The sequence below is a fragment of the Rosa chinensis genome, chromosome 2 (assembly GCF_002994745.2).
Source record: "Rosa chinensis cultivar Old Blush chromosome 2, RchiOBHm-V2, whole genome shotgun sequence".
Classification (NCBI taxonomy): Eukaryota; Viridiplantae; Streptophyta; class Magnoliopsida; order Rosales; family Rosaceae; genus Rosa; species Rosa chinensis.
This window is the reverse complement of record NC_037089.1, coordinates 4,583,682-4,652,500: the sequence shown is the minus strand read 5'-3', so window position 1 is coordinate 4,652,500 and position 68,819 is coordinate 4,583,682. Positions and strand designations below refer to the sequence as shown.

Below are 68,819 nucleotides of genomic sequence, written 5' to 3'. Positions count from 1 at the left end.
TTCTGAAGTACTAGAAGCACTGCTATGCCTCATTGACTATTTCAAAGGCATATCACTCATTTTGCAAAGCCTGCTCTTTAGCAAATATAAGATCGAGACCTTCATATGCTAAATATACAAAACAAAACATTCCATTCTTACAAAGGATATATACAAGGAGATATATGTGGACCTATCCATCCAGAATGCGGACCATTCAAGTACTTTATGGTTCTGGTGGATACTTCGACGCGCTGGTCACATGTTGCATTATTGTCCACAAGAAATGTTGCATTTGCAAAAGGATTAAATTCTACTTACTACCTTGTACTTTCAAGGGTTCGTCAGTTTAGTCCCAGCACTTATAATTTAATCAGAAAAGTCCTGGCACTCTCCAATTTCATCAAATCGATCCAATCCGTCATTATTCCATCAATTTTCGCTGTTAAAATGCTGACGTGAGACCTTCTCACAGAGAAAATTCCTAAACTACTCATCGCTAGGCAGCCCGCCAACGCTTTAGTGTTGTGAATGCAGATGGGTAATTTAGAAATTTTCCCCAAAAAATTGACGGATTGAATCGATTTGATGAAATTAGAGAGTGTAAAGATTTTTCTGATTAAATTAAAAGCGCATGGACTAAACTGATGAACCCTTGAAAGTACAGGGTAACAAGTAGAATTTAGTCATTTGCAAAACTCCTAGCACATATTATACGTTTAAGGGTTCACCACCCTGATAACCCTATCAAGTTTATAAGGCTTGATAACACTGGAGAGTTTACATCAAAAACATTTGATGATTATTGCATGTCTATTGGGATCGATGTAGAGCACCATGTACCCCATGTGCATACACAATATGGTCTCGCAGAAGCCACCATCAAAAGGCTACAGATGGTGGCTAGGGCGTTCGTTATGCACACCAACCTGCCTATATCTATCTGGGGTTATGCAATATTGCACGTACTTTACTTATTCGTTTCAAACCCACTGCTAGCCAACCATTCTCTACGTACCAGTTGGTAACTGGATATGAGCCTGACATTTCACACTTATGCATATTTGCTTGAGCAGTATATGTGTCTATTGCAGCCCCACAGCACACCAAAATGGATCTTCAGAGACAATTAAGTATTTATGTTAGATATGAATCTCCAACCATTATCCGCTATTTGGAACTCTTGACAGGCGATCTCTTTACTGCTAGATTTGCGAATTGTCACTTTGATGAGACAGTCTTCTCATCATTAGGGGGAGATAGAAAAAAAGGATTTTCTAAGGGAACGACAGGAATTGTCGTGGTTTGTCCCCACTCTGTTTCATTTTGATCCCCGCACCTCACAATGTGAAAGTGAAGTGAAAAGAATAATTGATCTTCAGAACGTAGCAGATTTGATGCCTGATGCATTTACTGATATCGTAAAATTGACGAGATCACATATACTAGCTGCAAATGTGCTTGCAAGGTTAGAAGTCCCCAACAAGGGGCACGACGCCACAGATAGAGACGCTGCAACCACACTTAGTGGAGGTGTGGTTGAGGCTGTGGCTCCCAAAGGAAGAGGGGGAGGCCAGTTGGTTCGATTGACACTCACCCAAGGAAGAAGAGGGCGAGTAAGGCACAAACCGATCCATTAATCATCAATGTAGAGAATCCCTCTCATGAGATTGTCTTTGATTATAGTTAGGACTAAATTCTGCATACTACCCTGTATTTTCAAGGGTTTGATATGAGCATAAAATGCAATGAATTTATAGTTCAAACCTTTATACTTTTAATTAGTTTATTCCTTAAAAATATCAATTTAACTTTGTTATTTTCTTAGGTACTTTGAGAAACAGTTAAGGAGAAAAGAGAGCTTCAATTGGGAAATCAAGACACTTCACATGAAGTAGTGATGCAAAGAATGGATTCTGATCATTCATTGGTCCTAAAACTCAAGAGAAGATGGAGAGAGTTGCCATGCAAAATAGTTGCAGAGAAGCAGAAAACAGAGTACTAGAGTCTGCCTTATTTTCTTCTGTCTTGGGAAGCTGTTTTGAATAACTTTGGAGTGGAATTATGACAAAAGGCGTAACAACATTTGAAAATCACATGTTCTACTATAACTACAGGCCAAGATTTGGTTCAAAATGATAAAGAGGAAGCCAGAGGCTGTGCTCCAAGTTGGTACTCCTAGAAGACTGTTTCCATCAGCTTTTTAGGAAGTTTTTTCAAGGACTTTTCTACTGGACTTAAGGGATGAAAATCATGAAGTTCTCTGCCCAGATTTAAAGAATACATGTTGTAGAGAAGTTAAAAATCAAGAATCATCCAGAAATGTGATGTAATGCATAAGTTACGATGTTGCAAAGATGAGCAGAGGATAAGGAAAATCTGGAATTTCTGACAAGTCTTTCTACGAAGTATTTTCAAGACCGTTGTTGGGCCACGTTTCAAGAAGCTTTCTAGAAGTTTTTTACACAGTTTTGAAGAGTGACATTAGGAGTATTATGTGGTGGAATATCACCTTCGAATCTGCTAGGAACCCTTGTTAAACATGGAGAGGAAAATCAATCCTAGTTCAGAAAGGAAAGTGAATTAAAGGCTATATTTTCTGAAGATATTCTTGGCAGATTTTGGGACGAATTTTATTGGATTTTTACTGCATTATACTTATCAAGAGATGGTTAGAAAGACTTAAGGAAAGTTCAGAAGATTGTGTGGCAGCTAAGCAAGTGGAATTAAAGGAGAATAAGGAGAACTCAACCCGGTTTTGAGGAGAAAAGCTAGGGGTTTGTAAACCATAAAAATAGGAGGCTTTTTTTGCGTCATTGGTAGACCATATCATACAGATTTCATGCTTAAAAACACCCCTACCTCTCTAGTTTTCGAAGCTCCATACAAGCATAAGGAAAATAAGCTGCCAAAGTCGCCATATGCCACCACCGTGAATATCCATCTTCAAGCAACATCCACTGTGCCTCTTTACTCATTTTCTGTGACTTTGTCTTCTTATTTTCAATATGTTACTGTGTGTTTACCATAGAACAATGAATATCTAAATACTTTTGTGTTAGGGGCTAGTTTGAAGCCCTAAACTATGGTTCAAGTTTCATAATAAATTTCTATGTTTTAGTTACTTTGTCGATGAGATTGTTCTTTAGTTCTGGATTAGATGAATATTTTATATGTATGTTTTATGTGGTTGCAAACATATAGGATATGCATGTAATTGGTGCTAGGTTAAATAGCAATTCACCTAATAGTTTTGTGATTTTAACCGAAGTAGTAAAACCTCTCGCCAAGGTGTGTACCAAAGATGAGGAATGCAACTAGACACGCTTGTTGTACTAGTTTGTACACTTAGATTGACATCCTTCCATATCTGCTTAATGTTTTAGAACTTGCTAAATGTAGGAGCCGCTTGTGATCTCTATATTGCATGTTTTCAAAAAGTTCTAATAACGGTGCTTGTTCTTGTTAGAACATTATAGGGAAGTAATATAAGGTACCTAGCTTGCTTCTAGCTTTGTAACTTGGTCAATCTCATTCTCATGACTTAGTAATAAACATAGGAAGAAAAATTGGAACTTGGATTGTGTCTAGAGGTGGATAATAAACTCCTAACTGCTCATCATTATATTCACAACTTTACTTTAGATTCATCTTTTGTTTTTGCTTTTGTTAACGTTTGGATCCGTTGGGGATCTCTAGTTAGCTTTAGAGAGAGAGAGAGAGAGAGTGACACAAGCGAAGTATAGTGGTTCACCTCCCGCCTTAGCGGGAGACTACGTCCACTTGAAAGCTTATACTAGTGTGTCGAGCCTTGCGGCCTAACAAGATTGCAAGAGATGTAATCGGATTGGATGGTGTTTAAGTGGGAGGAGGCATTCCTTTTATAGGTGAAGGAAGCCATCTCCTTTACATTTTCTTAGATGTGGGACAAGCAAACAACTATTCTAGTATAGAAATGCATATTGTGGAGGCAACTTGGCAAGGCCGGAAAGGTGGCTTCCCGGCGGCGGATTTGCGACTTCCGGATACCGTAGCGTAGCTTGAATATAGGGCTACAAGATGCAAGTAGTGGTTGGGCCTCACCATGGCTTGTGGGTGTCCCAAAGAGGGTGTTAATTATACTTGGCGAGATAGCAAACTAGTCATGCTAGTAGGTATCTACAAGTCCCCGAAGTCCCCAAGTAAAAGGAGCTTCTTGGTTGGGGAGTTATACACATGATGTCACCAAGCATAAGTAACCGGGTGGTACGGAGCCCCTACAAGTCCCCGAACTCCGTAAGCAAGAAGGGACTCATTAACCTGCACAACAAAGGCAAAAAACAGGCATACGTAGAATGCTCGTTGCATTGGGCAACAAATGTGAGTTGCATTGATATGCGTTGGCATATATGAGCGTAATAGTGCGCATATGGTCGTGTGAGCAAATGAATTGCATATGATAAATGTGTGACTCGCGCAAAGAGACGAACGAAGTCGAGTTTGATGGGGTTACACTCATGAGATGTAAGTTGCATGAGTGCCGCGAAGGTACGCATTTGTAACTCATGAACGATGACCGTGCGTACGGTTTGTGTCTGTTTGGTTTTCGGTCGTATTAATGGAACGCGAAAAGAATTTGATTTGTCGCGGTCGGTAAACGACAAATGGTAGAAAAATTCAATGTTCCATTAACATGTGGTGTGTCGAGTAGACATAAGCGTAAAGCTCGAGGATTGCCGGGAAGGCATGAGCGGAAAGCTTGTGAGCGGGAAACTCGGGGTTGCCGGGAAGGCATGAGTGGAAGCTCGGGGTGCCGGGAAGGCATGAGCGGGAAGCTCGTGAGCGGAAGCTCAAGGGTTGCCGGGAAGGCATGAGCGAAAGCTCGGGGTGCCGGGAAGGCATGAGCGGGAAGCTCGTGAGCGGAAGCTCAAGGGTTGCCGGGAAAGCATGAGCGGAAGCTCGTGGTGCCGGGAAGGCGTGAGCGGTGAGCTCGTGGTGCCGGGAAGGCATGAGCGGAAAGCTCGTGAGCGGAAGCTCGTGGGTGCCAGGAAGGCATAAGCGGAAGCTCGGGGTGCCGGAAAGGCATGAGCGGAAGCTCGGGGTGCCGGGAAGGCATGAGCGGGAAGCTCGTGGGTGCCGGGAAGGCATAACCGGGAAGCTCGTGAGCGGAAGCTCAAGGGTTGCCGGGAAGGCATGAGCGGAAGCTCGGGGTGCCGGGAAGGCATGAGCGGGAAGCTCGGGGTGCCGGAAAGGCATGAGCGGAAGCTCGGGGTGCCGGGAAGGCATGAGCGGGAAGCTCGTGGGTGCCAGGAAGGCATGAGCGGGAAGCTCGTAAGCGGAAGCTCAAGGGTTGCCGGGAAGGCATGAGCGGAAGCTCGGGGTGCCGGGAAGGCATGAGCGGGAAGCTCGTGAGTGGAAGCTCAAGGGTTGCCGGGAAGGCATGAGCGGAAGCTCGGCGGTGCCGCTGAGGCACGAGCGCGAAAAGATCGGCGGTGCCGCTGAGGCACGAGCGTGAAAAGTTCGGCGGTGCCGCTGAGGCACGAGCGCGAAAGGCTCGGCGGCGCATTAACGGGTAGCTCGAGGTGATGCCCTAAGGCATGAGCGTGACCGTTGCTAATTATGCTGGGCTGTATGTACAAGTCCCCAAAGTCCCCAGTCAAGGAGGGTGTTCTTGCGGGTTGATACCAAAGCGTAGCTTTGTGCCGTATATCAAGCATAATTAGTGCGAGTGCGTCGTCCATCTAGAATTGGTCGGAGCGAACGCTTTTGCCCTTTCGGGTGGGCCCCTGCTAGGCCCTACGAGGAGTCCCCCACTCCTGGCTATAGACCTCCGGATGGTCGAAAAATTGTTTGATGAGGGGAGCTGCGCGGAGCAGAGGGTGTTGGGTAGCGAGCCCAATCTTAGATACCCAAGCGTCGGGGTTAACTGCCGGATCAATGGCTGCCGTGGGCTGTGTTAACTAGTCCCTTGCTGTTTTCTTGAAGGAGAAAAGCTTGACTGCAATGCCGCGTAGCGGTCATTGTCATTATGAGGCGTTGCCTTACCGCTTGGCGGTGACCATAGACTCATAAAGTGTGTACTTGTATGAAACATGGCAAACAAAATAGAGCAAGTAATAAAATTTTGTTTGAGTGTCCCACAGTTATTTAATTTTGCAATTAAATAGAAGCATGTCATGTGCAGCATGTACTTGTAGTGTGGATGCTAATAACATTTTGTATTTTTGTAGGAATGCTTAGAGATCGTTGAGATCAGTATGGCATATCTAGTATGTGAGATCTAGAAAGTGTTGCCAAATCTACGAAATGTTGTAGGCATGCTTAAAAGTTTATGGAAGCATGTAAAAACATATCAAGCGTGATATATTGTAGTCATGCTTAGAAGTAGTAAAAGCATGTGATTGGCATGGCATTAGCTCAATTTGAAAGAGCGTAAAAGATAAGATATAGTTACTTATCTTATGCCGATTTGGAGGCTAGCGGAGTTGGCCGAGCATGACGGTCCATTGCAACGGTGAAGCACCATAGTGGAAGGATGATGATTTCGCTAATTGGAAAGGTGATTGATGATTATATCTCCTTAACATAAAATAAAGTAAATGATTAGCATGTAATCTATATACTTTAAGGAGTCCCTGCTCGAATGATTTGTTTGTATCTGTACTCACAAATTACTCCAAATGATGTGATGGCACAGTAACATGGTTTACAAGGATGATAACACTTAATTTAGGTGGTTACATCTATTTTGCCTAAAGTAGTGTGTGAATCACTACCGCCAACCGCTCATAAAGTTATGTACTGAGTTCAAACAAACATAAACCGAGATGATAGTGGGAGATATATGCATAATTGTGTACGAAGAAGCATATCAGGGGGTCACTAATGATGAGAATAACATGCTCGCACAATTGTGTGATATATGAAGGCACATGATGGCCACTATCATAAGCCACTAAATATGGGAAGGCATCACAATCTGTACGAGTTGACATTTAATGAATTTATTAATGACAAGTAGGAAGCCCAGATCAAGTGTGTAAGGGTATGCACTGATGCTTAATTGTAACTATAATATAATAGTTGGAGCAAGTAAATGAGTTAAGTGCCAGCTAGCTTTGTGTGAGAGGTGATTGATGAATACGTTCAATTAATCAATATGGCAGAAAGATCATGCAAGTAGCAGAGCACATTCAAACCAGGTACGTGTTTGCTGTAGGTGTGCAGAAGCAAACAAATATACGGCCTCGTGTCATTAAGTTGGAGCATAGCAGACTACATGCATGATTTAACCCATGACAAGTGTATTTCACGTTTGCAGCAGCTATATTACTTGTCAACGTGCTTGTGAGGGATCGATATATGTATATAAAACATGCTTTGACTTTGTGCAGCAGTGAAGAAAAGTTGAAACTTATCTCATTCTTTTGGCCAAAAGCCTGGACGTGTAGCTGCATCAGAAGAGTTGGAAGCTCATGTATATTTGGAGAAGAGTATGAGAATAGCCAAGGTGCATCTCTGGCGGAGAAGCAAGGAAGACGAGCAAGCTCTGTAGCTGCCTGGCGGAAGCTTGGCTAGAGGGTCAGCAGAGCTGTGGCCAGCAGTTCAGCGGATCTGTTGCTCAGCGGAGGTTTTGCTCCGGCGAAGCTTGGTCAGCGGAGGAGGCCAGAGGTGGTTGGCTTCGGTGGAGAAGTGGTGATGCCTAGCGGAGAAAGGTTAGGTCAGCGGTGTAGCTATCCGGCCGAGCTAGTGGTGGCGGAGTCTTAGGCCAGCGGAGCTCAGCGGAGATTGGAAGTTCAGCGGAGGCTTGCTGGTCAGCGGTGTAGCATAGCAGGAGGATGGCCAGCGAGGTTTGCTGGCACGTTGGAGCTTGCTAGCGGAGTGCACTGGCCTGCTGGTGGTGGTGAAGTGCAGCGGTTAAGCGGAGCTGCTGCGATGCTTGTTGGAGAATGGTGCTCCTGGAGGAACTTTGCCTGGTTTTGGCGGCGCTGGGTGCTCACTTGGAGCTTGGTGGAGAGCGAGCTCAGCGGAGCGAAGTGCGGCGGAAACCCGGAGCTCAGCGAAGAGCTCAGTGCCCAGCGGTGGTTTTTCTCAGCAGAGAGAGTCCGGCGAGCCAGGCTAGCGGATGTTGCCAGCGGCGGAGCTCCGCCAATGTCCTAGCGGAGGCCTTGAGCTGGGCGGAGAACAGTCCAGCGGAGGTGGAAGGCCGGCGGAACTCGGAGCTCAGCGGAGTTTCGCAGCAGGCCTGGTGGAAGTCGGAGCTCAGCGGAGGCAGTGCTTGCGGTTAAGCGGAGCTTGCAGCAAGTCTTGGCGGAAGGCTGGCCGGCGGAGCGGAGTTTTGGAGTTCAGCGAAATGTTTTGGAGCGGAGGCGCTGATGATTGAAGCTTGCTTCCTAGTGGAGCTTTGGCCGCTGAAGAAGTGTGGCGGATACTAAGTCCGGTGGAACTCGGAGGTTCAAATAGCAGCGGAGCGGAGCTCTTTCCCAGCAGAGGTTTTGTTCGACGGAAGAGCTCAGTTGGGCGGAGGTGCTTGGTGGAGCAGAGCTGGCTAGCGGAGGGAGCAGCAGTTGGGTCCGGCGGAGCTGCAAAGTAGAGCTGAGGCTCCGAGCTCGAGTTCAGCGGAGATGCTCGGCGGGAGAGCTCGGCGGTGACCTGGAGGTCGGCGGAGGATCTCAGGCGGTTTATTTTCCGTTGGGCGGTGGTGTCCGGCGGAACTGGAGCTTTGACGGAGACATAGGAACTGGCGGGAAAAGTTGAAAAAGGGAGGGTGCCCAGAGAAGTTTTCTGGGTGTCCGGAGAAGTTTGCCGCCAATTTTTTTTTTTTTTTTTTTTTTTTTTTTTTTTTTTTTTGTAGTTGGCGTTGACCAAGTGAATAGTTCAGCGTTGACCTTTTTTGAGTTGGGCGTTGATCAAGCCTTGATGGGCATTGACTTTGCCTACGGGCGTTGACCGGCCCCGCCGGGCGTTGACCGGCCCCAATTTGATGTTGAATGAGCGTCGACTCGACATTTTTGGGTCAAAGTTCGTGGTAGGTGACGAAGCCTTTGTGTTGGCTTCCCACAGACGGCGCCAATGTTAACGTTTGGATCCGTTGGGGATCTCTAGTTAGCTTTAGAGAGAGAGAGAGAGAGAGAGAGTGACACAAGCGAAGTATAGTGGTTCACCTCCCGCCTTAGCGGGGGACTACGTCCACTTGAAAGCTTATACTAGTGTGTCGAGCCTTGCGGCCTAACAAGATTACAAGAGATGTAATCGGATTGGATGGTGTTTAAGTGGGAGGAGACATTCCTTTTATAGGTGAAGGAAGCCATCTCCTTTACATTTTCTTAGATGTGGGACAAGCAAACAACTATTCTAGTATAGAAATGCATATTGTGGAGGCAACTTGGCAAGGCCGGAAAGGTGGCTTCCCGGCGGCGGATTTGCGACTTCCGGATACCGTAGCGTAGCTTGAATATAGGGCTACAAGATGCAAGTAGCGGTTGGGCCTCACCATGGCTTGTGGGTGTCCCAAAGAGGGTGTTAATTATACTTGGCGAGATAGCAAACTAGTCATGCTAGTAGGTATCTACAGCTTTATTTTCAGCATAATTAATCAACAATTTCCCCCCAATTATGTTTTTCAATTTGTTTCATACTGTAGTTTCACATTCTAGTTTTCTTTGTTTTGTAGTTACATAAATTGAAGGTGAACCCTTGATCCTCGACATAGAACGATCCCTTACTTTCACTACTACAACTTGACAACAAAAGTAGGGCTGGACTCGGGTCGGTTTTTCAATGTCAAGGACTGAACCCGGAACCGAAACCGATAACTGATTTTCGGTTCGGGTTTGATGTTTTTTGTATGAAGAACCGATGCAGAACCGAACCGACCTTTCTCGGGTCGGTTCCTCGGTTTTTCGGTTCCATTCCAGATCGGTCTCATTCTCGGTTTTTCGGTTCCAAACTCGGATCGGTTCCAAGTTCGGTTCCTCGGTTTCCCGGTTCCATTCCAGATCGGTTCCATTATCGGTTTTTCGGTTCCAAACTCGGATCGGTTCCAAGTTCGGTTCCTCGGTTTTTCCATATAGAAACACTGCTTTTCAGCTGTTTCTACTTTCTAGTTTTCACTTTTCCTGATTTCCATACATACATTCAAATGATTCAATATATCACAATTTATTCACTCATTCAAACTCAATACGGTATCTACAATATACATATTTAACAATCAACATCAACATAGCAAATTAACAATTTCCTGCAAACTCCCAAACTGTCAAAGCATGAAAGTGATGAAAGCATTAAACTATCCAACAATCAAAAGTTCAAAACTCTCAAACTATCAAACACAAACAATCAAAAGTTTCACATGCATAAACTGCAAACTCAAAGTCTCACATGCAGCAAATAAAACTAAACAATAAAGTGAATAAACTTAGTCCAAATTAAACAATGCAGCTGCATCAATTTGCAGCAAACTTAAATACTGAAAACTAAATCAATTTGCAGCAAACTTAAATACTGAAAACTAAATCAATTTGCTGCATCATTTTTTCTGTCTTTTCTTCTTGGTTGTAGGGGCTGAAGCTGAAGCCTCAGAACTCTTGGTTACTCTGCCACTAGGTGCAGATGCAGATGCAGATGCAGCAGCGATAGTGTTCTTGCCCTTCTTATCATTCTCTCTATCCTTTTTTTCATAGTCTGCACAATGTCAAAACTCAAAACAGTAAATCACATAGATTTTATAACTAATTTCTTGTACCATATTCAAAAATAGTAAACTAAAAACATCAAAAACACATACCTGCTTCAATCTGTTCATATGACTCTATTTCCTCTATAGTTGGAATGTACTCCAACCCCATAATGGCATCAGCCTTCAACCAATTTTGAAGACATATCAGTTTTTCAACTGTTTTTGGGTTTAAAGAGCTTCTATATGGATCTATTACCCTTTTCCCAGTGCTGAAACTTGACTCACTTGCAACTGTTGACACTTGTATGGCTAATATGTCTCTAGCCAATGATTGCAAGTTGGGATATTTACCTCCATTAAGCTTCCACCAATCCAAAATCTTCCAATCATCATTTTCAGCAGGTTTTTCTATAGGGTCCAGCAAATATCTATCAACTTCATGTCCCACCACAACATCATTATTCTGTTCAAGCTGCCTATTCCAGTCTTCTTGCATAACAGCCCTCTTCCCACTAAGAATCCTTGCTCTACTTCTAGTCTTACTAATAGATGTGTCACTAGTAATAGGATCTTTACCCTTAGCCTTGGATGGTCCACCATGTGAACCATTAGACTGCCCATACAAGTCACACAAGTCTACCATAAGCTGCTTTACTTCATCACATTTCTTCTTGATCTCCCAATCACACAAATTCAACATTGTTTCACACAACCAACTAATATTTCTCAATTTATACCTAGGATCTAAGACCAAAGCAACTAGGAAGAGTTGGTTCATGTCATCTAAGTTCCCAAAATACTTGGAATACTTGGCCTTCATCTTGACTGCCATGTCGTACAAGACTTTGTCTGCTTCACTTGAATCAGGCCCTACCCCAATAGAACTGAGATCTTCAAGCTCTGCTTCAATAGTAACAATATCATGGAATGCCTTGTGTGAAGTGGGGGTAAGTGAAGCACTAACATTAAGGGTCACATCATAGAACACTTTCAAAAACTTCACAAAAACAGCTGCATTGTCCCAATCTGCATCACTTGGTGGCCCTACCCTTTTTACAGCCACTTTCTTCTTTTTACTCTGATTTTCAGTTTCATCATCATCTTCAACTTCCTCCTCTTCATCAAAGTAGCTTTTGTACCTTGAATCCTCCTCATCCTTCAATCTATCAAATGCTTTTTTCAACTCCAAAGCTGTGTCCAACATAAGAAAGGTGGAATTCCACCTTGTTGGAACATCTAAGATGCAAATCTTATTGCATTCAACTTTCTCCTGCTCTACACAGCTTTTAAATTCATCTAACCTAGCACCCGAACTTCTAACATATCTCACAGCATTCCTTATACTAGACACTGACCTCTCCATCATATTCAGTCCACTCTTCACAATTAGGTTTACAATGTGAGCCAAACATCTCACATGCATAAACTTACCTTCAAAGATTGGTTTTATGTCCCAATTGCACATTTTCTTCCTAACATAATCAATGGCATGCTTGTTGGCAGAGGCATTGTCAACAGAAATTGTTAAAACCTTCTCTATTGACCAATCAATCAAACACTTCTCTAAGATTTTTCCTATGGTTACACCTTGGTGGTTTGGAACCACACAAAAAGCAAGCACTCTTTTGTGCATCTGCCATCCCCGATCAATAAAATGGGCAGTAATCACCATGTAGTTTATATTCTGACAAGAAGTCCAAGTGTCTGTTGTCAAACAAACACAATGTGACTTCAATTCCCTCCTCAACTCCTCCTTCTTGGCATCATACATGCCTAGAAAGGTTTTGACTATGGCTTTCCTACCTGGGACTTTAAACAAGGGTACAGCAACACTACAAAAATAATTAAACCCCGGTTTTTCAATAAAACTGAATGGTAGCTCATCGACAACTATCATATGAGTTGCAGCTTCCACACAATTATCTTGTGACCAATTCACACTAACCAAACTACTCTGACCTCTTTTTCCATCACTAGTCAAAACTTGTTGGCTAGATTCTATATTAACTCTACCAGGGTATTTCTTACACACTATCTCAATGTGTTTCCTAAGAGTAGATGTGCCATTTTCATATGAATTGCATGCTAAATGAGTTGTACAGTACTTACATTGAGCCCTCTTAGTATGGCCAACCACTTTCTCTACTCCATCAACAGTCTCAATCAAAGGATGATCCACTTTCGTGAAGTGATCCCAGACATCCGACCTCTGCCTGCCTTTCTTCTTCTCTCCTCTTCTTCTCTTGGCAACAGAGCTCCGAGCAGTAGAAGCTTTTGTTGGTTTACTGGAAGTTGGAGCAGTGTTGTTGGCTGCTAGTTGAGATGTTTCAGGGTTGTTGTTTGCAACCACAATTTCATTGGAAGCGGCTGGTTCAAAATTGGAAGCGGATGGGTCAGAGGAGCTAGCAGATGCTTCGGACATGGAATTAGATCTCCAACTCCAAGGCAGTAAGCAAGAAGCAATCTGTACCTACAAATTCTGCGACTCAGATCCACGAAAGTAGGTCAAGATTTCCTGCCAATCCGGATAAACATGACCAAATTAGCTAAATTGTAAACACAGGACACCAAATTGACTAAAAAGCAAGGCCAAATTAAAAGTTTAAAACAGACCTGATTAGTATATGCATTGCTACACATGAAGATTCCTCTGACAATCTGACCAGTCCCTCCTGCAATCTGACCAGTCAACAACATTTAAAATTAACATCAAGATCAAATCAGTTAAAATCGATCAAACATATGTATACCGTAAAACATCCTATACCCAACAGATTAGAAATTAATTTCTAATATATGTATACCCAACAGATTAATTTCTAATAAACTCAGTTCCAAAAGTAACAAAAGCAAACTTTGAACATTTGAACTTGCAAACTTAAAAAAGTCGAGCACACTTCACTAGTTCACTGGCACTAAAGAACCTATTTTGATCATTTGTACAAGCTCAAGGGAATGGACTGGTATAGTGGTTTTATGTCCAGTTTCCACACAAATCACACATACAAGTTCACACATTAACAAACACAATCATCTACGAATCCAAACCGCCACTGCAATTCCACTCAACCACACAGACCCTCACGAAGCAACTTCTCATCCATTTCCAAAACCAAATTTCTCATCTTCTAAAACAGTAACAGTACTATCTCAAAGTTTTCAAATTCTCATCATCAATAGGCCGAAAACCAAAAGAATCCCCCAAAAGATACAAAACCAACACTACAGCCAATATAACCAAGTGGAACTCCAGTAAACAAAGAAAAACAAAATGGAAGTATAGCTCCTCTGTTATTCTTGTAACCACTGATCAAGGGAACTACAATGACAACTACAATTTATTGCATCAAAACTGAAACACTAAATACAATCACATGAATACCAAAACCATAGAAGAGTAATTAAACCCATCAAACAAAATCACAAACACATGAAGTCTGCAAAAAAAATTCAACCATAGAAGACTATCTTCCCAACTCGGCCGAATCAACCTAGTCAACTATACCCATTCAAAATCGAAGTATTTCCCACAAGATTAAATGGAAATCCAAGTATTGAACCCAATTGTACAGATTAGTTGGTATTAGAATTCAGAAACTCAGAAGAGAAGAAGAGGAGGAGCGGGGCTCGGAGAGGGAGAGAGAGATAGTGAGATACCTAGGCGGAGACCGGAGGACGTCTGGGTTTCGACGGAGGTCGTCTGGGTTTCGATCTTCTATTACAATCGAGCCGAGGACGACTGGATCTGGATGAGCAGAAGGAGCGACGAGGACGACTGGACGAGGACGACTGGACGACTGGATCTGGATGAGCAGAAGGAGCGACGAGGACGACTGGACGACTGGACGAGGACGACTGGACGACGACTGGATCTGGATGAGCAGAAGAAGCGACGAGGACGACTGGACGACTGGACGAGGACGACTGGACGACTGGATCTGGATGAGCAGAAGGAGCGACGAGGACGACTGGACGAGGACGACTGGACGACTGGATCTGGATGAGCAGAAGGAGCGACGAGGACGACTGGACGACTGGACGACGACGAGGACGACTGGACGACTGGACGAGGACCGGATGACTGGATTGATCGATGTATGATGAGGGAGAGGCCCGAGCGCCGTTTGTGTTTCGAGAGACAGAGAGAGTGAGAGTTTGAGGGAACTCGGGAGAGTCGAAGAGATAAGTCAGATAGGGTTTTGATCGAACGGTTAGGATATTATGAGAAGAGATGGAAGGCTCTGATTGCATTTGGAAGGCCCGATCACATGAGAAAGGGTCTATTTTACATAAATAAGCTCACCACTAATGTCTACTTATACAGTGACATGTGTAATTCGGTTCCAAGGATGTTTTAAAAACAAGAACCGGAACCGAACCGATCATATGACTCTAGGAACCGAACCGAAAAAAATTTGTATACATATGTTGTAGAACCGAACCGAACCGAGAATTTCGGTGCGGTTCGGTGCGGTTCCATCGGTTTTACGGTTCCAAATCCCAGCCCTAACAAAAAGGGTTTTAAATTGCTTGCCATTTTTGGCATAGCAGAGTTCATCAGTTTAGTCCTTACACTTCAAATTTAATCAGAAAAGTCCTTGCACTCTCCAATTTCATCAAATCGATCCAATCCGTCACCACTCCGTCAATTTTCGGGGAAAATTTCCAAACTACCCATCTGCATTGACAACACTAACATGTTGACTGGTTTCCTAGAGATGGGTAGTTTGAGAATTTTTCCTATGAGAAGGTCCCACGTCAGCATTTTAACAGCGAAAATTAAAGGAATAGTGATGGATTGGATCGATTTGATGAAATTAGAGAGTGCAAGGACTTTTCTGATTAAATTAGAAGTGCATGGACTGAACTGATGAACCCTTGAAAGTACAAGGTAGTAAGCAGAATTTAATCCTTATAGTTATATCCATGAATCAATACTGGAGGACGATTCGATGTTTGAAATGATTCTAGAGAACAAAGAAATCTCAATGGATTATGAGAGTCTGTATGAGTTGATGGAAAGATCTTCCATACATATTGATGATGTATTTACATACACTGTTGCTCAAAAAATCATAGAGCATGATGATATCTAACCATGCTCTGTTGCAGAATGTCAACAAAGAGCATATTGACCTAAATGGAAAGAAGCAATCTAGGCAGAACTAGTTTCTCTGGCAAAGAGACAGGTATTTGGTACGGTAGTGTTAACCCTACCAAGTGTAAAACCTGTAGGACATAAATGGGTCTTGGTCAGAAAGCGTAATGAGAAGAATGAAGTCCTGAGATACAAGGCTCATCTTGTGGCGCAAGGTTTCTCACAACGCCCTGGAATTAACTACGAGGAGACGTACTCTCCCTTAATGGATGTTATAACGTTCTGCTACTTAGTTAGCTTGGTAGTTTCAGAAGGACTGGAAATGCAACTCATGGATGTGGTTACTGCATATCTCTATGGGGATCTTGATTAAGATATATATATATATATATATATATATATATATATATATGAAGGTGCTTGAAACCTTACATTACCCAAGTCAAGTGACTCTAAACTACGGAGTGTGTTTGCAATTAGGTTGAAACACTCACTTTACGGATTGAAACAATCCGGGCGGATGTGGTATACCCGTCTAAGTGACTACTTGATTGGGAAAAGATATACGAACGATGAATTATGCCCCTGTGTATTCATAAAGAAAACAAGTTCTAAATTTACAATTATAGTTGTATATGTCGATGATATCAACATAATAGGTACTCTTGATGAAATAAGAGAAACCGCGAGCTATTTGAAATCCGAATTTGAGATGAAGGATCTTGGAAAAACTCGATTCTGTCTAGGCCTTGAACTAGAACACAGAGTTTGTGGAATACTGGTCCACCAGTCTGCGTATGTCCAAAAGATGCTCAGGCGATTTAACATGGACAAAGTGCATCCTGATAGCACTCCCATGATCGGTCAAAGTTAATTTGGATGTAAGGAAAGACCCATTTCGACCAAAGGAAGATGATGAAGAGGTGTTGGGAGCTGAAATTCCCTATCTAAGTGCAATAGACGCATTATTGTACTTAGCCCAGTGCACTCGACCAGACATTACATTCTCAGTGAACTTATTAGCTAGATTTAACTCAGCGCCAACACAGCGTTACTGGACTGGCCGGTATCAAGAATATTTTCCGATACCTAAAAGAAACCATTGACTTAGGACTGTTCTTTCCCTACAAAGAGACAAGAGAGACCGCAGATGGAACTACAAACCCTAAATGAAATGTTGATGGCAAAAGCACCACCCACTACACCGAAACCCCAAATAATGTTTTGGTTGGTTTTGTAGATGCTGGGTACCTCTCTGACCCACATAAAGGTCGTTCCTAAACTTGTTATATATTTACCATTAATAACACGGCGATATCTTGGAGATCAACCAAGCAAACCCTTGTGACTACCTCCTCGAACCACTCTGAGATCATTGCTCTACATGAGGCGGTTTGTGAATGTATATGGTTAAGGGCTATCATTACACATATTCGAGGGACTAATGGTTTGAGTTCTACCACTGTAGAACCTACTTGCATTTATGAAGATAATGCAGCTTGCATCAAACAGATGAAGCTAGGTTATATCAAGAGTGATAATACAAAACACATATCGCCAAAGTTTTTCTACAATCAGCAACAACAGACCCTCCTCAAGATTCAAGTGAATCAAGTAAGGTCTACGGAGAATGTGGCAGATTTGTTTACCAAATCATTGCCTAAGGCCATATTTGAGAAATATGTGAAAAACATAGGAATGTGAAGACTTTCCAAGCTCTCTTGACTGATGTAAGGATCAGGGGGAGGTGTAAACTTCAGGGGGTCTAACACACATATGTCATCATCAAATGTAATAGGTGCGTTGTGCTCTTTTCCTTTGACCAAGGTGTATTTTTCCCACAGGGTTTTTATTTTTACTTGGCTAGGTTTTTAGTGGGGCAACAATTCATGCACAATTTTATCTTTGACTTGGCACAAGGGGAAGTGTTAAAGAAAAAACACGTTATATGCATTTGTCAAAGTAACTGACGAAGATGGAATTAAGGAATTAGCGGTTACAACTCAATCATCCATTATTGTTATTATTGTAATTGCTATTACCATTGTAATCCTCACCCTATATAAAAGGACTATCTAATTAAATGAATAGACGAATTTTCCCATTTTACTTTTACAAGAACCAGTTATTATTTGTTATTATACGATCTGCATAAAAAGAAAAAAAGAAAAAAATACAAGATATAAGAACCTAAGAACCTTGTTTAACTATAGTGATAGGAATTGGCTGGAAGCAAGTTTGTATGAATGTAGACACAACGCGACCGCATTATTCTTTTCTCTATGTGAAACCAATGAGTTACGATCTAGTTACAATACTGTTAATGATCTTTTAAGACCACATTGGATGATAGGAATTTATTATTGCATGGTTTAATTTGCGTAAAACATGTCGAACCATAGACAAAGACATTGATGTAACATCATTTGATTTTTAATTACTTTATAAAGAAATTCAAGATAGAAAACAAAAAGGAGTTCATTTCCAAGTGATGATAACAACATAGGCGGTGGCGACTGTCTTCTACCCGACCACATAGAAGGCATCCACTGACGCTGTGTCTCTTAAGAGGACAGAGCATTCCAGGCTCTGGAGTGGCTGGGTGCGGATCCTACGATGGTTTTTCGAGGCAGCTGATGTTCTCGTTTGCGTCGGCCTTGGTGTGGTCGGGATCTAGTTTTGAGTTTCGATGACAGAGCGGTGGCACGCTCAGGTGCGAAGATGGCTTTGCTTGTTCAAGTCTTGGTGTGGCGTCAATGCTTGGTCAAGAAGCAGGAGCACAGCGTTTGCCGAAGGAGGTGATTGGCTCGTGATCGGACTCGGACGGCTGCAGTGTAGGCAAAAACACAAGCTTTTGGTGGGCGTGATGGCTGCCGTGGTTTGGCGCCTGGGGAGGCCGCCAAACTAAATTGGTTGAGGCGCAACAGCTCTGCAGGTCTTGCTAAGGTGAGACTAATCCAGGTGTAGGGATGAGGGAAGTTGGAGTAGGCTGGGCCTTTTGGTTTAACCCCACTTTCCCTCCTTTCTCTAGCTTGGGCTGGATTTGAAGCTGGGTCCTTTGGCTACTCCGTTGTCAGTTGGACTCAACACAATCCTAATTTGAGGTTGTTCATGCAGTGTCTGGTGGAGGGGTACACTAAGAAGGTCACTACACCCCAAGCTAATTAAGACAGATGCGGAGAATTAGGGTTGTGTTGGAATAAATGTAGTCGTTAGTTATTTTTTCTTTACATTTTCCTTATGAATTTTAGTTCTTTTGCATTTTGCTTTTGAATTTTAGTTTTTTGCATTTTCGGTTTGGGTGTTAGAGTGACCATCTGTGCAGTCAGTGCTTTATTTGAGCAATGAATGTAACAGGGTGGTCTTTCAGATCCTTCATTTCATCTACGATTCTACGTTGACGGTAATGATCGATTGCTCTTAGGTAAAGATTTTTTTTATTTTACCCATCTTTTATAAGAATGGCTTTTGGAGTTAATGGACCTAAATATGGTTGGACTGGATGATTACACAGGGAGGACGTCCTCAGTCTTCTCAAAGTTGAAAAACAGTATGTACTGGAGGCTGGAGCGGTACGTAGAGCTTAATTTCTCATTGATATAGCTATAAGAGAGAGAACAAGGAAGCAAAATACCTATTACCTAATTTAGAAAACCTAAGTCACATGCACGTTCGTTATCAAGCTAGAAAAACCTAGCTAGCTATCACAGTAAATCCTTATTCCCATTAACACAACAACACGTACTATTCATAATACTTTCACTATTAAAAAATAAAAAATGAAAAAATAAGAGGCGCTAGCTAGCTAGCTAATTGCCGCCAAATTAATGATGTACATTCACCTATACAAAATGGATGAAGAGAGATATTAAGCGAAAGCGAAGGGGTGCATCGAAATTCTTTGAAAAGAAAAAGACTCGAGAATAAAAACTTGTTAATCCTAAACAGCATCAGATTGTCGTGCTGATGATAAACCACTATTTTCAGTTGACCTGTCAAGTGAGAACCTGCACGATTCGACTGCATCCTCCGCGGACAAGAACACATTTTCCTTCTTGATTTTGTCTAGGAAATGCGATGCTATCATCTTCTCCATTACCTTAAGTCTCGGGTTTATTAGTCCTAGCTGAAAGAGTTTAACAGAAACAAAACATACATTTACTGCCAGAAAAAGAAAAAAAAGAAAAAATTGCATTTTCGCTGCTTTGGTATAGAGTTACTCTCGGTTTATCTATAATCGAGTTGATGAATTGATGAAGAAGACGGAACGTGCAATCTTGGAGCTAACCTTAATGTTCATTCCAGTCAGGATTTTAAGTATCTCGCCCAGTGTTTCAATGCCAGGCACGTCAATGGTGACGACTCCTTAAAAAATGAAACTCAATTAAAAATAATTGATAATGAAATGATACAAAGGGAAAATTCTATAATACATACCCATATGTGATACACACATTTATAAATGTGACAACAAATTTGTTGTCAAAGTGGTAACCTTGAGTCATATTTTGAGTAATCTTAGTTTTATTAATGGTAATTACATCAACTATGACCTTGTTACAAGTTTTGAACAAATTTGTTGTCAATGTTGTAATTTTTGTTTAATTATATGTTAATAGTGTAAATAAATATGGTAACTCTGTTTTCAATGTTATAATTTTAATTCATACAAATTGTAATTTTTGTTCAAATAGATGTAAATTGAGTGTATGATAAACATCACAGTACCATAATTAGCCTACCTGATAAATCGAGCAAGACATGCTCAACAACATCTCTGGAACTGGTTTGCTCATCGCGAATCCATCTCAAAATCCTGCAAAAAATTTAACCATGCAAGCTGGGCAATTGAGAATTATTACATGCACATTTTTGAACAGATCTGTGTGTGTGTGTGTGTGTGTGTATCTATATGTAGTGTCTAAGCAAGCATATCATTCTGAACTGAAGGTAAGAATATGCATACCTCTCTCGAATATAGTTGCAATTTGCACAGTAAATGGGCGAGCCAATTTGTAGGACAAGGATCCCTGAATGTTTTATTCCATTTGGATACTGCTCTAAGTCACGATATAGACCCAAGTCTGGTAGTTTTCCAAGCTTACAAGTGCCAGGCCTAGCCACATAAAGCAGTGATCTCAAGAGGCTAAGACCCACCTAATTAAACACCAAAAAGACTTCAAATTGAAGGCATATATAGGTGATTTAGAGACCCTTTTTATTTAATACTGCTATATGATAGATCGATCTCATATATGAAAGAGTTATAAGAGCAATTTAGATAGAAAAAATCAGTAAAGAAAGAAGTCGATTTCTTTGGAGGCGGGGTGACGAATTCTTACTGAGAGGGCAAGACCAATGTCCATGCTTATGAAGGCCACTCCTAAGAAAGCAGCCATACAAACTAGAAAGTCGAACTTGTCAACCCTAAGCAGTTCAAAAGCTACGTCGTATTTTATGAGTCCAAGCATGGCAGATACGATAATGGCAGATAGGGCAACAAGAGGGGTGTAACTAAAGAAAGGAGCCAATAACAAAAGCACCAGCACCATAAACAACGACATTACTGCGTTCGCCATTGCCGTCTTTGCTCCCGCACTGTAATTCACCGCCGTCTTTGAAAATGGTCCTGCATTAATGTGCAAGTTAATTAAAGATTATTAACCAAAGAGCTGATTGCAGTCATTTTTTTTACTATTACGTACCCGCAGCCAAGTAGCAAGAAGTGAAAGATCCCATTATGTTCATCAAGCCATAAGCGATCATTTCCTTATTGCCGTCCACTTGTTCGTTCCTCTTCATGCCAAAGCTTCTTCCAACGGCTATTCCTTCCTGTGATTAAGTTGTTTCAAAATTAAGGATACTAATTAATTTAATTTATATAATTATGGGAATTTTCTTAGGTACTGGGTGTTTGCCATACACTTATTTTGTTAAATATTTTGGATCATTAGATTAGTAATATATCAAATTGTCTAAAATATTTAAAATTTGGTATCCTGTTTAACCCTTAGCCAATTGATTATCAATTGACCATTATGGTTTTTCCTTTCTTTAAAAAAAAAAAAAAAAAAAAAAATTCTAACTTTTTTTATTTTATTTTTTTTTATCGGAAAACCTTCTAACTTAGCCTCACCAAATTACAATTAGTTAAATAGTCTTTATTACTAATTAATTTTATGATTAGCCATGCCAATTAATGTTTGATTAATAGTAGATTATCAATTGACAATTACATTTTTTTCCTTATTAAAAACAAAAACCTTCTAACCTAGGCTCACAAAATTAGTATAATTAAATAGTCTTTATTACTAATTAATTATATCATAATTAAGTAGTTTCCTTAACTAAATATAATTCTTTTTACATGCCTATTACGATAACCACAACCATTAATGTAAAAATAGATAATCTTTGTTATAGGTAACTACTTCATGTACAACTTCTTATTACTGCTTTTTGAACTAAATTACAAATGTTACCACAATGTGTTATCATATAGGTAAACCGTTATATTTTGACTAAAACCACGTATGTTCTCATTGGTGTAATGAAGTTATCCCTTGAGTAATTAAAGTAATATATTGTGAAATTTCCGTGGTTGAAGTTATAATTACTTTCAGTCGACTTAATTTATCACAAACTACAACAATTGATATAAACCCTTCAAAAAAAAAAAAAAACAACAACAATTGATATAAAAACGATACTCTTTGTTCTAATTGTAGTAAGTACTCCACCTACAACCTATGTACTAGTTTATGGACAATTTAACAAGTGTGACAACAAGTTTATTGTCAGAGTGGTAAATCTTCATGTTTTTATAATTAATGAAATTATTACTTCAATGACTATGCATTTTACCATAATCCATGTCAATTGATGTAAAAGCGGTAATTTTTGTTCTATTTGTAGTAATTACTCCACCTAAACTAATGTACTAGTTTATGGATAATTTAACAAGTGTGATAACAAATTTATTGTCACAATGGTAAATCTTTATATTTTTATCATTAATGAAATTATTACTACAATGACTACACATTTTACCACGACCCCCAACAATTGATGTAAAAGTGCTCACTTTTGTTTTATTTGTAGTAATTACTTCAAAAACTGCATCAATTATGTTGAAATTATTCAAAATCTTACAGCCACGGCAATGGCGCCAGTAATACATCCAGCCTTCAAAGCAGCTGGAAAGTATCTCATGTCAAAGTTCAAATGCTGAATGGAAAGAGGATTGATTCCTCTATTCAAGTCTCCAACCTAAAAAAGATTAACAACATACTTTTAAAAAATAACAAAAAATTATTTGAATTCGTAACTGTGCGTATAGAATTACAACTGTCTGAAATTAAGATTAGAGAGCATATACAGAATCAGTTTTTGGGAGAAATTGTTTAGATCAACGATTTTGGAGAAGATAGATCTTTTACCACAGCGAGTGAATATGGGGAAGAAATGGAGAAACCTATATAATGCTGCACTAGTACTTACAATGGGTATTCCATGATTCTCAGCATCGCCAAAATAAGCAAAAACGCAGCCAACTAGAACCACAACCAGTGGACTCATGGCGGATATCCAAAATAGCTTCGGTTTCTTGTCCTTCTGAAAATTTGTGAATAATGATCATTATTAGCAGACTATGCTTTTACAGAAATGGTTGATAAACCAGGGTCAATGAATTTGGTACTAATTTATCATATTCATGTAGTAAAGCACTCACAATGAACTTTGTTATTTGAAGGAAAATGAGGAATACAATACCAGCAACTGCAGTCTCCCAACGCCACTGAAAAAGGGAATGTCAATAATGACGTAATTAGGTCAATATGTGTTTGGTCATCTTCACCTTATACCTATGCGAGTGTTATATTTTTCTTTTTTAGTTAAAATTAATGGTTGTAATTAAAATAAAGTATAAGATAGTTCATTTCTGGAAAATATATACAAACCTCTTTTCTATGTCGGAAAACTGCTTTCAAAACAGATACGACGTCGGTTTCAGTCGTAAAACTCTTCATTCCTAATATTCCCTTCAACTGTTGCAAGGAAATTATAACTGCAGTCCCTCCCATAAAACCAGTGATGGTAGAATGTGATAAGAAATCCACTAAAATCCCCAGTCTGCAAAACTCATGCACAACATCACTCATCTATTTGAACGACTAGAAAATATAAGATGTGCGTACAATATAATATATACCTAACGTATACAGTAGAAGAGAAACTAGAGTTAAAAGAAATAGTTTGAAAAGATTGATATATAATACACGGTAATTTCCCTAAATTAATTCTTATACAACTTATTTCAACATAATTTGATATTCAAGTACCTTAGAACACCCATTAGTGTCTGCATGACGCCTGTGACAAAGGTGGCCGTAAAAACCAGATGAAGATACAAAGTGGGATCATTCTCCGGCGATGCTACTTCTCCGATATGTTCTTTGATAAGTAACGAGCATGCCGCCAAATTTCCCACTGCCAGATACTTGGAGTCCCCCAAAATTGCGTAAATGAGAGGCGGAACAAAGCTTACGTCTGCAAAGTTAAATAAAACAAAGCCATCAACCATATAGTCGTTATATCTACTGTTCAAGAATCAAGAAGTGGTGCAAATAATTTTTTCCGAAAACTTACAGAGGCCAATGACGGGTGGGATTTCTGCGAGTTTAGCGTAGCTAATTCCTTGGGGGATAGCAAGGCTGGTAATGGTGAGACCAGCGAGGAGATCGTAAAGGAAAGTACGAAAATTATACTTGGGAAGCCACTTGAAGATCGGAACAAAGTAGACCAACCCTTTCTTTACTTTCCTAAGTGCTTTCTCATTCTGGAGACCATTGAAGGGATCGTCGGGAAAGAGTGATTCCTTTAGATCTGCTTTAAATGTGGTGCAGAAGCCTCTCGGAGCAGCTAAGTTCACCCTGTGGTGGCTTGACGTGCTCATATCCGTAGACATGGTCGGAAATATACTGATAAAAATGTTAGTTAAGAAATGGAGTATTCAACTCACGAACGTAGGTTATATAGGAAGAACGGCAGTGCGTGAGCGGACAGTGATGCTGGCATTACATGCGGTTTAGATTAATTTGACTGAACCTGGATAGGATTGAAGTCCATATCTCTTATTTTTCTGCTACAATTTCTCTGGGTCAAGATCCCGTATTTCCCTCTCGTTTATCTTAATCTTTTTTACCAAATTATAATAACATGCAATACATTTAACAGAACTGCCAATATATAGGATTTAGTACAAGGATTGTCCTTAAGTATAGAGAGGATTCTCTCTCCTCACCAATATTTTCTATTTCAGCAAGCTTGGTGATGCTAGCGCATGCTATTGTGAGAGTGAAGCAACAAATCTTTTATTTCAGCATCATGCTTACTTTCCATTTCAGCAAGCTATATCATGATCAACGATACTGTTTAAGCTAGGTGTTGATATTTACCGGTCTTGTCTGCAAACCACCAAAGATAACATGCACCGATAGACGCCTGTCTGTTAGACGCGAGCCGACCCACATGGATTTGTTACGACAAGGTGACAAGGGCATTTGTGGGAGAAGAAGGAAAGCACGTGCAGCGAGCGAGGGGATAAGTTTGGTCGTTATCAGTCATCATCGGGCGGGTTTTCATCGGACTTGGCTACTATAGCCGAGCGCTTCGCTTCTTCCTCTACTTATCCAACAATAATTCAATTTAAATGGGACTAACCGCAGTTGATCGTCAAAGTTGTATACCTATGGAGGAATTGGATACTGCAGGCTAGGTATATACTTAACTTGAAAATATTGGGATGAAACTAAAAAGCCTAGAGGGGGGTGAATAGGCTTTTCCTACAGAAACCACAACTTTTCTTTAATTCAAAAAACCCTAACAAAAAACATTGAATGATTGAAACACATATATAAATCCTTGAATATAGTAGTGTAGATAAAGTGCATAAAAGAAAGGTAAACACAATCACACAACAATCAAGAGACATAAGAATTGTTTGCGCAGTAAAAACCTCAAAATGAGGAAAACAATTGCGGGGCCTTAACTTCTCTAAAGACCTAGTGAAAATTGATTCACTTAATGGAAAGATACGAGTTCTCTTACAAACAACCAATAGCATTGACCTCGGCTATACTTACTAGATTCATTCTAGAAGGCTGTATGATCACGTCTTCGTAAATTTTTTCCATTGATGAACTGCTCTGATTGGTAAGATTGACAGATACTGACCTCAACCTTCAATCTTCTTTGCACATCAACAACTCCAACTGACCTCGAGAGTACTTGATATGTAGTATATGCAGGGCCGGCCCTGAGGCAGCTGGCTAAGGCCACCGGCTCTCGGGGGCCTCCGAAATTTTTGTAGATATGTTAAAGATAATATATATATTTTGTTTGCTTTTGCAAACAATAAAAGGCTCGTTGCTCCAACGGGACTGAAGTCAGTTTGCGTCACTCCCATCAAGGTTCAAATCCCAGATTCCCAATCCTGTTTCTTTTCTCTCTTTTTTCATTCAATCTCTCAAGTTGATTTTTCTTGGACCCCATGGCCCAGCCCACCGTTTTTTTTTTAAAATTTCTTTCTTCCTTTTCCATATAAACTTTCCCTTTCCTTTTTCCACATGACTAACTAGTTTAATTCAGAAATTTATGTAGGGAATAAAAATTCATATACTTTTATTTTGTTATTAATTTTATGTTTATTTTTATTCAAAATACATGATTTTGTATTGTTATTTGGAGAATATATATATATATATATAGTGTATATATATATATATATAGATTAAGTACTGTTTAGCCCTTGAACTTTTGCTCCAAAAATGCTTCAGTCCCTGACCTTCTAATTTCACACGTTTAGTCCTTGTACTTCAAAATTTTGAACCAATAGGTCCTTGCTATTACTCTCCATCCAAAAACTCCGTTAAATTGCTGACGTGGCAATTCTTTCGCTTCAAAAAGTCTATTATACCCTCACTTCCTTTTTTTTTTAATTTTTTTTATTCTTTCATCTTTTTTTTTTTTTTTAATTTTTCTTTTTTTTTCTTTTCTTTTCTTTCTTTTTTTCTTTTTATCTCTTCTCTTATCTCTTTTCCTCTCCCCCCTCCAGAAACCTCAACTCAACCCCTCCATCTCCAACTCGAAGGTGCATCCAAGCTAAAACCTTTCAATATTTTCAGAGAAAGAAAATGTCTGAGACTCCTCACTACCTAGAGACCTAGAGCCACCAAACCAACCCGCCCCGACCCACCCGCTGGTGCACTTATCACAACTTCAACCCCTTCACCAATCCCATCGATTCCTGCAGCTCCGATGATGACTTCTTCTCCAACGCTGCCTTCGATTCTGATCGTGACGTCAGCTGCTTCGTCATCGATCCCTTTGACCGCCGCGCCTCCTCCGATCATCCCCCAGCGACTGCGTCCTCGTCTTGAGTTCGGATCCATTTGTGACCAAACTGGAATCGAAGGTGACGACAGCGATGATCTCGGGTCAAATTTCAATTTGGGGCTAGTGTTTGGCGCCGAGTCAAATTCTTAAGGCTTTGGCTCTGAATTAGGTGACTTTCTAGCTCCACAAGGGCTTTGGGTTTTTGGATTGGAGTTTGATTCAAATTTAGATAACGATGCATCTGAAAGCAATCGGGTCAGCGAGGGTATCCAATCGATTTGGGACAGTATTTTCATGGAGGAGCACAGAAATGGGTATGAGAATTGGATTGGATGAATTTGCATAAGGTTTGATTTAAATGAAGGAAATGAGATTTGAGAGATGGCCATTGGAGAAGTAGGGAATTAAGGTTTTGGGTGGCGAAGCAGTGGCATTGGCGATGGTGGTGGGGATTGGAGCATGGAGCTGTTTAGCCTGGGATTGGGATTTGATGGTACTAGGGTTTTTGAAGAAGGTTTTGAGCAGGTTTGGATGGAGCTCATGGGTTGTTGATGGAATCGTTTTGGTTTTCTTTTCTTTTTGTCTAATCGATCTGGGTTTGGGAGAAGAATTGTTGCAGTTTTTTTTCCTTCTTTATTTGGATTTGGTTCAAGGACATGTAAAATTTCTGGGTTTTGATGATTGGGAGGTGTTGTTCGGAGAGAGAAGAGGTTAGGGGTTTAAGAGAGAGGGTAAGCAGAAACTAAAAAATAGAGAAAAATTTAAAATTAAAAAAAAAAATTTAGGAAAAAAAAGTGAAAGTGAGGGTATAATAGACTTTTTGACGAGAAAGAATTGCCACGTCAGCAATTTAACAGCGTTTTTGGACGGAGAGTAACGGAAAGGACCTATTGGTCCCAAATTTTGAAGTATAAGGACTAAACGTGTGAAATTAGAAGGTCAGGGACTGAAGTGTTTTTAGGGCAAAAGTTCAAGGACTAAACAGTATTTAATCATATATATATATATATATATATATATATATAAATACATACATACATATATATACGGGAGGCCACATTTTAATTCTTCGCTTCAGGCTGTTAGAATCTCAGGACCGGCCTTGAGTAGATGATTGATAAATTAATGAAAAAGTGTTTAACTCAACAATCTACTTTAATACTGATACGATTTGAAGCACATCGCTATTCAAAAATGAATGAAGCCTTTTTCTAAATCACAATGGATGAATACAATCTTTTTCACATCAAAAGACCAGCTCAATGAATGCATTTTATTGCTGTTTATAATATGCAGACTCCCCCTAAAACCTTGGACAATAAATACACCAAAACCTAATTGACTCCTTATATGTAAAGGACATATACTAAAAAGATATTCTACAAATAAACATGATTTTATCCCTAATAAAAAAGATAGACTTAATTGAACAAATCATGTAGAATAAATATCCTTTTACGTACAACTTAATGACTGACAGCAATAATGCACAAAAGATCTCCGAACTAAAGAAATCGAACACAGACCAACTCACATATTTTGACCTAACTAGGATTGCAACACATGCATCAATCCCAGTATGCATAAAGACACAAAACATATGAGATGCATATGCAATTACCTGTGAAGTATCTTGAGGAGTCAGCTGAAGCATTGAGTGCATTGAGTTTTTTTCTTTTCATTCGGCTAGGTCTTTACTCCAATGATTGGCACACTTCTAACTTAGACCTAAGACTCTAGGTTTTGTATTAGGAATGCCAATATACAATAAAATCTATACTAACATAACTTCAATTCATCATGTCAAAGTGGAAATGATATGACCTTTAATATTCTAAGTTCTAAGTTTCCAAAAATCGATACGCTTTCCATCTCTTAATGCGTAATGGAATAACTGGGGATTGTAGGAAATTCTGAAATTAGTCGATATATGTTTTGGTTATCAGGTGTATGATGGTTTGACTATGCAAATTAATGCATGTTTGCAGCGTCATGAAAGTATGGTGGAGATGCATCATGGCATTCTAAGAACGAGAATCTGTTTGGATCTATTGGGGACGATCGTCAGTCAATCGATGATTCATGGGACTTGAGAACAAATCAGGGCCCAAGACTCTGCAGTCAAAGTTCATGAGAAAGAGGTGAAGCAAATTTTAACAATATCATTTATATGATTTACATTCGTAGGATTTCACACTGGTTAGTCACATGTACGCCCTTTCAAATCTCACGTGTGCCTGAACATATACAATGTACACCAGTTCACGTTGATGCTACCATTCATACTAGTTTATATTGTTGGTATTTAGTTTATACTAGCAGAGTATCCCGCGCGATGCCGCGGGTTTATTTAATTGCTGCGGTACCTCTAATCCAACCAATATTTGTTGTAAAAAAAAAATGTTACCATGGTAAAATTATGAAACTTTTCATTCAATTTGTAAAGTAAAGAACTTTCACTCTCAGATTTTAATATAGTGTCATAAGTCAGCTAGAACTTTGTTTTGTGTGTGTGTGTAGGATTTTTCTTAGGTAAGGATATCCTTACCTAAGCTCGTGGAACAGATTTTCAGTTTTTGGCCACTTTTCGATCACAGATTCACATCTTAACCGTTCTGTTTTTAGGTCCTAATGTATAGACCATTTCTGTAAATTTTCAACCAAATTGATGATCGTTAAGGCATTCAAAACTGCAATTTACACGAACGAACCGAATATGTCGAATCGGAACGGTTCGTATTCATTGTTGTAAATTGTAGTTTTGAATGCCTTAAGGATCATCAATTTGGCTGAAATTTTGCAGAGATGATCTATACATTACGGCCTAAAAACTGAACGGTTAAAATGTGAATATGTGATCGAAAAGTGGAAAAAAACTGGAAATCCGTACCTAAACTTGGTAAGGATGTCCTTAGCCAATTAAGAAGGACTGTATATATATATATATATATATATATATATATATATATATATATATATATTCCGCATTCAAGTATAAAATGAAATAGGAATCACAAAAGGAAAAAGAAAAAAAATGATGTAGAAGCCAAGATTACTAAATTAATGTTATTGATTGTACTGAAAATGTATACATAAGTAACTATACATATTAAAAGCAAAGCTCCATCCTAAGGTTTCTTCGATTTCATTCTCGTACCAGCAGCTCTTCTAGTAACCATTCAGTACTGGATGGCTTTTTCCATTCACAACATTTCCATTTCGATTCACATTGGCATTGGAATAAGAAATGTCACTCATTTTGTTATAACTTCAAAATAGAAAAGATCTGTGTCTCTTAATTTACTATCTTAGAAAACCAGTTACAAATTTATTGCAATACAAAAAAAAATGAAATCAGACGAGTGAATGGAATGAGCTTACAATGCCAATGCAAGATATATTCGGAAACCTATACAAAATGCAAAATATATTTAGGGCAATGATATAGGGCCTCAATGAGACCTAAGATTTATGGCCTCAAATCTTATGTGTCATGCCATGTAAGCAAATACTAATTTTATTTTCAATTTCACATAATATATCTTGCCACATCATACTATTGCAAACCAACTTTACCCTTTTATATTTCCTTTTAGATGTTAGGGGTGAATCAATTACATTAATGAATTTAATTAGGTGATGAAAAAAAAATCAGCTATTAATTATGTATTAATTTAAGAGATATGTCTACAAATTCTTTAACCAATATTTTTCTTCAATTATTTAAATTCTTTCCTATAATTTTTCTTTCCAAATAGCATAAATATATTGAATTAGGTGTCAAGAAATAGGCAATAACTTTATTGATTAATTTCATCCAAAAAAATAGCATTAATAAATTGAATTTGGAAAACACATATGTCTAAATTAAGAGGTAAGAAAAAAAATTTCATGTCAGTAGCAATCACTAATTATCATCTACAATCTAAATATAAGGAAAATAAACAAACAGAAAATAATAAACTAAAATATAACGTTTAAACCCTAGCTACATAAAGAGAAAAGAATGAACATAAGAACTTATATAATGATATAACTATGTATTTTTCACATTATATTTTCAAAATTTACAAAAACGCAACAAAGGTTGAACTCATATACATGTGTTATGCAAATCTATTGATCAAATGTATGTGCAAATCTATTGATTGAATTACATGAAATTTTTTCTATTCTTAACATTGTTATTTAAATCTAAGTATGAGTGTATTGAAAAGAAAAGAAAAAAGACAAAATAATAACTTAGAGCCATTAGATTTTGGAAGGCTAAAATGGTATTTTTCTCAAGAATTACATTGCATGATTTGACAAATAGGTGATGTGTGTAGGTGACATCACTATGCCAAAAAAGCCTTCAGACGACACACTTCAGACGACATAAGTTTAGTTTTATGTCGTCTGAGTTTTTCAGACGACATAATTTTTTTTTCTGTCGTCTGAATATACACTAAAACCATACTGGTTTAATTTGGAAAAATGGTGAGCATTCAGACAACATATTTGTGTCGTTGTAGAAGGTGGTGATTTCCTATCTCAAATTTGGATAAATGGCGAGCATTCAGACAACACATTTGTGTAGTTGTAGAAGGTGGTGATTTCCTATCTCAAATTTGGATAAATGGTGAGCATTCAGACAACACATTTGTGTAGTTGTAGAAGGTGGTGATTTCCTATCTCAAATTTGGAGGGATATCCAAAAGTTGAGAAGTGTTTTTCCCTCTCAAATAGCCAAGCCCTAATTGACTAGAAAATGTTTTGACATTCAGACAACATTTAAATGTTGTCGTAGTGTGGAGGTTGTTTTAAAAAATTTTGAGTTATTTTGACTTATGCTTTTTGACCTCGATCTATCCCTCACAAATTAAGTGATTTTCTCTCCTTCTCACGCTGCTCTCTCAACCCGACCTAGAACCCGCGACTTGTGCTTTTTGACCTCTGTCCCTCGGACTCATCAGCTTTCTCAGCTCTATAAGATCTCGATTCTTACTCTCTCGATTATTCACTACTAGAAAAAACACATACAAGGACACCAAATAAGGACACATAATTTATGTGGAGTCCTTGAAAGTTTTTAAGGACACAAGGCTTCAAATTGAGCCTTTTTTAGCGGGTGGACAGTTTTTAACGACACCCTAAACCATGTCGTGTCCTACTATTGGGCTCTAAATTTGAAATCCAATTGAAATAAAAAAAAAGGCAGAGCTGCAGTACTTGGCGTTTTCGACTCCCTCCCGAAATTTCACTTCCCCCTCCCCAAATTTCACTTCCCTCCTTCTCCATTTTCGACTTCCCTCCTTCTCCATTTTCGGCTTCCGTCTTCAATTGAAAACCTCACCAATTAGAGAAAAGATGTTTCATTCACTCTCTTTTCAGTTTTTAGTTGTAATAGAAAAAAAGGAAAGAAACTGGAGCTGAAAACAAATTCGATCTGTTTCGATTCGGTGGAGGCGGCGGTGACTATTTGAGTCAGTTCAACTCGTAGTGAGGTTACTCGGTGTGAGATATACTCTGGGTCGACAAATTCTGACAAGAATTTCAATTCAAGGTGAGGTTATACGATCAGAGGTTACTCGATCCCAAATTTCTTTTGGTTTTGTTTTGTGTTTGGTTTTGCTACTGTTGGGTTCAATGTTCTGTACTTGGTGACTTCCAGCTATTGTTTTGTACTCTGGACTTTGGCAATGGTGTACCTGTGAAAACTTCGGTGGAGCCTAAAGTATATGAGGAAGGGCTTCTTGATGCTATTCAGCAGGATTACTTCTCATCTGCCTCCATAGAGGTAGTGAAGACAGATTATCGGTACTTTGAATTTTGGATTTCCTTGTTTTAAAATTAAAAGTGGGTTTGGTTTGAAAGAAAGCCACCAGTCATTGTTAATGATTTTATAGCTAGGCTCTGTCAAGTTATCACATTACCACTTTCAGAAATTGTATCGTATCAATAATCTGAATTTGTATTTAGTTAACCTTTTTTTTCTCTTCTTTTCAGAGTTTTGAATTACCTCTTACGGAATCAAAGGGGGTTGGGTCTGAAGGAAAGCCACTAGTCATCATTGATGATTACATAGGCTGCAGTAAGGTATCACATTGCCTGTTTTCCTTTTCCTGAATTAAAAGAGGCTTGGTTTGTAGGAGTTTAACATTGGTTTAATAACTAAGAACTTCTGGAAATCTAATGGTGATGGTTACTTTACGATTGGCTGATAAAAGGATCTGTTTTTGTTTGTTCCCACTTTTGGAGGCCAATATAATTTTGTTTTTATCTGTTTTTTGTTAGTAGTTTCAGCATTTGTTAAGGTGAAAGCTCAATATGGGATTTTTTGATGGATTGCCAGTGTCTCGAGACAAGGAAGTAAGTTCTATTTTTTCTCCGACAAATATTTTTTTTTATCTGTGAGTATGGCGGTTTAAGTTGTTTGGATGCCGTTATCTCTTGTTGTAAGATATTCATATATGAATGGTTTGCGTAAAATATGTTTCAGATAGTTAAAAAGTTTGTTCTGTGCTTTAGTCCCAAAACTTCAAAGTTAATATAATATGTTGAGCTATTGTTGCCAGCTTATGTCTTTGATTGCCACTTCAGTTCTCATTTCAGTATAGTGTGATTCTGATGTTATGTCAACATAGGACTACCATTTTATGCTGGACATGATGACATGACTTTGACATCTTAATTCAGTTTCACACCATTCAACAATGTAATAACAATTCCTTGCATTAATCTTCTTTGTACAAAACCAATAATTGCATTTAGACTGATTCCATTTTGTTTGGGAGATCAAAGGACGAGGTTGATCTGCATGGTCTTCATTAATTTGAAGCTTTTATACTATTTCATTGCATGGTCTTCAACATAGGACACTTACACATTGTGAAATTCACCCGTCACTTATATTGGGTGTTTGAGCATCAAGTATACCATTTCCTAATCATAATCAGGTATATTTTCACCCGTCACTTACATGTTATACTAATTTGTACCATCTGTTATATATTTTGTTTGGTTGCTCCTAATGAAAGACCCTTTCTGACTGAAGAAAATATGCTTATATTTTACCTATTTCTGACTGAATAGGATATGCAGAAATCAGATTCTCTGGATAGCTTATTTGGCGACAAAGATGCAAGTGGTGCTCTGGAAGTTTATGGTATGTTCAACCAAAGAGGTATTGTGTGAAAAATTCTGCAATCTTTTCTTTTTGAGTGTTTCCTATATGTATCACAAAAGATCCAATTTGTGGCTACTGGACTCATTTGTAATTGATCATTGCAACTCATTGGTGTCTTTGTTTTGATCTATTTGTTGTTGTCTGTTCTTGTGTTTTTCTTTCAGTTCTTAGTTGATTAGGATTTCTTATCCACTGTTTTGTATTTCCCCTCTTTCATTTTTTTATAAAAAGGTCCCTATAATAAATTAAAAACTTTGCAATCTAAGTGATTTAAAGATGCTGTCAGTAGTGCTGTGACTGAAATTGGATTGTGAGGTTCATCTTTATTGGGGTGGGGGGAGTTGATATAAGTGCAGTGAAACTGATTTCCAATCTCAGTATCTGATTGAGGAATTCATTGGAGATGCATGACCAGAAGCATCGAACACTCAGTAATGGAATATACTCTTATTAGAATTATTATCCTGTAAATTAATTGTATCCCAGTTTTCTAGTTTGCACGATACTTGATCGTTGTAGGTCTTGCATTTTTTTTCATATTTTATTGAAGATTTTAGCTCAAATTTTGTATTGTGTTTCAGCAACTTGTGGAGGACTACTTCTGAAGAGAAGAGGGAGTTGGAGCGCCTTGAAAAACTATTATATAATTCAGTTCGTCGAGCTGCAGAAGTTCATCGCCAGGTGCAATTTCTTTATGTCAATATGTTGCTTCTTAAGTTATAATATCCTGGAGAGGAAACCAACTGGTGGCTTTTTGGTAACATTTAAATAGGTACGGAAATACATCAGAGGGATTTTAAAGCCTGGAATGTTGATGACTGATTTGTGTGAGACTTTGGAGAACACAGTCCGTAAGTTAATATCCGAGAATGGCCTGGAAGCAGGCATTGCATTCCCCACAGGATGCTCTTTGAATTGGTAATCTTTTTTCAGGCTTAGTTTTCAGGCTGTGTGTCTCCTAGGCTAATGTCACTAGTGCTTTCTTGTTCCTGTTTGTTTTGCTGATGTTTTCCCCTTTAGTCTTTCCTGTTTGTTCCTGTTCCTATGTGGGCATCCAGTAAGATTACCTTCAGTCTTTCCTATTTCTGTGCTTCTTTTTTAGTAACATCTATTTTTGATAATGTCAAAACCTTAGAACCTATTTCATTGTTACCATACGTACATACGTTAAGTGAGGAAGTGGCGCTAGTGGGTTCCACAACCCAACCACTATTGATTGAAGGGGATTTTGAGCTTTTAGATTTTTTGCAGCCTTTTGTGCCCAAGACCACCTAGAAAGCATTGAATAAACAGTAAGTACAGTGCATAAAAATAGAAAGGGAGCCAAGAAAAATGAAACAACGTCAATACTTTGGTGTTAACATTCTCAAAATTTGAGCAACAGGGATTAGGCAGACCATAGAAGGGACCCTGGAATGCCCTCTGCCAAAAAAAAAAAAACCAAAGGGGCTGTGTATAGGAAATGAATCTGTTGTATGCATGTGTGGGATCTCATCCAACTTGCCTCTCTTCTGTTCATTGGTACTTAAAAGTTTTTTTTTTCTTTTTCTTGTTTCTTTTTTCTTTTCTTGCATTGGTTTCTTACTTGGCTGTTGCTATCTAGAGTTCCTAGTTCAGTCCCCTGACAGGTATTGTCATTGGAACACTGTAGACCTCAGGGTTGTAAATTGTATTCTGCTATATAATTATTACTATCCTGTGATTGTTGATCACTGCAATCTTTACAGCATGGAGTTTTACCAGAATTGGACTTTAGTGCCTTAATCAATAAGCTTCTTACGCAGTGATTATCGGTCTCATATTTTTTTTAGGAGTCTAGAATGTGTAGTATTATTACTTCCAGCATTCTTATTTTCTTAAAAAAAGGCAGTCTGGTGCACAAGGCTCCTGTAAATGGGCCTGCTGGGAAGGGTAAGACATGTTATGCATGTAGCCTTTTCACTATTTTGCCAGAGGCCTTTTCTTTTAGTTGAACTTTAACCATCATATTGCTTGGGAAAAACCATGTTCTTGTGCCTCAGCTTTAAATTAGTTCTGCAAAACATAATTAATGATGTAATTCAATGAACTGGCAATAGTAGAGGCACCAAGCAGTTTCCAAAGTTTTGGTAATCAAGTGATGTGGCAGAAGATGTTATGCCTTTGTTGGAAATAAAGTAGTAGAGATTATGCAAATCTTGTATTTGTATTTGCACATCAAATAGAGATTTTGGTGTTTTCTCTCGTCATATAATAAATTATGGATACTTGTGATGCAGGGACTTTTTGAACTGACTGGCTGTGGCTTTTTTCTTAGGGTTAGCATTCTCTTGTTATTTTGATCCTTGACATTTCCTTTTGCTGGTCTTCCCCTTCCAATTTCCCGGTGAAGTGAGAATTCAGAATTTAATTTTTTTTTTCATTTGCTTTCTATAAATGATCTGTGAAACACCATTAATGGAGTACTAAGGACAAAAACCAAGAGTGGAGTGCTAAGGTAATAAGTAACTAATCTCTTGTAATAGTGATTTATTGGATTAATCTATTGTGATCTATAACTAAGCTTCTGTCCTTGTTGTTCTTACAGTGAGAAAGAAAAGCAAATTGCTATTACACAGTTGAGAATGCTGGTGTTGTCCTGGCAGAGTGGGCGAAGTATGTTCTTAAGTTCAAAGATAACTAGTGTGTAGGTTAATTAGTAGTTGGGGATATGTAGCATCAACGTTTGGACATGCATAGTTTATATATATATATATTTGCAAGATCTTGATTGCAGTACTGCTAGCTATTTTGGTATGTTGTCTAGTGCTTCTGGATTATTAGCAAGCAGTGCTGCATGCATATATTTTGATGGCTGCCCAGATTAGTAGATATGGGTCTTTTATAACTGATGCTCCTAATTAGGTTTGTGTACATGAGACAATGGTGAATTAATGGAAATTGCAATGAATGATTTTAGATGTGAATTTTATGGTTTCAGGAATAGTCAATTTTAATTTCCAGATGCATGCATACCAATTGTAACAGGAGACTACTAATGTGTTATCTCAAATAGCAAGCTAAAACAAAAGCACACCAAAATGTGTGGTTGCAGTTGAACAAAAACAACACAAAAACCAATTAGAAGTCTATTGTCTTTTTGACATTGGGACGACAGAAAATTGTAGTCTAAAGGGCAAAACAACAACATAAGTTAGACGAAAGTATTGGCTAAAGTGTATAATAACAACAAATAAGTGTGGTTGGAATCAATCACAGACAATATAAAAGACCTAATAAAAGACCTTTCACACAACACTTAAGTGTCGTATGTATGGACCCTAGAATGACACTTAATTGTCCTCTTATGCTCTTTATGACCACATATAATTGTCGTTTAAAGTAAATTAGCACAACCTTTAATTGTTGTTGTATGAGAGAAGACACTACATATGAGTGTTCATATTTCTTATTTAAGGGCATTCAGACCACACAAATAAGTCTTGCAAATATGCTTCACACAATAGCATTTAAAAAATACTGTGGTTGTTTTGTTTATCAGACAATACAAAACTGTTGTTTGAATGCTTTTAAAGATACAGATCACAATGTTCCCAAAATGCAAAACTCATCAGACAACACAAGACTTTTTTTTTTTATGTCGTCTGAAAAATCAGACGACAGAACACTTCTGTCGTCTGATGCCCCCAAGAGACGACACCGTACTAGACGACACATTTTTGTTCGTTCAGACGACAGAACAGTTATGTCGTCTGAAGGCCTTTTTGGCATAGTGCATGGCATGACACCTAATACTGAGGCCATAAATCTTAGGCCTCATTGAGGCCACAAATCATTTTCCATATATTTAACTCAATCCTAAATAATTAGTTTAAGCTGGGTCACTGGTGTACATGATACATCATCTTAAGCAATAACTGAGTATGACAAACAGTTATATTGAGATAGTGCTATAGGCAAAAGTGAATGAAAAAAAAAGAATTTTGTATCTGAGTCGATATTCATTGAACTCAAACATTTAAGCAAAAAACATTATTGGAATGGAAGCTAAAACATTCTGAGCTAAAGGTTGGTCAGAATTTCTTGTTAAGGCAACTCATGATTCCTTTACGATTCAAATGTCACAGAAGGTCAGAAACTCAAGTGACTAATTCATGTCAACATTCATTGCTGAGGATGAAATCTATTACCTAAACCTTCTCAATCAACATCGCATCTGTGATCTCTTTACCACAGAATTCCATTAAGGATTTAATGCGAAGTGCTTCTAAGTTGTAGTCAATAACTGACTTGAAATCATAGAAGCGGAGGCTATGCCATCTCACTTCTAGGTCAAGAAGTAGGAAGTCACGCACGTCGCCAAATCTTTCTTCGAGTGAGACCCACAGCCTTCTGGAGACTTCTTCATTCATGTAATCATACTGGAGCGAATCATCTATATGATGAGTCATTAGGATGATGACTTTCGCCTTATTTGCCTCCAAGGCTACTCTATTTGTTTCCAAAGCTTGAACTTGCTCAACGGTTAGCACAACTTGGCTAGGCTCGAGAATCGTATCCAGGATTCCATCGGCCTTGAGATGCTGGCGGACATCACGAACCCACTTGTGATATCCAGAGCCATTTGTTCCTAATGGAGCGAAGTCGAGTTTGTTCAGGTTACTCATCTTGAAAGAGAACAAGAAAAATGGTTAGTTTCAGAGCGGAAAAAGCTACCACAAAAACAAAAGAATTTTTTTAGCATAGTCACTCCCAAGAAATTAGAAATTTCTGAGAGTAATCGTTCCCAAGATATTTAATTCCAAAAGGTATTGGATTAGATCGAAACAATGATGTAAGTGGTCGATCATAAATTCTTTACAAACTCTTAAGTTTGGAGATCTCAACAAGCACCAAACTTGGAGTGAGCACAAACCCCCACAGTTCGGCTTTTGGTCTCCCCTATGAAGAAGAAAGGGGGGTAGAAGAAGGGAGGTTGCAAGTCCCCGAGAAAACGAATAAAAACTCAAAAACGGGAACATATACAATCTTTAAAACATACCTCTAAAATTGCCAGAAAAGTCGCCAGGAAAATCACAGGAAAATTATCGGAGGGTCGTCAGAAAATTGGTATGGTGGGTGGTGGTTGTCACTGGCTGGAGACAGTTGGAACTGGTTGGTGGTGGCCAAAATTAATCGGTGGTGGCCAGAATTACCCTAAAAACTTTTCTGTCCTGTTTTCTCCTTGTAGACCAGTCATTCAGGCGGCCGGTTAAGCAAGTTTTAGACCGGTTCTTGAATCCTGAGATCAAGGCACTGCTACTGGAAAATTTTGGTAGCAATCGGAGGTTTGGAAGGCGGTGAACCGGTGGTGGTTTTGCTACGGGTTGTTTGGAGTTTCCGACGGCTGGTTCTGTACTTTTCGGCTGGTTTTTGGGATTCCGTCGCCGGTTCTGGACTCCTGGTGTGGTGACCCGAGAGGGGGGTCCCGCAGCAATACGACCGTTAGCCAATGAGAAACCGACATGTCACGAATGACATCCCGATAACTTATTAACCCGAAATCGCAAGGCCTTTTGGGTTCAAACTGTTGGTTTACAAAACACTTTCTTGTACAAGTCGTTCTAGCAACCAAACAACACATTTTCAAAAGCGGAATTTGAAATGGGCTAGGATTTTTGGGCTTGTAATCGGAGCCCCAATTTGGAAAATAAAACAAATCACTAAGCAACTACAAGCATGGGAGACGCGCCCCAGGGTTACGAGTTTCCCGGAATTTTTGTAAGCGAGTAGGAAATAAATAAATAAATGAGTAAGAAAGTAATTAAATAAGTTACTTCGAAATCCGATACTGGACCCAAAACCGTACTTTAGTAAAGACAAAGAGGAATACGCCAAGCCGGGCCATGTGCCTCTCCTATACACTTCCCGACCACATGCTCAAAACCTGCACACTGTTGTAGGGGTGAGCTTTCGTCCTCGCATGCCTAATAGGGGCCGACCCAACCATGCTAGGTTTGAAAGATAATATACTTGAAAATATTTACTACATAATATTGTGCATGTTTATCGAAAAATACTTTTAAAAAAATAGGCAACCACAAACATTTATTTCTTTTATAAAGCATATGCAGTATACTTCACACAATTTGGAGCTCCGAGATACTTACCTGCCGGCTAAACTCAAACAAATCGGTGACCGACCTGGTTCGTCATCCTTCGAGAACCGGCCAACTACTCTGTAGTCCGTGTGAATATAAGTAGCGAAAGTGTCCATTTCCTGGCCCTGAGTCTCCTATGACTGGTTCACTGTCTGTACTCACTCTTCTTCGACAAACATAGGAGCACGGCCTCCTCCGGAGGTTCACGGTTATCGACACCGTGGGATCCCTAGGAATCTACGCGTCTAGGTCCCATTCACTTTCAGGCCACAAGTACAAACATACAAGGGTACAGTATCTCAACATGCAAGTCTAGCCTCGGTTTTCACAATTAGCAATTATCAGTTCTGAAAACACTTGTATCACGAGGCATCGACTAATAAACAACCAAAAACGTACTTGTAGGCAGCTTAATATATGTATAAGATATACACGCACAAGAAAACCACTAACAAGATAGGGACGGCTCACCCTACCTGGAATTGGAGTGCTCGCCCAAACTTAGCTTCGTTTCTGCCTTCCGATACTTCTTCCAATTTCATGGGCACACGCTCGAGTCCTTTATAATAAAATTAAACCAATAAGTAATCAATTCATAACTCATTTGCTCAATTTCTTTGAGTCACCAATTTATTCTAAATCGATACTTAATGGTAACCATTCCCGAACAATTCACTTAATGGAGTAAGCTCATTCGGGAGATGGTGATCACACTTCTTTTCATGTTAAAATTTTGGTCAACCAATTTGACCGCAATTTATTTAGCTTCTAAACCCTAAGCAATTAAATAGCAACCACCATTCCCAAATAATCCAAATAATATAACATTTAAATCATTTGGGATATGGTGACCATACTCGACACATTCACCTTCATTTGTTTAACAATTCTACTTTAAGGGAACAAATGATAATTACCATTCTCGAAGGATTACGATTTTGGGAAATGGTAACTTTAAAATACTTCACTTGTAATTGTTTCCTTAACCATAATTGAAAATCCTTCTTTAACTGAATGGCATGCATAAAGTCCACTATTCACTACCACTCATTTCTGCTCGATAATGGTTAATACTCATATCTCCTATTTTTCGTATCAAAACTTCTTTGAAAGAGTTCACTGTGAGCCCCGGAAAAATTTATCGAGATAAAATGAGATCGTTTGGAATAATTTTGACGATCTCGGTAATTATTAAGGTCTTCGGGAATAATTATTGGGCTTTTTCACAAGGTGAAATCTTAAAATTTTGGATACTACAATAAAGTACGTGACGTTACGAGTCTGTGAGACTTTTCGGGGAATTTTTCCGACACCGGAACTATTTATTGTGAATTTCCGAAGTCTGGGAATTATGGAAATTCATTTTTATAAAAAGGAAATGTTTTGGCACGATCTGAGCCGTTGAACCATTCACCGCTTCATCTGAGCCACTCAAAATCATTTAAGGGAAAGTATATAAGGGGGGAGGCTTGATGGACGCACTAGATCGTTCCAGAAACGAACAGAAGCATCGACCCATTTCTCCAGCTCGAGACCCGCGACGATGACCCAACCGGAACTCCCGCGTCCGGCAACTATACGACGGCGCACCGGTCATGTTCGACACGTCTTGTCGTCGTGGTTCTGCCTATGGTCACAGATCGTCCATGCATGGAGCGAGGAGAGAGAACGGAAGCCCGAAAGCTTCGAGTTTTCCGGCGGAGTTTCTGCAATTCCGGCGATCGTCGGCGATGCATGAGGTATGGATTTTGGTCCTCTCGTCACGATCTACGTCTTTCTGAGTTTAGTTTTGGATTTGATTGAGTTTTGATCGACTGGCTCTTTTGGGTGTTATCGGGTTCGGTGGAGCTACTGACGACGGTGGCTTTTCCGGTTTCCTGGGTTCAACTGCGACGTCCTGGAGCCCGACTTGACACTTGGACGAAGCTTGGGTCACCGAGCAGAGCGAACTGATGAAGTTGGATTATGATCCGGTTCTGTCAATTGATTGTCAAAGGTAATCCAAGTTCTTGGAATGGTTCTGTCCTTTTCGAGATTCTTGTCAAAAGTTTGGGTGGATTTCGGTTAAGAGTTTGATTCTTGTTTTTGGAGGTTGCTGAAGTTAGAACTGGTTATATGGTTGCTGGGAATTGATCTCCCTGGTTATATGTTTGATTCTATCAAATTGTCTTTGTATTGAAAAGAAAGGGATTATGGGTCAGTTGGGTATGTTTGGAAATTTGGAGGATCATGACAATGTTTGAAACTCCAGTTGTTCATTTTGATGCTCACTGTAAATCGTGTTGTGAGAAAGCCAAGTTTCATTCTTGGGTAATAATTGTAAAATGCAGAGAAGAAGGTTATTGGGTGCCCTTAGTAAATTTCAGTGCACCTAATATAATTGGTCAATGCAGTCAAACTTAGTCGAAGTTTGGTCAATGTGGTCAATCCTGGTCAAACCAGGAAAAGTTGGTTTGATGATTTGTTGATTGTCGAGACTCTAAATATTGTGAGATGGATTATTAACAATCGATATGTCGGAAATTAGGACTCCAATTACCCGAGGAACGGAAGGTTCGTGAATTCTGGAAAACGCAAAACGGTAAAGCTTCGGAATCCAGGTAGGGGATTCGGGACTCTTCTCGATTAGCGGTTTATTTATATTACGCTTTTGTTTAAATGATGCATGTTAAGTCTGTGGTTTGGTTATGTTAAAATGCAATGCGTACTAACCAAACCGTGAGAGATGTGATGGCTTGAGAGCGAAGGGTGGCTCTGACTTCCTTGGGTTCGATCCCCAAAACCTCCGGAGGGTTAGTTACACCGGTCGGACGGTGCGCGATCGCAATGACGACCCGATCCGTGTGTGTAGCTAGGTAGCGGACGCTCTCGCTACGCTTACCTGGTGATAAATTAATTTGAGGTAAGGTCGTGTAGTGGGTCTATGAGACCGGCCATCAGGTAATATTTGGTGCGCACGTATTGATTTGAGTAACATGCATCGATTTTCAAGAAAAAACTTGTTATTCCTTTTCGTCTTGTACCGGAGTGTACCAATTCTTATTTACCCTAGTAGTGATCTAGAAGCGCTTTAGACGAATAAGTTCGATACTTGATTCTAAAAAGTTTTCACCTCAAAAGGTATTTCGACGTTTCCGCTACGCGATTTATGAAAAGCGACTTAACTAAATTGCCTTGCGGGTTTTTAGGATGTAAACTGAACATTCAGTTTATGTCTTAGAGACACGCGGCACTGTGACGTGCTCAAGCTGATGAGATGCAGTTTGGGGCGTTACATTCACCAAGTTAACCATTACTAAATTTCCAAAATTTACAACAGACCCACTTCTTTAATCAAACAAAACCAATCGTCTAATTGCAAGGAGCTCATTCAAGCCAAGTTTCCAATAAAACTAATAATGCACAGAACCACTTAAACATTTAAGCAGCACCAAATCTTAATTTGCACTTGGTGAAACCTTAACTTCAATCAGTACAAACAATGCACGACCAAATAGATCCAATCTCAATTACCAATCTGTTTAAGCATTTACCCAAAGTAAAAGTCATCTTAAATCAACCTTCCTTCAATTCATACACCAAGTTACATTCATGCATCTTTTACTCAACAGAACACATCCACAATAATTTCAACACCAGCAAGACCAAAAATCCGGACCCTTACCATTCTTCTTCTCCAACAAGGATAACCCATTTATGCTGCTGTGAACTGGCTGCTCTATCACCACCCCCTTCTCAAATCCCTAGCAGCATAACATAATTAAAATCAACCCTCAACCAATTTTCGTAACCAAAACAGAGTTCCTGGTTCTTACCTAACCCAACTCAATTCGAAGCAGTTTTCCTCCTCCAAAAACCTCGAGTTCCCAGACTCTATGGACCTCAAAGCTCTCCAAATCAAATAACAAGTTATTAGAGTTCACTCTACTCAAACTAGAAGCTCCAGCTAAAGAGAAATCACAGAATTACCTCATCGGGAAGTCCTGACGATTCCAGCGACCGTGAGCGACGGAGTTACGGTGGTCCACGCGCCTGTGGTGGCACGTGAGGCGCGTGCGGTGGCTCTAGTCAGAGCTAGAGGTCGTGGGTCTAGGGCTTTGACAGATCGTGAAGCCCTGATTCCATCCTTGGAGGCGGCGTAGCTCAATTTCAATCGGAGGAGAGAAATCGATCTTAGCAAAAGCGAGGACTCTGACATAAGACGTGTAAGGCGCTCTCCGGCATCGGCAGTCAACAAGGATTCAAGGTTTGGACGACCGGCGAGTTATGAGTCGAGAAGTGATGGCGGTGTGGCGAGCTGATGGCCGGAAATCAAGGAAAGCCAACGAGTAGTGGCATCGTTGCTTTGAGGAACCGGTGCGGAGGCTGGAGGCGATTCATGTGGACGGTAAGCCTCGGGTTTGGATGGTGCGTCGACTGGTGGAGGCGATGTGATGAGATGGTGGCCGGAGCTGGAGTCTCCGGTGGTGGCAAAGAGAAGGAGAACGGAAGAGAGAGGTTGGGGTCGATGCATGGAGTCGATCTCTTATGGGTTTAGGTCGGATTGAGGTGGTGCTTCAATTGGTGGTAGCGGTGATGTGAGGAGGTGGCCGGATGATGTGGTTCCGGCGATGGCACAGGGAGAGGACGAGAGAGTGAGGTCGGGGAGAGAGAAAGAGAAACGCGGCCGAGAGGGAGAGAGTGAGAGAGTTTAGATTTTAGGGTTTCTGATTTCCTATTTATAGTTGCGTGTGCGAAATGTCCATTTTACCCTTGTGACGAATTACGAAACCCCCCTGACCGGTTACTTTCGGGTTTTAGGGTTCATTACTTTACTCGTTTTTCGTCAATGACTACTTTAGTAATTTCTCGACTTCGTCTAGAGTCCAAAACTCAATTTTCTTAAGACTCAACATTCAGAACTTTGTTACAACCCAACTTGTCTCCTTCTCAAATTTACTTCGACAATCTCTATCTCCATAAGCTCTGGTAAACCTCTAGGCCAAATGGAAGAAAACATTGGCCCAAACGAAAATTATAGAGCCCAAATTGTGATCTTGACACCAAAATAATTTCCGAAATCGATTTCTTCACTTAAATCACCTTGCGAAAATCTTATTGGCGAAAAATTACCTTCTAAAAATTAAATAAAATTTTCGGGGGCTCACACCTGGGATCAAGCTCTTTAAGGTGTGAGGTGGAGACAGAAAAGGCTTCAAGGTTTTGTATTCAAATTTAGTGTTTTAGCTTCTTGAATCAGGGATTGGCTATTTGTTTCAGGGTTTGGGCTTCATACTGATAACGTGTTGAAGGAAAACTGAAATTGGGAGAGAATTGAGTCGTGCTTTCATTGATAATAGGGGCCTCTTTATATAGAGGATTACAAGCAGAGTAACAGAGTTGTATATGGAAATGTAATTGTACATTGATTGGATATGTCCGATAATATCTCTAATGCTAACCCTATTACAACTAGAGCAAGTAACTTAGAGTTTGAGTCAGACACATATTCTGGATTTACTTGAACATTATATAATTAAACCAATTCTTGAGGGAATGGTTAAATTTTTGAAGTACTATATATGCTATCACATAATATAAATATTAATAAACAAATTAATTCCTATATGAGGATAAATAGTCAACAGACTATTTCGTAATTTGAAAAAATTGCAATACCTTTTATGGAAAAAAAAGAAGTTTCCCCAAAATAGGAGAGAAATTGTTGTAACTTTTTAATTTTAAAAAATAAAACCAATTGATATGTGCGGAGCACATGTTAAGGGGCTAGTTTATTATACAAAATTAGAGAAAAATAAAGATTAGGAACTAAAAATAATAAAGAACATGAATGGAATTAAAACTTAATGTGTTTGAAATTGTTTGGCAAAATAGGAATAATGAGAAGAAACCACTGCAAGTGGCCTAGTGGTTCTTGCCTAGTTGGGTGTGTTCCCAAACCTAGGTTCAAACCCCGAAGCTGTCAAAGTGGCAAGACATTGTGCTGCAATGCACAGTTGGAGCATTTCACATGCACCAAAGGGGTTTATCTTGGGCCTAGAAAGCCTTTGGGTTTCTCTTGACAAAGTCAAAAAAATGAACAATGAGAAAAAATAATAAAGAAATAGAAAAACATGACATATGTTATAGAGACACTGAAATTGAGAGGAATTTGCTGTATATTCTCATTGATAATAGGGGCTTCTTTATATAGAGGATTACAATACATAGATTTTGAATCATACAAGGAAAGATAATCTCTAGATTCTTCTAATTAAACCCTATTACCTCTAGGTCAAGTAACCTAGAGTTTGAGCTAAACACAATTTAGGGTTTTACTTGAACACTCCCCCTTGTGTTGCCCAAACGCGGTGCTTCTCTCGTTGCCTCGTTAAAAATCTTGCCGAGTAACAAAAATCCAGTGGGAAAAAAATAATTTCGGTCGAAGGGGAAAAAGAGCACAACACACCCTTCACGTTTCGAGGTGAACATGTAGACATCTCCTCCTGATGTCTGAGCCTCCCCCTGATGACTATGATCATGGGAGTTCAGATAATTTTCTCAAGCCAATTCTTGCCACATGTTTCTCGAACGTGGATTTGGGCAATGACTTAGTAAACAAGTCTGCCACATTGTCCTCAGATCGAACCTGGTTCACTTTGATCTTGAGGAGCTTCTGTTGTTGCTGATTGTAGAATATTTTGGCAATATGTGTTTGGTGTTGTCGCCTTTAATGTAGCCTTATTGCATTTGTTCAATGCAAGCAGCATTATCCTCATAAATGCTCGTTGGCTCATCTGTGGTAGACTTCAGACCACAATTGCTTCGAACATGTGTAATGATGGATCGAAACCATATACATTCACGAACTGCTTCGTGAAGAGCAATAATCTCTACATGATTCGAAGAGGTAGCGACTACGGTCTGCTTTGTAGACCTCCAAGATATCACGGTCTTTCCCATGGTGAAAACATAACTAGTTTGGGAGCAACTTTTGTGTGGGTCAGAGAGATACCCAGCATCAGCAAAACCTTTCAAAACACTTATATCGTTTTGGGATGGGGAGAGAGAACGCAGTCCACCATGTGTGGCGTCCCAGGCACTTGATGGGTCCGAATCCATCGTCTCTCTGTAGGGATAGAACAATCATATCAATCATACCACTTAGGTATCGAAAGACATCTTTAACACCACTCCAATGGCGTCGTGTTGGCGCAGAGCTACATCTAGCTAGCAAGTTCACAGCAAATTAGATATTCGGTCTTGTGCATTGTGCTATGTACAATAATGCGCCTATTGCACTTAGGTAGGGCACTTTTGCCTCTAGCACTTCTTCGTCGTCATCTTTTGGACGGAATGGATCCTTCTTTGGATCAAGACTACGGACGACCATTGTGGTGCTTGAAGGCTTAATCTTGTCAGTGTTGAAACGTCTAAGCATCTTTTGGGTATAAGCTGATTGATGAATCAGGATACCTTCTCTAAAATTGTGTTTTCCCAAGATCTTTCATCTCAAACTCGGATTTCAAGTGTTCAGTGGTTTCCCTTAACTTTTTAAGGATGCCAATTATGTTCATGTCATCGACGTAAACCGCTACTATTGCAAATCCAGAACTTGTCCTTTTTATGAACACACATGGGCATAGTTCATTGTTGACATATCTCTTTCCAATCAAGTAGTCACTTAGACAGTTATACCACATCCGTCCGGATTGCTTCAATCCATATAGTGAGCGTTTCAATCTAATCGCAATCGTGTTCCGTGGTTTAGAGCCACTTGATTTGGGTAACTGAAGTCCATCTGGGACCTTCATGTATATTTCCATATCTAGTTCCCCATATAGATATGCTGTAACCACATCCATAAGCTGCATGTTCAGTTTTTCAGAAACTACCAAACTGACAACTAGACAAGGTAGCGGAACGTAATGACGTTCATTACGAGAGAATAGGTCTCCTCGTAGTCGATTCCAAGGTGTTGTGAGAAGCCTTGCGCCACAAGGCGAGCTTTGTACCTTACAATCTCGTTTTTCTCATTACGCTTTCTAATGAATACCCATTTGTGACCGACTGGTTTGGTGTTGGGCGGTATTGGTACAACATTGCCAAATACCTTTCTTTTCACTAGAGAATCAAGTTCTGCCTGGATCGCATCTTTCCATTTTGGCCAGTCAGCTCTACGTTGGCATTCATCAACGGAGCGTGGTTCGATGTCATCGGTCTCAATAATCTCAGGCGCCACTGAATACGTGAATACATCATCAATGATGATGGAGTTTCTTTCCCACGTCCCATGTACACTAGTGTAATTAACAGAGATCTCTACGTTCTCAGGGATAGGTTCTGACATTGAGGTGTCCCCCAATGATGTCTCTTAGACATAACCATAATCTAGAACATTCTCATGGGACGGATTTTGAGTATCGATGATCAAAGGATTTGTTTGTGCCTCATTCGCTTTCTTTCTAGGGCGAGTATCCTTCAAACCAATCTGTCTACCGCGCTTCCTTGCAGGACCTACAGCCATAGACGCCACATCATTACCATTCTGGGCAATGGTGCCATCTCCTGGTGTCACAGGAGTGGCGTTATGTCCATTATTTGTGACATCAATCCTTACAGGCACGTTTGCAGCAGGTATGTGTGATCTTGTCACTTTGGCAACATCAGAAAATGCATCACGCAAAGTGTCTACTAAGTTCTGGAGCTCGATTATTCTTCGCACTTCAAGTTCAGACTGTGCGGTACGGGGATCTAGATGAGACATAGTGGGGACAGACCACAACAATTCCTATTGTTCCTGTTGAACATATGTGTTCTTATCTCCCCCTAACGATGGGAAGACTGTCTCATCAAAGTGACAATCCGCAAATCTAGCGGTAAAGAGATCGCCTGTCAAGGTTTCAAGATAGCAGACGATGGTTAGAGATTCATATCCAACGTAAATGCCCATTCGTCGTTGTGGACCCATCTTAGTACGCTGTGGCGGCATAATAGGCACATAAATGGCACACCAAAAATGCGTAAGTGTGAGATATCAGGCTCATACCCAGTCACTAGCTGTAACGCAGAGTAAGATTGGGTTGCAGTGGGTCGTAGAAGAATTAGCATCGCTGCATGCAATATTGCATATCCCCAAGCAGTTTCAGGGAGATTGGTGCACATAACCAATGTCCGTACTATCATATGTAGTCGTTTGATAGCAGCTTCTACGAGACCATTTTGGATATGAACATGGGGAATTGGATGCTTTACATCAATCCCCAATGACATGCAATAGTCATCGAACGTTTTTGATGTAAACTCCCTAGCATTATCAAGTCGAATCGACTTAATAGGATGATCAGGGCAGTGAGCCCGTAGACGGATAATTTGGGCGAGGAGTTTAGCATAAGCAACATTTCAAGTGGACAACAGCGCGACATGTGACTAGTGTGTCGACGCATCAGCCAATACTATAAAGTATTTAAAAGGTCCGCATGGTGGTTGAATTGGTCCACAGATATCCCCTTGGATTCTTTGTAAGAAAGGAATAAGTATTTTGGGGTCCTTTGCGTTGGACAGTCTCGGTCCTAATTTCCGAAAAGAACAAGCTTTGCAAAATGAGCGAGGGGCCTTAGAAGCAACCAATGAGGATTTTGGTTGGGCCTAAGCGTTTGTAGCGCTATTAGAAGCAAAATGTGTGACTACATCTCCCATCATGGCGTTGGAGCCATGAGAATTAGTATGTATGGCGTCATGCTCATGGTTAGTGCCATTGATGGCGTCATCACATGGGACTTGGGAGGCCCTATGGCTCCCCAAGACGGCTGCAGCACCAGATGTTGCAATTGTTGCGGTCTTGCTAAGTCTAGGAATACATTTTCCATTCTTGCTTCTTCTCACTCTGAAGAATGGATGTCCGTGTGAAGTCTTTAGTATACGGAGCATCATATCATGACCAGGGTGTCCTAGTCGGTCATGCCAAAGCCAATATGTGTCAGAATCCAAGGGATCTTCTCTTATAACATTATTGGATTCAATTGATTGAATTGTAGTGACATAAAGTCCACTAGATTGACACATAAGCTTCTCTAAGATGTGCTTCCATCCTCAATCATTAGAGGTAATGCAAAGGAACTATTTTTCATTCTCATTATGCGTTTCCGCATGGAATCTGTTGGCTCTTATATCTTTAAAGCTCAATAAGGTTCGATTTGCCTTAGGATCGTAGAGAGCTTCAGTGACTTTAATCAAGGTGCCATTTGGCAATAGGAATTTGGTCATTCCATGTCCTTGAACTAAACTTGATGGCCCAGCCATCGTAGTCACAGAGGAATATGTATGCAACATTTCTAAGAATAATTGCCTATGTCGTAGGAATAATTGCCTATGTCGTAGAATGGTATGCGTAGTTGCACTATCTGCAAGACATTGTAGTTCATCTATTCCTAAAAGAAAAGCTCATAATTAAAAAGGAGCCATAAAGAAAAGAAGTCAACTTTTATTAATAAGCCAAACGGAATTACATCATCGTTTCTTTAACCAGAGAAAATCTAATCCAATAAACTAGCTAATGCAAAACAATGGTAGTCGTCTAACTCATTTCGGTAATTCCAATGAAAATGTGACCATGTGAGTAGAGAGATGTCAGTGGAGCAAAGCTCACTTAAGTACTACTTATCTCAAAACCTTCCTAGACATCACACTTACACTGAGTACGCCTACTTTGAAGAAGGACTAATACCATTGACATCTACTACAAAAATAATATGGCAATTGCCTATATTTCTTAGAAAATAAAAAGACTTAATCAAAATCGCCAGTTTCTGGGTCTTGATCCTTGTAGTCTTCCACCCTTAGATCAAGATCACTATCTTGATCTTCTTGTTCCATGTAATTTTCCTCCCTTGCTTCACGATACATCTTGTATGCGTTTGCAACATTCTGGGATGCTTTACACGCCCTTGCCCAATGTCCTGGTAGTCCACATCTGAGACAAGCATCATTATGGTCAGGTTCCCTTGATCGAGGCGCTCTAGGAGCACTTTGAGGACGGTTATTGCCTTTGGTGGCGTTACCACCATAACCGGAGGCTTGGCCTCTCACTCTTTTCACAAGTTTCCCTCCTCGGTTTCGTGTAAGCCTATCTTGGCGGTTTCCTTCCTTTTTGGGGCGAGAATATGGACCAGAACGTCCAGAGTTATCCCTATTCTTAAGGTTTCGCTCCTTGCGTCCTCCCACGGGTCTAGAGTTATAGTTCTTCACAAGTATGTTGTCGTGTTTTTCAGCTACATTCACGGTACTAATTAGCTCATGAAATCTTGTGATGCGTCTAGCATTGACATCAATCTGATAGTTTTTGGCTATCATCAATGCAGAGAAGGGGAAGGTGGAGAGAGTCTTCTTGATCAATATCATATCAGTGATTTTCTGTCCACAGAATTCCATCATAGACTTGATACAAAGTGCTTCTAAATTGTAGTCAAGTACAGACTTGAAATCACATAAGCAGAGGCTATGCCATCTCACTTCTAAGTCTGGAAGCAGGGAATCATGGACGTTGCCAAACGTACTCGAGTTCTACCCATAATTTTCTTGGGTCTTCCTCATTAAAGTACTCATTCTAGAGCGTGTCATTCATGTGCCTTGTCATGAGAATGATGGTTTTAGCTTCATTCGCCTCTCTCTTAGCTCTATTTGCTTCAAAAGCAGCAGCTTGTTGAGGAGTAAGCACGTCCTGACTTGGCACTTAGATTGTACTCAGGATCCCATCAGCCTTAAGATGCTGGCGCACATCATGGACCCACTTGTGGTATCCTGCGCCTGTTGTCTCTAGTGGAGTGAAGCTCAACTTGTTCAGGTTACTCATCTTGAAAAACAACAAGAAAATAGGGCTAGTTTCGGAGCAAAGAAGGCTACCAAGAAAAACTATAAAATTTCTGAGCGTAGTCGCTTCCAAGAAATTAGGGATTTTCTAAGCGTAGTCGCTTCCAAGAAAAACCCGATTCCAAGAGGGGTTTTGGATTAGATCGAAACAATGATGTATGTGGTCGATCATTTTTCTTCTCAACAAACTTTAAGTTTGGAGGACTCTACAAGCTCCAAGCTTGGACTGAGCACAAACCCCCACAGTTCAGCTATTGGTCTCCCATATGAAGAAGAAAGGGGGGTAGAAGAAGAGATGTTGGAAGTCCCCGAGAAAAAGAAGAGAAAAGTAATAAAAACTTCAAAAAAAGGGGAACTTTTAGAAAAGTTTACCTTGAAAAATTGCCTGAAATCTTGACCGGAAAAATGTCGCTGAAAAGTGGCCGGAAGTCGCCAGAAAAAGGTTGTCCGGCGGTGTTGACTGGAATTGACCGACCTGCTGATGTGGCACTGGTTGTTGACGTGGCAGGCTGACTGGACGCTGACTGTGTGCCTGTATGGACGCTGACGTCAGTGGACCGCGTTGCTGGGCTTCTGGGCTTCGCTAAGCTTCTGGGTTAGGCTTACAGGGACAGGACATAGAGAAAATCTACAGGCTGAAGGTGAGGCGGCGGTTCAGGGCAAGTGGACTTCTGGTGAGCGGTTCAGGGACTTTTTGGTCGGTTCCGGTGGTCAAATTTCCTATTCCGGGTGTCTGGGATGGAGACGCTGCAGGTGGTGGAGTATGGCGGCAGGAGGTGGTGAGGATGTCTTCGAACTGGGCAGAGAGGATTTCGGTATTTCCGGGGTCGGTTCTAGTATTTTCCTACCGGTTTTGAAGGTGGCACCGCCGGTTCTGGCTTCCTGGAATTTGGATCTTCAAGGTGGGCGGCGGTGGTATCTGGAATTTGAAGGCTACGAATTTAGGGTTTCAAGGTTAGGGTTTCGTGCTGATAACGTGTTATAGAGAAACTGAAATTGAGAGGAATTTGCTATGTATTCTCATTGATAATAGGGGACTCTTTATATAAAGGATTACAATACATAGAGTCTGAATCATACAAGGAAAGATAATCTCTAGAATCTTCTAATTAAACCCTATTACCTCTAGGTCAAGTAACCTAGAGTTTGGGCTAAACACAAATTAGGGTTTTACTTGAACAACATATGAATTTTGTTTTTGATTTCTGTGTATGAGGCTAAACAGTGGGAGTGAATTATACCCCATATATGCAGATATGCTGTCTATGATTTTGACTTTGTGACCGCTGAAGACTGTCAGAAAGCAGGATTTTCTTCATTGCATGGTAATTCTACAAGCTATAACCATCCGACTTTCAAAGTGTCACATATCTCTTTTCAATTTTTGCTTATGTTCTTAATCATATATATATATAGGTCCCTTGATACATCAAAGGTGAGCAACAAGACGATTTATGCAGGCTCCACGGACAAGAGAGAATTAATGCATGGTATCCAAATAGAGCTGCAGGCCACTGACCCAACTGAGAGGATCTTGGTGTTATCAGAAGTCGTGCCAGCTAAGAAGTTGTCTTTGCAATGGCGATTTTCCTCAAGTTCTTTTTTCAATTTAGGAGAATGTTAATAGTTTTTGGGGCTGTGAATTGAGACAAATTTTAGCTAAAATAGCTAAAGAGTTATAATTCTAAAAGTATAGAATTATGATACTTTTAGTGGTCTCAATAGGAGATGAGTCAAGTTACTTTAGAATTTGTCTCTTTAGCAATGCTAGCCATTTTTGAGTCAAATTTTAGCTAAAGTAACTAAAAAGTTATTTTCGCTAGCCACTTTAGAATTACGTCTGCATCAATGCTCTCTATTTTAGCTAGTTTTGAATTTATATTATTTTTTAAATGAAGATTAAATAGTTTAAATGTATTTATAAATTACATAAAATAACTTAAAAGGAATGTTTTAAATTATAGAGAGTCTCATCCCGCTCTCTATATTTAGGAGCGAGATAGCTAAAAATTATAATAGAGAGCCACTTAGAAGTCTGATGCAGCTGCTAAAATAGATAAAAAGCTAAACATGCTCTCCAAATTAGCTAAGGAGCCAAAATAGAGAGTCTGCTAAAGATGCTCTAATTGTATGCGCCTTGCTATATTTTGGCATAAAAAAAAAGTCCAATTTTGATGAGGACAAAGAATGGAAATTAATTTGAATGCAATACTCTTGAAGATTTGGTACGTGCATAAGAATGATTCTTTGAGAAATATAACTTCGTCTCAATTTTGATGAAGACCAAGAATGAAAATTTGAATGCAATAGTACTTCTTCTAGCTAGGTATAGGTGTAAAACAATGATGCAAATTTCTACAATCCAAGATCATATCATAAGCACATAAACACATATCTTAAGACATACATATATGTTCGTATTAAACATACGCTAACATTTTGAAATGCTACTAATTATTTAGATCCCTTTATCTTTGATGTCCTGAATATGGTGTACGCTTATGTATATATATATACCTCTCTCTCACATAGTTCCCATTTGCAGAGTTAAATGGGGACCAAATTTTTAGGACTAGAATCCTCCCACAGACGGCGCCAATGTTAATGTTTAAAAGTCTAGCGGTAGCTGGACTTTAGTTAACGCTGATCCGGAGGGCGGATCGATACCTCTGTTGTTGGTGGTTCCCGTTACCTGTCAAGTAAAATACAATGGGCGTCAGAGGGAGACCGCGCTGGGCGGTCTTCGACTCTCCGATGCCTAAATTAGTCAGTGTATTTATGTTGACAAAGTAACAGTAGGTAAGTATTGAATGCGTAATAAATAAGGAGAGAGGAGAGGACCTTTTATAGGTGAGGAAGAGGATGATCTTCTCCTTGTTTTCGATGTGGGACTGATGTGCTTCAGTTCCCAGTTTCAGTAGCTTCTGATGCTACCTTGACACGGCGCGTGGCGGCGCGTCGGCGGTACTTTGGGGTTGATCCGGGGCTCAGGCGGTAACCTGGCTATCTGTCTTTACGCCAGTCACTCATGAGGTGGGCGTTGGTACCCCTGGCGGTACCATGAGCGTGGCTCATTATAGCTAATTATGCTTGCAAATGCACATGTATGTACACATATATTAATGTAGTTGATTCTTGTTTGTGATATAGGTAATGGAAAAATATATGTAGCATATACCACCCTTATATTGATAGATTTTTTTTTTTTTATATTGTTGTTTTCATAAATGGTAGTATCAATTCATGAAGACAATAGTCTGCCAGTTTTGTGACACCTTTATGTTTCTCTGGACATGCAAGCGGCATAGATTTTGAATCAATTAAATTGCTTAATACTTTATTTTAGTGTGTAACCTGAGCACATTTGAATGTTCTGACTTCTAATCAGATATCATGCTACTTTATTGAGGGACTTACGGTTTTCTTGCTTCGAATTCAAAGAGTTGCCCAACTGCAATTGTAGTGCCATCTAATAATATGTCCTGCATTGAATAAGTTATTCAATTTTGAATCATTATGAAATCAAGGCCAATAAATAGAAATAGTAATTGAAACCTACTTGCCTTCTGGAATTCTGCTTAGAGCATCAAAGTTATTGGCGCCTCAAGTTGAAAAAAGCAAGTCTGCAGATCCAGTTTTCTTACAGCCGCCAAAATAACCTGGTTAGGGTATTAGTAGTGTCTTGAGAATTGGTAAAATTTCTTTTGATGTAGTATCCATGTCCAACCTTTTTGGCAGTCAAAAGAAGTTTTTCAGTGTACCACTCGTAGTTGAAACCAACTGAAATCCAGATCATAGTCGGAGAATTGAAACCTGAGAGATATTAACACACTGATATGATAAAACACATGTATATATATTATTCGTCAAATATACCTGAGCATAAAAATTATGTACCTGCAATTGGAGCCTTTTCTTAATGAATATCATTTGCCTTTATCTAGGATTCGGCTTCATCAATTGCAAAAGAATGCGCTGTCATTTAAAGTAGGAGTATCAAGACCATTTTATATGCTGAAAGCTGACATTAGAGGATTGATATAATATATATTATGATCTACACAGAAATTGTCCTTAAACCATTTCATACTTCATAAATAAATAAGTCGAAATGGACATGAAGTAATATATGGAACCCTGTTTGAGTATTTCAATGCACGCTTAATTTATTTGAACTTTGCCATCTTGCAGGTTATAGCATAATTGATGATTCTAAGCAGAATAGCATGTGCATACTCTGTTTCAAATTCTTTATACAAAGGAGAAAAGGCAAGATACTGGCCAATACCTGTTTTGCTGTTTTAAGCTTTTGAGCATGCAGATTGAGGTTCTTCAGATCGATCAATAAATGAAACATTGGAACATAAAAGAGAACCATAGTAAAATGAAATAAAGAAACAAAATTATACAAAGAAAAGTTTCAATTTTCTGCATCTAACCTTCAGATGTGACCACTGTGTGATTGCATTATTTCTGAAATCCAGATTGTAGAGTATCTTATTGTAAGCCAACTCAGTGAGGAGACCTTGAACCAAACACATTTATTTTGTTAGTGAGGAAAATTAAGTAGATAGATAATGAATAAATGAAGCTTCAACAAATTGTATGAAAAAAAAAAATGAAGAAAGAATAAAATAAAAACCAAGTTTGAACAATACAGTGAACAGGTAAGGATGGGAAATAAATACATATGATTAAGAACTACAGTTTCATATGTATCATTAAATAGTAGAATTACCAATTGTCTACCTCAAGAAAAGGGCATCTGCATCAAAGAATCCCTGAAGTACAGTGGCTAAATGAGTTCATTTTCACCATCACCTCCAGTCACAAAGAAGTAAAGGTCTTGGACAAACTTATATAAAACGTTGCACTTGAACATCATAACCTCCGCAGCAAAAGATACAATAGTAAATTATGAAGACTGCAATTCTAGTGATATAACATGACTTTTTGTAGCATATCAATAAAAGAAAACGAAAAAGAAAAAATCGGAGCACTGTATGTACTTCAATGATATCATTGTTGCATAACTTTTATCCATGCATTTGTCTTTGGTCTTAATCAACATAGATTTTTCAAGCTAGCTTTGTAGCATTTGTTGGCCAATTATTAGAGTACGTAATACGCTTCCTTTCACAGTCTAGAAGAAGAATGTTCTTCCAGATGAAATAAAAATCGGGATCAGAATAATACGTGTAAGGATAAATCCAAATCCTATACACAATTAGCCTAATGGATCCATTCAATACATATCATATGTTCTATTTCAATGGCATCAAGCTTCTATTCATCATGGCAATCCAAATTCATACACCAAAGCAACGCTTACATACTATACCAAAAGTCTATCAGCTTCAAGCTAAAGTCTAATTGATCCTTGCCAGAATTCACAATAGCACTTTATCCTTGCATCTTAATTGTGATTGAACATTACTCACTATTTGTAAGGTGTCTAATTGATTTCAAAATCAGCATAATTTCTCATACACATCAGTTGGTGACTTCAGGTATCAATTATCAAGCTTGTAAAGTACATGAAATCTGAAACTGGGGAACCACAAAAGGAATTTAAAATTCAAACTGAACTGTTTTGCTCCTAATAAAATGAAATACAAAGATCTGTTGTTGTGAACTCAAAATAATCACAGCTTAGTTCCCAATAAATTGCACTGAAGAAATCGATAGAGTTAATTTGAACCGACATATATCATTAGAAATGTTAGAAAACTCGATAATCCAATTAAAATTTTAGACCATCATGCTCACTCATGATAATTTACCAATCAGCTTGATCATAAAGACACCATATTACTAAAATAACCTATTCACAATCAAGTATAAAATAATAAAACCAACCTTATCAACATGAACATCAATACTGACAATTCTATAAATAAACTGATCCAGAAACACTAAGCACAACTCTTTACATACCTGAGTTCAAAACACTTCCAAATTTTGATTGCACACTGTTCCTATTATATGCTGAACAAAACCAAATAAATCATCCATCACAACCATATAAACCATCATAACCAAAACAAATTCTCTCATTCAAATACAACAATGGCCAAATAAACTAAATCATTGTCTCCCAATTTAGCAACAGAAAGCATTAGCAAGCAAAAAGGTGGGATCATTCAAAGCCACTTGATTTAGATGGCTGGATCTATAAGATGGTTTGTTTACCCGAAGTGAAATCTTAATCAAGGACAGACAAATAAAATAAGCAAGCAAAAATCCTGCGAAGATGTTTCATGTATTTTTCTTTATTCTTTTTATTGGCTTGAGTCCTTTCATTCCCTATTCTCCTCCCTTGTTTTAATTTGATTTGAACAGGTTTCAGATCATTGCTGGAAAGATTGCTGATTGTAAACGATAATTAAACTACTATATGTGCAGTGGGCTTTATCTCTCTTCGACTGAAGCCCCTCAGTTCGATTCAGAGTTTTCATGCAGATGGAGAAGAAACAAATCCAAGACTTCAGGACCAACCCATCTTTTCAAACATTCAACAATCAAAAGACAAAAATCTCAGACCTAAATCACCACAAACATAAAAAACCAAATAAATTGAACCCCAACCACAACGAAAACCACCGATACAAAACCACAGAAGCTTACGCATCAACCAAAAACACACCTCCAATAACAACCCTTTTCTCCTCTTCCTCCGATTCCAAGAACCCAATATTATCTATAATCTAAAGCGCGTGGACTGTTCACTGGGGCGTCACTGTTCATTCGAGCCCCAATTGAATGACGCTTTTGCTCAGTTTCGGGTCTTTGTCGATAGTCGTCGCATTTCCAGTATTTCTTTTTGAGATGGCTCTCAAAATATGAGCACCCGTAACTGAGCAAATGCACCATAGAAGAAACGTATGGAAGATTATGGAAGCATGGCAGTCGGTGATTAAAAGAAAATGGAAGGGCAAAAGCGTCATTCAATTGGGGCTCGAATGAACAGTGACGCGCCAGTGAACAGTCCACGCACTTTAGATTATAGATAATTAGAGGATCAATAATCGGAGATGGAACGATTTTTTTGTCAAGTAGCATGACATGAAAGATCCGACAGACAATTGTCCATGAGGCCGAAAGCTACAATTTCCTTCTTTCCATCAACTTGTTCATTTTCCATTAAGCACTACCACATATCAGGGCTTCAAACACCATTTACAATGGTTTGAGTTGGGTATTGGACACCAATTAATGGTGAGTAAAAGCAATAGCAACAGCCCAACTACTATTGTTGTATTGGTTGGTATAGCTAGCGTGACAATTACCCATGGGCTTACCATAACTTTTTTGGTGCATCAGATTGTTGGTACTGTTATTTCATTTGTGATTTGCTTCAACACACCAAAGTTGTGTTATGTACGTCTCTCCACCAATGGTGAAATACGAAAATGTTCACCTGGTCAGTTATTGACCAAGAAAATAATGTTCAACCACCCTTAGATGTAGATCCAAGGGCAGATAGAATTATTATTAAGTTGAGCTGTTTTGTTTTCCACCATTAGATGTAAATCTAAGGATTGTTGAGCATAAATTCTTTGGTCAGCAACTAACCAGGTGAACACCACTGTAGTTAAATATTCAACTATAACATATCACCATAATTAAAAATGATGAGTTTGAAATTAATTTTTATCTTTATCAACTCACCATTGAAGTAAATTTAGAAAGTCTAATTTATTTGAATTATAGGATATTTATGTAAATTATATTTTCATTTAATTCATTATTCCTTTATTTTGAAATCCTAAATTATATTTGCTACTATTTTTTTTTTTTTTTAAATGAGAGCTTGGTGCGGCTACCCTCTAGCCTGGATTAATGAAACTGCCGAATACAATTGGGGGGGGGGGGGGGGACATTGAGCCTAAACTCCTGAATACAATAAACATATAGAGCACGTCCTGAAATAATATCAGAAGACTCTACAAAATACATGTATTCTAACAAGCACCAATTAGCAAAGCGTGCACAACTAGCTACTCTATTTGCTTTGACTACAACGAGCGGTGACATACCGGAAAGATAACTTGTCACGCCCCTGATTTTACGCACATGAAAATCGAAATATATAACCCCATAATTATATATGCGTGAACGTCCAGTCATCAATACAAAATACCTGGAATCTTTTTCCCTTTAACTTACACAGATATTGATGCCCTGAACCCTCAAAGTTAATATAAACTCGCTCCATAGAGTTATATATTACAAAGCTTACGAAATAGATTGTCAACAACAAAATAAAACGTAAATGCAGCTCAGAGTAACTATACAACGGAAGTCCTTAATCAACGGTAAAGTTACAAAATGGCATCCTACCGTAAAGCCGCAAAGGCGCTACCTCCGCTTCAGCCCCGATTATCCTAACCTGCAGGATTAACCCCTACACCGTTTGAATAGTGTACCGGGTTGCCACACAACAAACCCGGTAAGCTTTTGCAAGCCCGTATGAGTAACTCAAACCACACACAACTCACGCCAAAATAAGGAAAACAACTCACGCTTTGATTCCTTAAAACACGAAATAAAGGAGAATAACTCACACTTTAATTTCCTTTCAAATCGAAATAAAAGAAAGCAACTCACACCTTGTTTCCTTTTAAAACGAAACATAGAAAACAACTCACACTTGATTTCTATCAATAAAACATAGAAAACAACTCACACCTTGAATTCTATCAGTTAAAACATAGAAAACAACTCACACCTTGATTTCTATCAATAAAACATAGAAAACAACTCACACCTTGAATTCTATCAGTTAAAACATAGAAAACAACTCACACCTTGATTTCTATCAATAAAACATAGAAAACAACTCACACCTTGAATTCTATCAGTTGTACCATAAGCGTACCATAGAAAGCAACTCACACCTTGATTTCTATCAAATCGTTAATAAGGAAATCAACTTGCACCTTGTCCCCTTAAAAACCATTAATAAGGAAGCAACTCACACCTTGTTCCCTAAAAATACGTAATGTCATGAGTTGTAAATAACCAATTCCCGTTATCCCATGAATTACCTATATGGCAGACAGATTAGAGCTCTAACTGAAAAACGTAACCACTCGTCCGGCCAAAGACGTGGTCACCTGAGATTCTGCCCAAGGTCTTAGACCTTCGATCCTCGGGCCGCAATGTCCCTTGGAGCAAAACATTAAAGGAGTCGCATCTGACCCAAAATGTTACACAAATCGCAACGCTTTTGAAAACAATCGAAATCAACATTTCCATAATCATTGTTTTCCGAAAAAGCCATAACACAAAACAATAAAAAGCATCAATTCATGCCCATTGTTTTCATACCCAAATCTCAACACTTTTCTCAAATCTCAACGCTTTTCAAAACAAATCGAAATCAATCATTTCCACAAATCATTTGTTTTCCAAAAGCCACACCCCAAAACAATAAAAAGCATCATTTCATGCATATTGTTTTCATAAATCCACAAACCACCCAAAACATATATATTTCACGTAAACATATATCTACTAATACATGAATACGTATGTATATATATACATCCCATAATATACATATATACACACGTAATCATCTACTCAAAAGTGCCACTAATACCATCTATAGTTTGCAGTTAACTAAATAACTCTCAAAATAATAAGGGTATTCCCGTTCGTGAAATGAACTTCGTGAGATTACTCACCTCAGGATCCCGCTGCGTCTTCAATACAGAACCGAACTAACACTATCACCAACAACTCGTCCAATTCACCTTTTAGAAGCACCTATTCACCAATGATCTCAAATCAGTAACAATTCACAAACGATTTAAGTCCGAAACCCTTGTTTTGAACTAAAATCCCCAAAGTGGCGCCAATCGAGGCAAAACCACATCCGAGACCTCCCAAAGTCTCCGGAATACGCCCACGATCGATGTGACCAAACCACAAGTCGATCGGACGCTCAAATCCTCACGGATCGAATAAATTCACCGATATGAAACGGTAAAAATCCTAACAATTCCATACGAACTCCAAAATTTGCATATTATATATCGAAACGCTCGTATCAACGAGTAGAACATATATAATACCAAAAACAGTTCCTTAAGTGGCCGGAACACCGCCGGAACACCGCCACAGACGGTGGTGCACCGCCGCCGGCCAAAAACTCATTATTTCACAAAACTCCCAACATCAAAAAGCTTCATCTAAGCATGCTTGTGAATTCTCATAACTAGCTCGAAGTCAGAAAACAAGCTTAAGGGATCGAAAACTACCTCACAAGCCGTGAACAGTAATCCCAACTGAGTTGATCGAATTTTCACGTAAGCCGGTTGAAACAAACACCAAGGATCGATCAGCGAGCTTGTTCTGAACTCAACCCAAGAAGCCTGAAGTCATGAGGTCGCCGGAGTTGTGTTTTCCGGCCGGGTCCGAAAACACAAGGCTGCACCGCCTTGAACTGCCACCGAGACGGAGAATCGCCGTAAGAGAACACCAGAGGGACGACCAGACGGAGGAGACGACCCTGCTGGCCAAGTTTCACGGCCGGAGACCGCCGCAGTTGGCCGGAAAAGCCGGGTCGGATCGGCCGGGTTCGGGTCGGGTCAGGCGGGTTTCTTCGATTCTGAGGGTGCGAACGAGAGAGAAGAGAGAGAGAAAGGATTTCCGGAAACGGAAATAATGAAAATAGTAAGTTTCCAACTTGGGAAACTTCTATTTATACAAAAATGGAAATTCCTTCCAATGGCCATAACTTTCTCATACGAACTCCGATTCTCGCGTTCCACATGTCCACGAACTCGTATCGACGCGCACTACAACTTTCGTGAAGGAAGTTTTCGGAGAATCCCAACGAATAAAAAGTCAACCTTTGGCAACCCCCCTAAAACCATATTCTTCAATTAATTATTCGCCCGAAATACTTCCGCTCCATCCACGAGCCACGAAACCGTCCAATAGTTATAAAATTAATTCCGGAAAATCCTCGGAAAATAATTATGAATTTCCGGGGCATCACATAACTCGACTACAACGAAGCATAATTACCAAAAACACAACTTTCCCACTATGTTGCCGCCGGAAAACAAATCTGACGACACTCAGTTTCATCCTGCCACTAGGAGGTTGCGACCATTTAACTAGGGATCGTAGCCTCGCTAAGCCAGACAAGACACTTAGAGTGCACACACAGGCATTAAGCCCAACTAACCCTACAAAATACATGTAGGGACTTATTTCACGCTAAAGGCGAGACAACACTAACCAACTAAAACAAGTAAAGGTAAAACATAAATTAAAAAAACCAGCTAAAAGTGACAAACTTGGACCTAGAGTAAAACCCCAGGCCCAAACCACACCAGGCCTAGAATAGGCCCACCATTGGACTACGGCCTAGAGGGCCCAAACCTTGATCCCAGCCCAATACGACTTGGGCACAGTCAGCTCATCCACCACCGTCGCGTCTCCTCGATCGGCGCGCCGCCTCCTCTTTCCGACCTTGCCTGCAATCGACCCTCCATCTCCGGTAAAGATCAGGCAGATCGTCCCTTCCACGACCACAACCCCAAACCGCGAGATTCTGATACAAGAAACTACCATCTCCGGCAGAAACCCAGCACCACACCTCTCACCGATGCCAACTGCCACACGATCGGATCGGATCCACCCACTGACCCACGCTTCAGATCTGATGCAAATGCCGGCCACCCACCCGGTCACTTCCTTCAGCCACGAACCCTCCTTCTGTGCCTCCGTCATTTTCAACTAAAGCCCAGGCAAGCGCAAACCTCTCAACCCCAGATTTCGATTGCCAGACCAACCGCCGACACCAACATCCCGTCATTGCCAGACCAACCGCCAACACCAACATCCCGTCATTGCCAGACCAACCGCCAACTCCAACATCCCGTCAGGCCCTACTCGACGCACGCCGGCGAGGCCAGAGGCCTGCGCCCATGCTGCGGCATAGCCGGACGAGAACCAGCAAGAACAGAGACAAAGCTTTCTAGGGTTTAGGCGCGTGGAGCGCGTTCCTTGACTTACTTTGTGTTTTTTATTTTTACATTATATTTGCTACTATTTAACTATTCTAGTTAAGCATATCTTGCAATATCATGGTAGGATAGTTAATATATTCTAGTAACCAATAATAGGACATTTACACATCTAAATGAAAAACTAAAAGTATTGCAAGAAAGTAATAGATATTTAGCAACCCAAGTATACAGCTTACACATCAATTACAGAGCATCCATACCAAAATAAAACCTTGCTATGTTGATCTCAAGTAGAAATAAAATGAACTTGATCGCAATTCCTTCACAAAACATATGCATTTCTCTTCTGGCAATGCTCAATGAGTGTTGAATAAAACTATACATACCAACAAGGTATTCAGTGCTACACCTATTCAGGTTTATCCAGATTTTATCTGTTTTAACTAAAAAAAAAAATCCAACTAAAATCAGTAAATGAAGATAAGATTAAGAGAGGGAATGGTATATTCAATTAGGGGGAGATAATTGATCAAGTACTATTCTTTATTTATGCAACTTGAAGTTGGCACTTCCTATCTTTTAACTACCATGTAATTGGGAAGAAATTTTCAGAATATTGAATCCTTCAATGTTGATCATATGCCCATCGATGCAGACAACAATATGAAAGTAGTAAATAAGATTGTACGTACCTTTTGACTCGTGAACAAATTAAAGAGGCGATTTTGGGTTATTCAATCCATCTCTTCCAAATTCAGACCAAAACAAAAAAAAAATCTATCTCTTCCAAATGATCGAGTCAATTTGATCGAGGAGAACAAAACATGTAGAAAATGCGGGAAGATCCCGCTAACTAGTGGTAAGAAGAAGATGCAATTTTGTAAGGGGGTGTGACCAGTTACCCATTTTTAGCCCAATATTTCCCCAATCACTCCACCTTCAACTGTTTGTGCCCACTTACCCAATTCAATAATGTCATGACTCATATAGGATTAGGAAAAAATGATATTACGGTAGTGCCACTACATTAAAACCGCACGACTCGTCAGTTACCAGTCTCTATCAAAGGTCAACCCGATTCAAAACTCTTCCTCCCTCCATACCCGATTCTCTCTCTCTCTACCTCCCTCGCTCTTTTGGTCACTCTCTCTCCCTCACTCTCTCACACCTCGATTCTCACAGTTCTACGGCGACGACTCTTCAAGCTCCGGCAACAGTTTTCCCTTTTTCGGCTTTGAAGATATCGAAACAGGTTTTCCAGATTTTCCATATCTGTTTTCTAGATTTTCATGTTTATTGAGGAATCTATTACAGAAATCTTCGTTTTAAACTTGTTAGAAGCTTCATTTTGGTTACATATCTGTGAAATTTGGGATACGACTTTGCATTTACCAAAATCTGAGAAATCTAGGGTTTTCGGTTCATAATTGTGAAATTCTATTATGAATGTTGTTTTCCGATTATAATATGTTAATTGAGTGAAAATGAGGATTGTTTCAAAGCCAAATGTGGAGTCCTAATCATAAAAGATATTACATTATTGCCCCCCAGTAGACTTTGGATTGAAGGACAATGATCACTGCGTTGTTCATTGAAGTACAGAAATCTGTTATTCCAACGAAAATGGAGGGTTTTTTTGTTGGTCTACTAGAGGGCAATAGACAGATTACTGGCTCCCAGAAATTCTTTCCCTATGGTTCATAAATCTCTTGTAAAGGTATTTAATTACACGATATTGTTATTTAACAAAAGTGATGAGAAAAAAAAAGAAAAAAAAGAATTATAAACAATTAAATCCAACTCTCAGACTAATGGTGACTTCCAAAGCACACCAACAAAAAATCATATGTGAGTCATGGACCTATTAATGTCAACAAACATAAGTCTTCAAAATAATAGTGGGGTGCTGCCATAATTACTGCAAAAGTGGCTAAATGAATAATATCATTAGACCAGATTTGTGGTAATGATGTCAAAGCTCCTACCAAAAGCTTCTCCTTCATGGGAGCAAATCCAAGGTTGAAACTATCAAGTATCAACTACTAAAATTCATCAAAGTACGTAGCAGAATCCAAGGAAAAAGATCAAAGAAAAATTAACGGTTCATGAGCGGTTCTTACAGCCAAAGCAATACTGCTTTGTACCAGTCCCCTGTTCAAAACAATTGGCAGATAGTCGGGATTGAAGTTCAAATATTGACTGGAGAAAGGATTTAGTCCTTTCTTCAAGTAACCCCTGAGAAGTAGAAACTCCATGTTAAGTTTGTTGTTCTCGATCTATAAAGACCAGTTAGTTCTAGACTTGGCAAAATTGCACACGACACACACGAACACGAGTGAAATTATTAGGATTTGATTTGAGGTTTATAGGTTTGGTTCCATGTAGGTCACAACGAGAAGAATACAAATTTTAATGGTTTGGTTTAGTTAATCCGTTAACATGATAAGAACTATTAACATAAATGTATTCTTGTAAATTTGAGGTTTTCTAGTCTAATGTAAATTAAAAACCCTAATGCATCTAAGTAATTCATCGTATTTCATTTCTCAATTTTCATGACAACAACCTCAATTCTCTACTTTCAACAAGAAAAATGTACCTCAACTGTATAAGATCGATTTACGTGTGATTCATTTGTTACTCTAAGTTTATAAGATTTTATAAGTTAAGATTTAGTTATGGACTAAATACTCGTTACTCCTCATACTTTTCCCAGAAAAACAGTTTAGTCCCTCGCCTTTTAAATTAAACTGAATAGTCCTTATTCTCTCTAATTCTCATATAACATGGCCAAAATGATCTGAAATGACTATTATGCCCCTCATTTTCTCTTTTTATTTTTATTTTTTTTCTCTATTTTGTTAATTTTTCTCCCCTTTTTTTATACTCTCTCTCTCTCTACCCCAAGCGGAGGCAATCCAATCCCTCTCTGCCATCCTCCTCTCCCTCATCTACAGCCTCACCGCCGCTCGATCGATGCCGTTGTCTGCATCCCCAAGATCTGCCGATCTGAGCCAGCACTCACCCAGACGGAATTGGCTCCGGTGCAGTTCGAGGAGCTCTTCCTCATCCACCTCCTCCTGGTTCTCCAGTAGTACAATCGCCGGCGATCGCAGATTCTGCCGTCGCTGTCCCCAAATGTCAGCTACTAAAACGACGACGTTTCGATCAACGACATATTGGTGGCTTTTCCGGCGGGATCGAATTCGCTGTCGAAGATGAGTGGGAACCAGACGGCGGGGCTAAAGGAGATGGAGAGCAGCTACGAGAGGGTTTTGGATGAGAATTGTAGGGTTTTCAGTGAGTATTTCAGGGAGGTTTTGGAGAATAAAGATGGAGGAAGAGTGATTGATCCACCGGCCGTGGTGTTGTAATTGAGTTAAGGAAGTGATGAGTTCCGGTATGATGATCGGAGCATCGGAGAAGATGAAGGGTGAGGAGCAGTGGAGCTGGAGCTTGCGGTGTGCGTGTGGGGACCGGGATCGACGTATGGTCATGATTGGCTCGGGTTTCGGTCTGGATCCGACTGGTGATGGTGGTGCTGTGAGATGGTGGCCCGAAATGGTGGTCTTCGATGATGGCAGAGGAAGAGAAGAAGAAGAGAGGTTGAGAGAGAGAGAGAGAGAGAGAGAGAGAGAGAGAGACTGTGCGGCCAGGAGAGAGGGAGAGAAATCCCGGGTTGCCAGTCGAGTTGGAGAGGTTGGGGTGGAGCCGATTTCAGGAGCAGCTTGTCGAGATTGGAGAGAGAGAGAGAGAGAGAGAGAGAGAGAGAGAGAGAGAGAGAGAAGCAAAAAAAAAAAATTTTTAAATAAAAGAGAGAAAAATTGGAAAGAGAGAGAGAGAGAGAGAAAAAATAAAAAAAGGATCTTAGGGGTAGAATAGTCATTTCAGACCTATTTTGGACCTGTTGTGTGAGAATTAGGAAGAATAAGGACTATCCAGTTTAATTTGAAAGGCGAGGGACTAAATTGTTTTTTAGGGAAAAGTATGAGGAGTAACAAGTATTTAATCCTTTAGTTATTTTCTTAGAAAGTCTTAATGGATTTTTACAATTAACATGAAACTTAGTGGTTTTAGCATACTCCACATGTTGGCTTAACGGTTTATTATTGTGTTCCACAATAAATATACAAAATCATCTTAATACGACATGAACACGACATGACACGCTGCTTTGCTAGGTCTAGTTAGGTCATCATTGAATATTTATACGTTAGTATCCAACTATCCAAGAAAACAGTTGCCCCCCCTAGAGAGAGAGGAAGGAGCCTCTCTAGAGTTTTCTACCATTCCCATCCATTGAGAGTCAACCGTCAGTAAACCCATGTTACCCATCATCCACACCCACCTCCATCTACTCCACTCCTCATCAGCCTCCATCCCCAACCATAATCCTTTACACCCTCTGTGGTGATTTTGCTGGCTTTGTCCAGATATTACACCCTCTTGTGGTGATTGTGCTGGCTATGTCCAGATCTAGAGGACTCTGTTCCTCCTTCTACTTTGTTCCTTTAATTTCTTGTCAATTATCTCTGAAATTTTTCAGATCTGAGATCAGCCA

At 39.5% G+C, this 68,819-nt stretch overlaps 3 protein-coding genes and 1 long non-coding RNA gene across 13 annotated transcripts; 1 reads left to right on the top strand and 3 right to left on the bottom strand.

Moving 5' to 3' along the window:
- Positions 1-13,109: 13,109 nt before the first annotated feature.
- LOC112183519 lies at positions 13,110-14,890 on the bottom strand. The gene is made up of 4 exons (XM_024321904.1): positions 14,362-14,890; positions 13,852-13,970; positions 13,253-13,318; positions 13,110-13,154 (listed from the first exon to the last, which is right to left on the bottom strand). Exons 1-4 carry the CDS (start codon positions 14,888-14,890, stop codon positions 13,110-13,112), a joined length of 759 nt encoding a protein of 252 aa, XP_024177672.1.
- Positions 14,891-19,442: 4,552 nt separating this feature from the next.
- On the bottom strand, positions 19,443-25,009 carry LOC112183518 (probable sulfate transporter 3.5). The gene is made up of 12 exons (XM_024321903.2): positions 24,387-25,009; positions 24,080-24,287; positions 23,699-23,870; positions 23,470-23,535; positions 23,238-23,351; positions 22,890-23,006; positions 21,443-21,569; positions 21,080-21,366; positions 20,704-20,894; positions 20,480-20,553; positions 20,026-20,102; positions 19,443-19,863 (listed from the first exon to the last, which is right to left on the bottom strand). Exons 1-12 carry the CDS (start codon positions 24,703-24,705, stop codon positions 19,678-19,680), a joined length of 1,938 nt encoding a protein of 645 aa, XP_024177671.2. The 5' UTR covers positions 24,706-25,009; the 3' UTR covers positions 19,443-19,677.
- A 7,340-nt stretch (positions 25,010-32,349) lies between these two features.
- On the top strand, positions 32,350-37,283 carry LOC112185930 (methionine aminopeptidase 2B-like). Of its 9 annotated transcripts, none has more exons than XR_002930540.2 (7): positions 32,350-32,679; positions 32,788-32,913; positions 33,123-33,212; positions 33,414-33,485; positions 34,209-34,281; positions 34,884-34,983; positions 35,075-35,769. XR_002930540.2 is itself a non-coding variant. In XM_040515459.1 (4 exons), exons 1-4 carry the CDS (start codon positions 34,737-34,739, stop codon positions 36,574-36,576), a joined length of 294 nt encoding a protein of 97 aa, XP_040371393.1. In that variant the 5' UTR covers positions 34,722-34,736; the 3' UTR covers positions 36,577-37,283. The 9 variants fall into 9 exon arrangements, 1 of the variants encoding a protein (XP_040371393.1); XR_005807362.1 differs by having other exon boundaries at positions 33,411-33,485; XR_005807363.1 differs by having other exon boundaries at positions 33,411-33,485; positions 34,209-34,299.
- An 18,129-nt stretch (positions 37,284-55,412) lies between these two features.
- Positions 55,413-59,129, bottom strand: LOC112185442. 2 transcript variants are annotated; one of them, XR_005805900.1, is made up of 8 exons: positions 58,915-59,129; positions 58,206-58,256; positions 57,007-57,427; positions 56,557-56,793; positions 56,166-56,243; positions 55,996-56,081; positions 55,828-55,927; positions 55,413-55,750 (listed from the first exon to the last, which is right to left on the bottom strand). It is a non-coding gene; the product is annotated as an uncharacterized LOC112185442 (long non-coding RNA). The 2 variants fall into 2 exon arrangements; XR_002930282.2 differs by having other exon boundaries at positions 57,018-57,427.
- Positions 59,130-68,819: the final 9,690 nt, after the last annotated feature.

Bases quoted from the DNA above. Each gene is read 5' to 3' on its own strand.
- LOC112183519 (XM_024321904.1), bottom strand. From the start codon at position 14,890: ATGCAATCAGAGCCTTCCATCTCTTCTCATAATATCCTAACCGTTCGA. The intron at 13,971-14,361 runs GTAATAGAAGAT...AATAAATTGTAG, and splicing joins CAGTCGTCCTCGGCTCGATT to TTGTCATTGTAGTTCCCTTG. The intron at 13,155-13,252 runs GTCTGTTTTAAA...CCGGATTGGCAG, and splicing joins GCAATGCATATACTAATCAG to GAAATCTTGACCTACTTTCG.
- LOC112183518 (XM_024321903.2), bottom strand. From the start codon at position 24,705: ATGTCTACGGATATGAGCACGTCAAGCCACCACAGGGTGAACTTAGCT. The intron at 23,536-23,698 runs GTTTGTATATAT...TCCCTTTTTCAG, and splicing joins TTTTCCGACATAGAAAAGAG to TGGCGTTGGGAGACTGCAGT. The intron at 21,367-21,442 runs GTACGTAATAGT...ACATTAATGCAG, and splicing joins TTCTTGCTACTTGGCTGCGG to GACCATTTTCAAAGACGGCG.
- LOC112185930 (XM_040515459.1), top strand. From the start codon at position 34,737: ATGGAATATACTCTTATTAGAATTATTATCCT. The intron at 34,769-34,883 runs GTAAATTAATTG...ATTGTGTTTCAG, and splicing joins CTTATTAGAATTATTATCCT to CAACTTGTGGAGGACTACTT. The intron at 34,984-35,074 runs GTGCAATTTCTT...ACATTTAAATAG, and splicing joins CTGCAGAAGTTCATCGCCAG to GTACGGAAATACATCAGAGG.